Source organism: Cololabis saira, chromosome 16 (genome assembly GCF_033807715.1).
Source record: "Cololabis saira isolate AMF1-May2022 chromosome 16, fColSai1.1, whole genome shotgun sequence".
Classification (NCBI taxonomy): Eukaryota; Metazoa; Chordata; class Actinopteri; order Beloniformes; family Belonidae; genus Cololabis; species Cololabis saira.
Genome location: NC_084602.1, coordinates 16996325 through 17055623, shown reverse-complemented (window position 1 = coordinate 17055623; position 59299 = coordinate 16996325). Strand labels below are relative to the sequence as shown.

The following is a 59299-nucleotide window of genomic DNA, read 5'->3' as shown; positions in this document are numbered from 1 at the left end:
AAAAAAGTACAGCACCATAAAGCATGAACTATAAAAACACCATAAAACTCAGACAGACTAACAGACCACACGTTTCAACTAGCAGATAGCCGATGCTACAATAAAAACCCCAGCCAGATCTGGCGTCATTACATTAAATAAAGATGTTCTTGCCTATTTGACGCAAAGTCTGCGCCTCCCGTTTCGTCAAAGTCCCGGGCCAGTCCCCTCAGCCTCTGGTCTGTCATCAAACGGTAAACCAGCACCGAGGCCGGTTTTAGGGGGGGCAGGGGTGGGCTATGCCCACCCAAACGTGCCTCCTACCCACCGGCGTCTCCATCCCGGCGAGAGCGGAGAGCGGATGGCGGTGCGCTGCAGGCTCATAGAGCCACGGCTACGCCGTCTACGCAGGAGCCTACGCCGTTGACGCCGTAGCCTAATGCACTGGTAAGATGCGCACGACTTTGATCATTTTTGCAGATCTCTCGTGCATCACAGAACTTTGATCCAGTTTGCCTGAACCGAGACGTCTTATGGGCTCCCTCGTCAGCCTCCACGGCCGGGAGAGTGCTGCTCATCTAGGTTTTAGATACCTGTCCCAGTTAAACCAACGCGGCTTATCTTCCCAGAGCCACCGCTCTACGTCATCGCCCCCAGAATGCATTGCGCAAGTAAAACATGGCGCCTCCCGCAGGTCAAAATATGTGATAAACATTGTAGATTTTTAAAGCAATTAGATTATTTTATGTGTTTCTAACAACATATTTTAGTATAAGAGAACAATTGTGGCTAATTAGGGACTACAAGTCTTAATAACCAGGGTTCCTTTTAACAAAAACAAAAAAACAAAAACAAAAATGTAGTTATTACTCTGTGACACTGCTTAAAACTGGGTGGTGCAGGGTGGTCAGGATTATGCACAGCCACAAAAACAGAAAAAAAGGAAAGTTGGACATCCCTAGACGAGCCACAAATATCACTTCATATTTCAGACTCACTACGTTGTATAAAAATGGACAATGCACATGGTGTGCTCTATTTAGTTAATGCAGTTTTTATACATTGTGCATAATTATTGAACAATAATCTTAAAATCTATTTTTGAACAACAGTGCTCGTAGTGACTCTGATACCGAACATGTCAACTTAAACTATGAAAAAGTGACTTTGGTATTTAATTTAATGGGCAACTATGGTACTGTTGTCGGCTTTCCCTGGGGCAGGACGGTGGCTTGGTGGATAGTGCTGCTGCCTCACAGCTGGAGGGTTCCTAGTTTGAATCCGCAGCCAGAAATTTGTTCTCCTCATGCTTGCACAGGTTTTCTCCAAGTACTCCAGCTTCATCCAACTCCCTAAAAGCATGCATGCTAGGCTGATTTGTGATTCTAAATTGTGGTTATTTGTCTATATGTGGTTCGGTGATGGATCGGTGACCTGTCCAGGGTGTACTCTTGCCTTTTGCCCAAAGACAGCTGGGAAAGACTCCAGCAGACCTCTGTGACCCTGAATAGGAAGAAGGACGATAGATGGATGTACTGGTGTGCAGAATCATTATGTAATGTACATGGACACTGGCTCAATGACAAATAATGAATCTTCAGTCTTGAATTACAATCCTGGAATGTTTTTCCCAACTTTTTCCCATGTTTTTCTCAATCCTTAAAGTAACACCACAACTACACAATACGTACACTTTGAAAATATTTGTAGCCCTTATTTATATAGCGTCTAATACAACAAAAGTTGTCTCTAGACGCTTTCCAGAGACCCATACCCAGAACATAAACCCCTGAGCAGTTATTATATAAACAATGGCAGGTAAAAACTCCCCTAGTGGAAGAAAAACCTTAAGCCAAACAGTGGCAAGGAAAAACTCCCCTTTAAGAGGGAAGAAACCTTGAGCAGGACCAGGCTCATAAGGGGGGACCCTCCTGCCGAGGGCCAGACTGGTCGGTCAGGGACGGCAACAGCACAGCAGGCAGGTGGAAGCAGCAACGGGATGACCAGGGGTGGGGACCGCAGGCCAGCACGCAGCTCCCGAAGCTCCGGCCCAATCATCAAGTCCCAGGTTGGGGTGCAGGGTCGGGGAAAGGTTGAGAAGGGGCAGGGCCAGGGAGAGGAGTCTTGAGGGACGAACCTTCTCCCCCGCCCAAAAGGGGCCGTTACCCTGCCCCTCTCACTCTCACGCTTTTCCTGGCCAGCGATCACTCAAGTTGATATGGTTTGGGGTTGGAAAAATAATGATCAGGCCAGAACATGCACTTGAAGAACGCACAGTGTTACTGCAATACAGTACATGTTCCTTGATCCTTAATTATTGATGTCATCTATTAATACGCCTTGCTCTTCTTTAAGTACAGCTCCATTGTAATAAGAGCTGGAATGGTCATGTGTTGTTCTGCAACCTTGGTCTCATGTTTTTCCTGAGCTACAGATTTTGAAATTGTCACTCTGCCGCAGTAACGCAATGTCCAAGTTGGGAGATTTTATACTCTTCCAAATGCAGGACTTACTTATGCAACAAGAGCGACAAGATAATCAGCATCACTCAGATCCTTCCAGTCTGATGATACACTGATAAGATAGTGTGGATTGCATCTCCTTTATGTTCTTGCTGTCATCCAGCCTCAGGTTGTGACTGGGGAACCCAGTGCTGTGCCTCGCTAGAAATGCAGGATCATAAGCTTCACACAGACTGCCGGGATTAGAGGCCGGCTTGAAAGCACGCTCCGTCCACCACACATTGTGCAGGATTCTAATGTCTTTGGGAAGATGAGAGCGCCACATTTACAAAGTGATGCCGGCCGAGAGGCTTGTGTTTCAGAGACATGCCTGAAACTTGTTTGCGGAATGTCCATTGGGTCAAGTGACAAGTTTTAGTCATGTGGGAACACCAGCCTAACATGAACTCGCTGCATTACGGCCTCACAAGAGGGGAAGCCACCAGACACTTCTACTTTACTCGCTCAACGTTAGCAAAAGTTCGAAGTCAAAAACAAACCACATTCCGTCATTACTTGAAAGGTGACATTTCATGAAAACAAATTTTCAGTGTGACCAGCATCATGTCACATATGCTTATCATTTTGTTTGGGGCCACCTAAGTCTGAAAAATGTCCACCAGTAAGCGGTTCAGATTTGCAGAGCTGCCATCAACATTGCTGAAAAGACATGGGTGAAAACAGTGCTTTCATTTCATATCACTGTGGTCACAGAGATTTAATTGGGAGAGTTCATTATGGGGTTTTTGTTGAATATGTTGACGGCGTTAAAAATGTAAAAAAAAAAAATCAGTCCCAAACACATTTGGGATTTGATGACAAGGACTTCCAGCTGCTGCAGAAGAAACATTACCTGTTCAGAAATGGTCAATTTAGACATTAGGCCAGTGCAAGTCAGAAGATTATGATTGAAAGATATCTGGAAACAGCTGATGTGTCTTTGCGAGCCACCTGGCTGGATAACAGGTGATGTTTTTACTGTAAATCTAAAAAGGAGTCGCCGCGATAATGTTCTTGCAAACAATATCAATTGAAGTGCATATTTTTATTGTTTAAATCGTCAATTTTGTTCCGGCTTTTGGAAACATGAAGAAAAAAAAACCTTGGATTGACCAGGTGTCTTCTAACATTTGATCTGAAGTTGAGACTTCATACTTATGACCCAGAATTTTTGTGAGGCAAAGGTAAATGAAGTAATTATTAAATAATTCCTGCGGTAAAATAGTAAGTAAAATGATTAGGAAAATGCATGTTTTGAGGTCTTAAGGCGTTGCCACATTGAGAAGTATTTAAAAAAGGTTTAAGTAGTGACAGAATCTCTCTTAAAATCTTACACTCTTCAGTTGGTTGCTCCAGATTTCCTGAAGACACCCTGTATGAGTCAGTGGTGGCTCTAAATCTGATGTTGGTCTCCGTGTTCTGTATAGCTGAGTGCCCAACTGTTCAAACGAGAGGTAATACACCAAGTCAGCATGGGACACACATTATTACAAAGAAAGAGAAGTGGAGGGCTCTTGGTTGCACCCTGCTTCCCAAGTCATCCTAAACTTTTCTGATGTCATGAACTGTTCTCGACAACTACTTGGCACCCTGGCTAAAGGCGTTTAGAGCCCAGATATACTTGCTGTTGGTGCGCGTCCTATCGGTGTTCTGTCGATTTTTGCTGCTTGTTGAAAAATGCTACTGCCGCATAAACTGATAGCATCTATCGATTTATGCTACCTTATCAAAAAAATGCTACCTAATAGTTTTCTACCTTTTGTAGAGCTACAATTTTACTGTTTTACTCCCTAAACCACTTTTCCCCCAAATGGTCCTTGTCGCTTGCTTGTAAATAAGAAGATCCAAAGGCAGTGAGCTGTTCCTCTGACTCCAGGAGTCAGGACACAAGCGAGGACTCATGTGGGACTCGCGTCAGAAACGAGCAGGGAGAAAGATCTGAAAGAGTTGCAGAGTACAGCTCCTTGTCACCTTATGGCAGGAAGGGCCCGCTCCTCAAATCTGTTTTATCCATCGACTCTGAAAACAGCTCCACCTCTCTCGATTTCCCCAAAACCCCCGCTGACTATCCATCCTCTGAATCTCAGATGTTTTATTTTGGAGCCCGTGTCTTCTGGTTTGACCTTCCTGTTTCCCATCGGCCCTGATCGTCTTGTTGCACCTGTGTCTTGTTGACCCCTGTGTATATTGGGTCGTTCCCTTGCTCCCTGCTGGGCCGTACTGTTTCCTCCCTCCGTGGTTTCCAAGTTCAGGTTTTTGGTTCTTGTTTGAGCACTTGTTCTTTGGATCCTGCTCAGCAGAACTTTTGTTTTCATAAAATAAATCACTGGTTTTTAAACTCCTGCCTTCTGGTCTCCTGCATCTGGGTCCTACTACAACTGCATCGTGACAAATTGACTCATTTGACAGAGTTTGAACTGACTGGACTCAAGACACTGGTTGAGAAGCAACTTGAATAAAGGGCCACTAGAGCCCAAAAAAATCTTTAAGAAAAAAAAACATGCCGTTGATGACCCCGAATTAGCAATTACTGGACTTCCTGTGGTGTACATGCAAAGCCCCCGGCCTCCCAACTGGCTGAAACATAAGGTGGCAGCATCTCCTGCATCAGCATTCAAGCTGACAACCAGTCGGGGAACATCTGGTGCCAGGAGAAGAATGCGCTGTTGAAAATGTGAGGCATGTCTGCAAAAGGAATGTGGAGAGTGCCACTTCTGCAAAGACATGAAGTTTGGTGGGCCAGGGCGAATGAAGCAGTCCTGCATCATGAGGCAGTGCATTGCTCCTGTCCTCCCCCACACAGCAGTGTCTCATCTGTGGAGAGATTGGAAAGGAGGCTGTCAAGTTATGCGTTTTGTGACCACAACTCTGTCCAAACCTGAAAAACTGTTTAAACAACCCAAAGCTTCTTAATACAAAGTTTTTTTATTAACTTGAAGATGGGTTTGATGGTTTAAATGGGGATAAACAAATAATGGAATGGATGGGATAAAGAGTAGGTTGATAACCTTTAAGATAAAACAGAAGAGACAGACTCAATTTAAACAATCAGTAAGCATGTTTCCTTTAAGATTTCTAAATAATACATGTTACTCAAACAATCGTTCAAATTAACTTCTCAAAGTTAATTTCTTAACTTAAATTTTTCAAATGATCAATATTAACTAAAACAAAGTAACACTTTGTTTTTGTTTTACTTTCAATAAATTATACATGCACAAATTAGCGTAAACAAATTAATTCAACCTAAATGGCATTGGACTTACTAAACTAGAAAACAAAAAGTTACATCCACATCCTAAAACTGGTTCTTTCCTACCAGTTGTGTCTTCAAATCGGTCCAGGAGAGGGGGATGAGAGAGCTTGAGACCAAACCAAACATTTCACAGGTGAACATGGTCCCAATTAGTGCACTTCCTGGGAGCACCATCACTTCTGTGTGTGGTCGCCCTCTGCTGGCTTGGAGTATGAATACTTGGTATTTGACACAACAATATTCCATGTTTCTGAATGTAAATAAGTATCCCGAAAAATCTTCCTCTGCTTTAATACGTGTGTGGGTATGAAGATATCAACCGATAAATAGACCAATCGATGTCGATTAACAATTGACACTTATGTCAAAATGATCAGACGTCAAAAAAATGTTTTTCCTGTGTTTTTCTCCAATCAGTGTCTCAGCACTCATTGGTATTGACTCCTTTTCATTATCAACCCTGTTTTTTTTTTTTTTTTTTTTTTTTTTTCTAATTTCCTGCAAATTTTAGTCACCACCCATAGGAAACATTCAATGTTTTTTCCCTGGCTCTATTAAAGCATCTTCTCGAAGGAGTTTAATAATCTTTTCCAAAGTTTTCATTGGAAAGAAATTTTGCTGGACCACAATCATCCTCCTTTTCACTTCTGTACATGTTTGCAGGCCAGAGCTTCAGGAGCTGCATACCTGCAGCCCCCCCCCTGTCTGCTGTCTATATCTGTTTATATATAGTCATCCCTGTAGTGCACCAGCTAAACCATTGTCTGTCTTTCCTCTATCTGTTCTTCATTATCTCTGTCTGTTCTGTCTTTTCCTGCTCTGCTCAGCTGGCCTCCAGCAGGAGGGTCCCCCCTTTATGATCCAGGTCAAGGTTTCTTCCCTCCTAAAGGGGAGTTTTTCTCCCTCTAGGGGAGTTTTTACCTGCCATTAATTATGTATTACTTGCTCGAAGGTGAAATCAACTGGGTCTCTGGAAAGATCCTGGAGACAACTTGTGTTGTAATAGATGCTATATAAATAAAATAAGATTGAATTGGATGTTCATGTGCAGGCTCATTGTGTGAACTCTAATTTATGGCTGATTTTAAAGCCAAAGAACGACAACTTAATCGGGCCTAATCAGATCCAGAGCTGCTCTACAAGTGGTTAACACTCAGGTGTTGAGATGCCAAGAAACAAGCTGCTTGCTGCAGAGCCTTTCATGCCCTCAGAAAAACCTTAATACAGCTGCAGCCATATACGTAGTACAATATAGTACAATCCACTAGGGTAAGATTGTAGTTCCTGCCAGCAAACCTTACCTTCCTGTGAAATCAGAAGAGGACCGGCAGTGTGATCAGCTCAGAACCAGCAGGGCCCGCTAGAGAAGTCCAGACTGCTGTAAGACGACATGGCAACGAGGCAGAGCGACTCGACTACACACGAAAGCTCCACTGGAACTGTAGGGGTTGAATTTAATATATTTGACAGCATTTCTTCAGACCCATCTGAGCCTTTTGCTCGGGAGTGAACATGTGCATCAGCAGCACCTGAGAAGGTTATTACTGCAATGTAATTTACAGGAGGCTCCCAAAGATCTTCAACATTGTTAAATGGAAATAAAATCGATCATACTACTGCAGCCCCCGATCATATTACTGCCATCACAGGTTTGCAGTGGGAACCTGGTGTGATGGGTTTCATCCGCCAGTCTTCCATCTCTGATCCTCCCGTCACGCTTGAGCAAGTTAAAATCTGGATTCATCAAACCACACACCCCTTTTCTACTGCTCCAGAGTACAATCTTTCATGTTTTTAAGCAGACTTAAGTCTTTTTATTTAAAATTGAGTATGTGTAAATGGTCTTTAAATGTTGTACTTGTTGGCAAATATGAAGAAAAAAAAAAACAGGCAAAAGTTGGCAGACTTTTTGTTTTGCACAAAAACAAGACATTTATTCAAGTGTTCTCCAGCACAAGTACATATGGAGCCTTTTATCTTCTCTCTGGACACTAAACATAAGTATGGGGAGGGGGGGTCAGGGGTCAAAGTGGAGAATGACTGCTACATTTGCTGTACAAACTGGTCTTGAGGAAAATCATAAAGGCCAAAAAAAAAAAACAGTTATGAAAGAACCAAAAGTCACAGAGAGCGTCAGCAGCATAACCCAGATATCGAATCATTGACCTGCCTCCGACAGTAAAATGAAAAGATGCTGCTGATGAAAACAAACGAAAACAAAATAGGCTTCAATTCCAGGCGACATCCTGGAAACAGATACGGAGAAAAAGTACGGCGTGGAATGTAGGATAAAGAAGCGATGCGTGTAAAAGCATACAGTATGCTACAGTAAAAGTTATTACCATTTCACACGATTTTCCCACAGATAAGCACCAACTACAGCAATCTCTAGTCTAAAACAATATAGGATACCTTTTCATTATTTCTTATCCTTATTTTTTTTTCAAGTACAAAGTTAAAATGCCTTTGTTAATATAATTATATGAGTGAAATAATAGTTCTTCTGCATTACTACAAGGAACTGAAAACAGTCATGGTCAGGACATGTTTTATTTCTCTTCCAATCAAATATATATGCTGTTTTTTTTTGTTTTTAAAAGTTTTCTTGATTAGATAAAATGTTTAGCACCATCGGAAACACCTGCAAACCCTCTTTTTAAAGCCTTACAAAAGGAAACAGAAGCAGAACAACAAAAAAAAAACAGAAATTTAAATGTACACACCGCCGTGTAGGGCTGCGCAGCGAAGCTGAAACCGTTCCTCTTAAAAGTTGTCCATAAGACGCTCACAAGACTCAACATCTGGATTCACTTGACACCGACGGACCGGGATGAAAAAGCTGATCGGAGTACATCTAGTGCTTAAAGCAACTTCAGATTTCTCATCCCATTTTTTTTTACTTTTCCCCCCCTAACATTTTTTTTTGATGATATATATTAGCAAAGAATTATATTTGTACATCACATGTGAAACAAACAAACAAAAAGCAACTTTAAAACCTGAAAACTCTATGTACAAAATGTACAAACATGAAGGGATGCTGGGTGTTGGAGGAGGGAGAATGAGATCGTCGTGGACAGAAAAACGATGGCAATAAGGTCACTTAAGAAACTAAGTACATCAAGAAATTAAATTTCAAATTTTTTAATCTTAAATATGATATATATATAAGAAATAACATCTGCTTCTTTTAGCCTCTTTGTTCTTTGAGTGCTGATGATGCTGTCAGTTTTTTGTTTTGACGAAACTTCAATTCTTCATTTATCTCTGATCTCTTTGTTTTATCTTCTGATCCGACAAAAAGTCATTATTTTCATCTTTAGTGCGAAGAACCGGTCCGGTTCCTCTGGATTGGACTTTTAGACTAGAGGGCCCGCCCAAAGCCCCGCCCACTGAAAGGCGTGCAGTTGAATCGTGTTGCATCATCTTCAGCATATTTTTGCAGCTAAATGTTTGTTTTTGGATGCTACTGTTAAGAGGCCATCGCATAAAGCCCTGCCCCTGCCCCGATTTGATTGGTTGCAGACGGGTCTAAAATGTACCAATGAGACTATTTATCAGGGGGAAAGCAGAGGCCCAAGTGTCCTTCACAGGGGACAAAACATTACACAAAGCAGACGACACAGTCCTCGAACTCTGTCTTACACCTTACAATCGTTGCTGCTTCAAAATAAGGAACAATGTGGATGATGGCGGACAGGAAAGAAGCTTGGTGATTAAAAATGTCAATCCACCTACTGTACACAGTCATATAACAGGTTTCACATATCAAAAGCCATACGTGTACTTCTATTGGCACAGCCCTACTTTGTATACAAAAAGTATTACACGAGGGTAGAACAGTTCACATCATAAACTAAAAAAAAAAAACAAAGATTCACAAGAACCAATATTTAACACAAAAGAAAAAAAGAAAGTATACATATAAAAGTGCTTTATAATGTTGATAAAACAGCACAAAATTGCTATAAAAAGGTAGAAGAACTTTGTGAAGCCGCACCATGTTGTTGAGGATTTGCACCTGACAGTTTTGTTTTTTTTTTCAGTTTAGAGAGGTGGATGTTGAGGAGGACGGAGGCCCGACTCCGCCGGCCTCCCTCCTGCAACCACAGACAGTTGTACAGTAATATCGCTGGTCAGGATGAAATTAGAAAAAAGTAGCTCACCACAGACTTTGATCTTAAAGTTATTTGTTTTTTTTTTGTTTTTTTTTTGTTTTTCGTTTTTGAATGACTGAAAACATCATTTCCCATGCGGCTTAGCTTCACTCAGTTTGTGCAGATCCGGGCCTGAGAGCCCGAGAGGCTGAGAGATCAAACGAGCACCAGTAGAAACGGTATAAAAGCTGTAAAAGAGGACAAGCTCTGAGCTGCAAACAGTGGAAACAAAAACTGGGTTGTTTTTTTTTTTCTCCATTAAATGTAAAAAACGTCAAACATAATTACTTTTTTTTGTTTTTGTTTTTGTCCAGCAACAGATTGAAGAGCTCTGTGTTGTCTAAAGTTGTAGTGCCACATGGGCCATGATGTTTTTCATCATCTTGAAGCACCATGGTATTGTAACCATATTACAGTAGTACCTTTTATTACCTTCAGTTGTGTATAGAAACTGTAAACAAAGAGGTATATGTGATCAGGTGTTTTGGATTCTCAGAGACACGGCTCTCCCGACACTGACGGAAATCCTCTCCTCCTCATCTCTGCGAAGCTCAGCAGCTGGAGGCGTCGCCTCGCAGCTCCGACGTACAGTACGTTCACGAGGCAAAAGTATTTCACATATCTTTAAAAATGAAAAAAGACCCACCCCCCACCCCTCCCCTCTCTCTTTCTCGCCGATGTTTCCCATCAAACTCCCCTCAGCTTTTTACCTGTTTAGCACCTCTGTGTCAGTGTCTTGAAAAGAAAGCATAGTCTCAAGTATAGCCTGCACAAACAAATCAACAATCCTTGATAACACTGCTAAAAGGTAAAAATGACATAAAAATTAAATAGAATTAAAAAAAAAAAAAAAAAATTGCAATTCAAATACAAGAAATAATGTGAAATCTACGTTTCGCTTACAAATTATACCGGAGTATAATTCGAGGATCAAGGCTCTTATTTCTAGTCGCAACGTACAGTTGTCGTTCCTTAGCGGCTCCCGGCGGCTCCTTCCCGGCGGCTCAGAAGCACGCAAAGTAATCTTTAAGTGGTGCAAAAAGGTGGCGGATAACCGGGACGCTCCACGATCTGCCGAGGAGCCGCTGCCTCGCCAGCCGGCTCATGTTGGACACATCCGTGTAGTGGACAGGGAAGCCGAAGATCCTGGAGGAGGCAGGAGGGGGGTGGGGGGTGTAAGGGTAAATAAAACAGAGTGCAGTGGTATAAAAATCTTGTAAATCCACATTTTACTCACAATAAAACAAAGAAAAGCTATTGACAGCTGAAACTAAGATACTTTTAAGCTTTTATTAGCTCGTATTTAGTTTGATGGCATCAACACGTCTCAGAATAAACTGGGAAACGACGGAAAAGTAAGTGGTGCTAAAAGGAAACACCTGGAAGAACATTTTTTCCTCTCATGTGAGTTAACTGTCAACATCAGTGATATTATGGGGTATTAAACAAAGCCCGTTACGTGGGGAACAGGCTCTGCACGGCAAAAACTCCTTGCTCCATTGTTGGTTATTTTTGCTGAATATAAGACAATTTGACTAGATTTAGGAATATCAGCCTTATTTCTAGAGGGGATGTTTTTAAAGACGGAAACCAATCTGCAGTTTAAAGATTGTAAAAGAATTTTACAATAATTAAAAAATTAAAAATCTTGAAGACTTTGTATGTCTCATCATCTACAGCAGTGGGTCCCCATCCTGGGCCTCAGGACCCGCTGTCCTGCATGCTTCACCACAGCCTGGTGTCATTCACGGACTTGCACTGGCCTTGACGACATGCTGACGACGACCGATGAGGTAAACGTCTAAAACGTGCAGGACAAGGGGGTCCCGAGGACCAGGGCTGATCTACAGGACTCAATATTATCAAAGGATCCTGAGAATCTGGAGAAATCTCAGCGCGTGTGGGACAATGTGGAAAATTGTGTTCTGAAAATCGGTTTATGAGCTCAGGGAGTCGTCCAGAAACCACCATCTAAGAACACAGCTCCCTGTGGACTCTGCAAATGCGGGTTTGGACGGGACTGGAAGGAGCCGACGGCCTCTTTGAGCCAAACCTCGGTGAACGTGAACTGAGGTCAGACGAACCAAAACTGGAAGTCATTTAGGGAAACCATGGAGCCCACGTCCTCCAGAGGAAAGAGGACAGGTATTGTGATGCAAGGTTTTTATTTATTTTTCCTTTATTCTTTTGTGTGCATCTTGTTTTTTCTGCTGTTTTTTTAAATGTTTCTCCATTTGCCCAGGTCATTCTTGAACCTGTTTCCTGTTCTGTGACGTCCCTCTGACTTCCCGTTGTGGTCTCTTTTAATCATCTCTCAGGCTTCTACCCAGAGTTTCTCCTCACGTCGCCCGGTGGTTCTATATCCATCTTTTTGCAGTTTTTTTTAAGTATAAAAAATATCATAAAGCACTTTACAATAAATTGCTCCACCCTACGCTTGAAACCTAACAGGACAGATGATCCAGCTTGTTCCTCAGTCAGAGAAAACTGTTTTTTTCTTAAGATGGTTCCTCTCCCCCCTTTAAACATTTGCTATGTTGCTATGTTGTTATGGGTTGCTATGGGGGGGTTAGGGTTGTCTCTGCTCTGTGTGGTCGGTCTGCGTACCTCTCCATCTCAGTGCACCACAGGATGTCCTCCTTCTCGTTCATGTAGACGGGGAAGTGCTGGTCCTTGCCCTGCTTGATGGAGTTGGACCTGGTAGTGATGGTCCTCACTTTTTCGAACTGGAAAAGGAACACAAAATAAATAAACGAATAATCCAAACACTCTTCCTTCCTACTTTGATGACGATGATGAACTCGAGGGTGACTGACGCGGCGTGTTGTGATTTTGCTGAACTAAGTTGCCTGAATCGGATTAATCGTAGCATATTTTCAACACACAGGATCCTCCTTATAATTAATCATCACAACACTTGCTGTCTGTATAGTGTATATATGTATATGTGCACGCATTTCTGTTGATTTGCTCGTTAAAACTGTACCTTGGCTTTCCTGCCGTGTTCCAAGCAGCCCTGGAGGGAGAGCTTTTCATTGCATATGGCACTCAGAGGCCTGGAGAGGTTTCAAACAACCAGGTTAGTCGACCCAAGAGCAACAAACACAAACTCACGAGGCAAAATAAATCAAACAGCTGGAACGGATCTTTAATAGAAAACAGTAGTAATAAAATGAGCTGCTGAAAATACCACACAGTGTTATTTCTATTAATTATTATCTTAGACACGAAGCACTGAGAAAAAAAAAAAAAAAAAAAGATGTTTTCAGGGTTCGGACGATATTTTATCGTTAGCGCTCTGTGACATCACAGAGGGCGGAGTTTCCTTGTACGGTCATGTTCTCTGGTTTCCACAAGAGCGTCATCTTAAAAAGGTTTATGACTGCGCCGCATCAACTGCGTCTGTTTCCCGTCCATATGGACCTGCAAGTGAGCATCAGGCTTTTGTTTCCCAGATGTTTCCAGAGAAGAGTGTTTTTGTTTTTTTTCTGTTTATGAGAGAAAGTTAGTGAATCATGTCTCAGTGGGTGCAGTTTGTTTTTCTAGGACTGCTTTTACGAGAAAGGCTCATTATGATCCTGGACTCGCAGGAGGCTGAAAGCGGAAAGTCAGCGATATTTGGATAATTTTTGTTGATTTTCACACCGAAAACAGGTAACGATGGAGTCAGAGGTTATTTACTGAACATGAAACATGAAGCTGGTTCACGGTTGTGATGCTATCCACCTTTATATTCTGACTCTTGATTCTGGATGAATGAAACAATGAATCGCAATAGGAGTTGCGCAATAATGGCGATCTTACTGACTGACCGCCGGTAGCTTTGAGTAGGGAGTAATGGACAGTTTTATTTGTGTTTTTAAAATGTTTTTATTTTCTTTTTTATCAACTGATGTTATTAAGAGAAACACAAACGCTTTAATTCCTTTGAGAAAGTTCAGATGCACAGCAGGAAACAGACAGTGTTTGGGAGTTATGTGGGGTGCAGGAGATCCGAACTACATTCCTAAAACTGAGCTCAACATGGCCACAAAACTATCAAAACTACCAATACTGAATGTTTTCTATCAGGACTTTCTGCTTCCCTCAACAATCCAGACACTGACCTGTTCATGCCTGGAAGGTTACCCCAGAAGTAACGGGCACGGTGGGCAGCGGAAACCTCCTTGGCATCGATCATCACCGGGTTGCACTGTAAACAAAGCCAAGCAAGTTAAAAAAAGCTATTTGATGGTGAGTATATTAAGAAAAGTTCAGATTAGATTTAAAGTGTTTAACTGCCGCTGAGAGAAATGTCTCTCAGACATCACACAAGTTTATCCCAAAATCAACTATTATTAAGTGAAGAGTAAAATCCTTCTTTTTAGAGGCTCAGATGCCAAATTTTGTAATCGAAAAGGGTTTTCAATGGAGATGAAAAAGGTCAGGGCTCCTCTCTAACGGTCTGTGTGAAGACCACCAGGGGGCGCTGATGGCGCAATGACTCTGTTGGGACCTGAACTGGCACGTGCTCAGCAGGTGGACAGAGCAGGTGTCGGCCAAGAAGCTCACCTCTAAGAAGCGAGATATGTCCCTCTTGTCGCTGACGCCCATGGAGACCACGTTCTCAAAGAGCCAGAAGAAAGGCCTGTTGTCTCCTTCCTTCGGCCGAGCCTCGTGGAGCAGCCGGTAAAACTCAAAGAAAAGGCGCCCGGTGCCTTCTGCGGGACACAGATAATCATGGAGTGAAGGCACAAGTACAGCGAGGTCCACTCTGCTTTACAAAGTAGATACAAACCTACCATAGAGACCCTTCCTCGCGGGATTAACTATCGAGAGGTCGTTGCATGGGCTTCCACCGATAACGAGGTCAAAGGGACCCCACTCCTGAATCTGCGCCGAGATAAGAGACGGAGTCAGATACGAGGAGATTAAGACAGAGGAAGTTTTAGTTAATGAATGTTACACATGGGTAACCAGTTATGAGAACCAGCCCCGGAGTTGGACGACTGATTAAACAGGATTATCTGCTCGTCTGATAGCTCGTTCCCCGTTTTAGGAAACAAAAGCTGCTGTTGATGACAAAGTTGTGAATATTCTGTAATCGGAGCCAGATTCCTGCAAGTTTAGTGTGACCTTTTTAGGAATTTGTTTGCCCCCATATTTAACACTGTATTATAAAAGAGTCTTACTTTTCATGCCTTTTTTGTTTTTGATAAAGTTTATGGTTGCAGTTGGGTCAGATGGAATAAACCGTCCCTTTTAGTTTTGCTTCTTTAGGCCTGGACTGCAAGGAGACCTCCCATAATGCCCTGGGCTCTATTGTTATTGCAGGTGACATTGTTCTCTGTAGTGTCTCATGGACAGATATCTGAACTAGTCTCTATGTCCGGTCATTTCGGACGACCTCTCCGGGTCTTGTTCTGGTTCTGGTTTTCTCGTGTTGGTAATTGTTGTTTTTCTCTCCACTGTCGCCTCATGCTTGAGCAGGACGGAGAATTGTGACGTTACCTGTAGGGTTCCTTAGCTGGACTGATTTTTCATAAATAAGCATTCATGAGAACTTTTTGAAATTGGATTCTATTGGAATTAATTGGATTAACTGAATTACAATGACATTAAATTGGACTTGTTTTCAGATGACTGATTTTAATTTTATGCTATACAAAAAAAGATTGAACTGAAATTAAATTCTTTCATTTTGACAGAAACAAACAGAAAAATCACATTTATGTCATATTTCTAATTTTTTCTAATCCGAACATTCATAATAAATGCATGACATAAAATACAAACGCAGATAGCCTGAAAATAATTCTGGTTAATATTTACATTTTTATTTCCTAAATAGCGCCAGATTGCGACAGAAGTCATTTAAAGTTACAATTTTGTAATAAAAAAAAACAAAACAACAACTTTGTTTATGTATCTTATTTTCATTCATGATCAGGTGAGGAATCGCAGGTTTTCTTGGTTCCTAACTAATGCCTCCTCCCCTTACAAGGACGTCGGTTTAGACATGTGCAGGAATCTCTTCACACAACATAGACGATTAGACGGTTATACAGCTTTGTTTCCCAATATTTGATCTACAAAATGCATTACAGTTTATTTATTAGATCAAATATTCTTTTTGCAGAGTTGTAGAAAAGGCAACATTGAAACCGGGTGTTTGGCGTGAAGAGCCCAAAGCCAGGAGCGTAAACTCACGTGTTTCCGCGTGACGTTCCTCACGTCCCCGACGTACATGATTTTACCCTGATGCCGGACGATGCCCACTGTGATGGAGTCCTCGCACACTTCAGAAGCGACGTAGCGATCCACTTGGATGCCAAGGTCTTTCAACACCAGCAGTCCTGCACGAGGTGGAGTCGAAGCAGAAGACACTTTAGACGAACCTGTCAGGATTTGAATGAAACCACCTGCGTCCGTGTTGATATGAAGCTTTGGAGTTGGTTCATCCATTCATCCCTCCGAGTCCTCACCAATGCTGATTGCAAACAATATATAAAAACCTCTATTTCAACATCTCCTGAGCTCTTAAAGGTGGGGTAAGGCATTTCTGGATGGCGTCACCTCAATCAAAGATGAGGACTTAGCACCTCCCTCTCCACGAGAACAAAAACAATACATCCAATCATGAACCATCAAAACCGAATCAAATATTTATGTCAAGCCTTAGCAAAAATATCACAGATATGGAACAAAAGCTCAGTTTTCACCCACTCTGTTATTGGCGGCCATTTCAGGGGGTGGGGTCAACCAATCAAATTGTTTTCATCTATCTCCTCTGCTCGGTGTGGATCCCTTGAAATTAGTAGTCACCTTAGACATCCAAATATGTGTTATCAGGCAAATAAAAAGTACTTTTTAGTCCCTTTAGGGTGCATATGATACTTTCCCTGATTTAAAAAGATTTCAAATTGCTTTAAACCATAATATGTCCAGTTTTCAGAACATCTAGATGTCCTTTTAGGAGATGCATGATTGATTAAGTCCTTCCTACTTACGCAAACCTTAATTGTACATTTCCCCATATGGGGTTAGCCCTGGTCCACTTAGATGCGTCACCAGTCTAACTGGTTTAGAAAGGAGATCAATATCAGCGGAGTGAGCGGGGAGCAGTGGGAGAGGGAGGGCTAACAGGCTGCTCACCAAATCACACAGGGGAAAATCGGAATTTAAACATCTTCAGTTGCAATCAAAGTAAAACAACTTGGGAGCAAAAACAGCATCGTACAAAAGCAAGAGCAAAAGTTTCGGCTTAACCTGTTGCTATTCCGTCAAACAGCGACAGGACACGAATGGGCTTCCTCTTCTCCGCCATGACCGGGGGGTAAAGCTTTGGTGGATCCTGAAAATTCAACACCGACACAGGGAGAGGAAAATGAGACCCCTTTAGTGAGACGGTCTGTGGGATTTGCTGAGGCACAAAGGAGATTTACTCACAAACTCTTGCTCGTGATTATTAGCAAAGAAGTGCTGCAGACGGGTGGGCCAGTCGGTGCGGCGATCCAACAGGCCCAACGCGCCCTTCGGACCGCACATGTAGCAGTTCCACGGGTCCTCTTTGATGGCGGCGTGGGCAGCGCCTTGGCCGACCAGGAGGTCCACACACTCCACGCAGAAGCACCTGGAGGCGAGAAACCACAGAGCTGGATACGGCTGGTCTGCTTTGTCACAACATTTTAAACCTACGTTAGTTAGTGTGTTTAGGACATGCCTGGTTACGTTGTGTTTTCTTTATTGTTGGATTTAAATACCAAAGCAGGAGATGAAACGCTGGCAGTGTAGTGAGGAAGTGGGGACTTTTTGTGGGGATGAGTCAGGTTACGGCCATTTAAGGGAAAATAAATAATCTAAAAAAAGACTTTAGTGGCTAAAACAAGCTCTGCCATAATTCCCACAATGCATCAAGGGGTAAATCTCTTAATCCTCTAAGGAAATGTTTGGTCTGGCGGTTGAAAGTCTTTATGCTCGAGCCAGACGTGTTTTTATTTAACGGCACCCGGAGTGGCCGTTTGAAATAAAGGAACCCCTGGAGTTGTTTGACCGTTTTTCACATTTTCTTGTGGCAAACTAGCGGTGAACTATTCCTACGAATGCTGAAATCCGAAGCTTATCATATTAAAATTCTTTTGTGCCACAGACTTCGATTGTTGTACAAAAACCAAATTTTTTTTACTTTAGTTCGTTTGCCTGGAAAGTCCGGTCTGGTTGGGGAGGTGTCAATCAAACTCTGGTCCGCCTAGAACTGCACCGCAGGGCACTGTGGGTAAACGCAACCCCCAAAATATTGTAAGACATGCATGTCTGATACTTTTTGAACCTAACTTGAAAAAGTAAGTCTGTAACACTGGGAGAAATGTGTTGGTGTTTGTCTCGATTGCTGCCTGTAACAAAACCGCGGCAAGTTTTCAACATTGTCAGATGACTTCAATCCGGTCTCTTATCCCAGCTGTGGTCAGACACGGGCCCTGCAGTACTGGTTTTACATCTATACGGCAGCAAATTATCCTAAAATGTCAAATGGCATCATGGGAAAACACAGCCAAACAATCGGGTGCTGGTTTGTCCTCCATCCAACAAGGCTCCGTCTGTTCTCAGCAGTGTATTTCTGGAATTCATTTTCATCCTCCTGCTGTGTGAGTCCACTTTCTCAGAGGTCTTTGCAGCTGACATGCATCACAGCCACACATCTGATTAAATATCTTCTGTGCTTGACCTCCGCGACGGTGCCTCACATCGGACAATGACATTTGTGACCCGCTACAAAGCCCCGCATTGTGTATTCAGTATAAGCTGCGATGACGCGATGACATCCACGACTGCATGGGGATGATTTGATTCTCTGCACCAGGGCTCCAATCAAACCTTTGAAAAAAACTTGCTCAGCTCTGATCCCACCTGGCATCGCCACGGCGACAGACTCGCGTTAGCTTTCCCCTTTAACAGATGACGCAGCACCGAATGAACGCAACATTTGTGCTGCCTGGTTTCTCACATGACGATGACAGAAAGCGGGAGTCAGATTCCGCGAGTTTCGCTGCGCTTCGTTGTAAAATTAAGTTAAAGTCCGACTAAGTGGCTGAAGATCTCGTGGGAGAGACTGCAACACGCTAAACGTGCTAAACCTGCTAGACATGCTAAAAGAGATGCTTTTTTATTCTACTCTCATTCTATGCTTTGTTTTAAGTCATCCCTCTTTTATGCCTAATTGATGTTTACAGATTTAGGAGAACAGATGAATCCAAGCTCAATATTCCTTCGGCATGAATATCTACTTTTTCTTTACAGAGAGAATCCAGCCTTTGAGAGGAACAGGTTTATATCAGCATTAGTCTTTAAACTCCACTGTCCTGTCTGTATTATGGTAAACTTTCTCCCAGAAGCCTGGACAATGACACATATTCAGTCCTCCGGTTGCAGGAGGTCTTGGTCGAACCCTTAATATTGAACGGTTTACGTCATCTACTGAGGGGATATCGGGTGTGTCAAGCTACCAAAGCCGGATGTGGCATCGTCAGCTCGCCGTTGCTAAGTTACGGACCGACCAACACCTCAGGGCGCGAGGACGGTCTCTGGAGACTTTATCCACCCGTCTTTTCCTGCTGCGCCTCCAGCTTTCCAACAGGGCACCAAATCATTTCTGTTTATTTTAGTTGAATGTGTTTTTGCTCAGTATTTTTTTCCCCCTCTGCGACGATATAATTTCCACCTTAAGGAACACCAAAAACATGAGTCAATTTTATTAAATTAACCCACACATGAAGCACTTCCATTCTCCCCAAACCGTCAAGAAGCCTACGCATAATCCGCGGTGATCGGCCCAGATGTGGCCCAGATGTGAGCCCCCCCATCTCCACCTTTTCCTCAACCGTCACCCCAGTGACGGTTTGCATCAGCTTCATGCTACTTGATGCAAAATTAGCGAGAGCAACGCAGCTTCAGAAGAGACGGGAAGCTGTGAAGCTCGTTCACATCACGCGTGTGACCTGTAAGCAGAAGCCAGGTGAAAACCTCACCGACAGCAGTTGTTGTTTCCGCACATGAGCACCTCTCGCCCGCCGCAGCAGATAGTGCAGTATGACTGATACCCGTCGTCGTCGTATTGATACGCACACTCGAGGAAGCAGTTCTGCAGAGCACAGCAGATGGACGTCAACACTCAGGAGTTAAAAATAGATCCTGTTTATTGAAGTAGCTCTGAGTTGTTGTTGTTTTATGACACACACGTTAGCCTTTAGCTTACCTTGCAGCTCTGGCACATTCCTCCAGCAAATAAAGGGTGTTTAAGGCTGACACTCAGACTTCCACAAGAGATGCAGATGTCTGCAGGAAGAGGAGCATGTGTAAATACTTAGCAGACCGGGGTCAGAGAGGTGCAGTACTCTGAACTCACACTCTGGTGAAGCTATTTGAACAGCTGTGAGACAAGTCTAGTCAGAGTCATCTAATTAACCTAGCTGGTATGTTTAGAAACAACACACGAGAGAAGCGGAGCGGCTTCATGAATCATGGGAGTGTAATCTCGCCCCTCTTCTTTTTTTCTATGGACACGCTTCAGCTGCTTTTCTGTCAGCAACGCAGGTGTGAGTTGTGAAAGGAAGTCGGCCGCTTACCTTCGATGCTGCGGCACTTTTGTCTCACTTCGTAAACAAGCCGCTCTACAAAGGAGAGATGTGGGTTAATAGAGTCTGACAACCGACCATTACTGCTCACGGTGTTCTTATTTTAGATTCAGGTTCACTTCTTCCAAGCTCAAACCAGTAAATGCTAGAAAAACATTGAGCCTTTAACGCCAAGGTTACTGGTGCCACTGTCAAACGTGGACACTTTATGCACCGTGTGACTTTTATCCAGGTTCAGACTATTTATATTTTAAAGATAATAAAGAAATACTGCTCAAATGAATAATAAAATCTTGTAACATGACAAAAATCATTTTAATTTTGAAACGCTAATGACCCAGCAGTGACCCCTGTGGGGAACCTACGAGAAAATACATCATAAAAATATCTCAGAACACTGAAGCTCCCTGGGAAGTTGTAATATAAACTGTGAAACAACATAACCCTACTTCTTAAATTACGATCCAATCATCTGCTCATCATCTCTAGCTTGTTGGGCCTCAGATGCGACTCGTCAGAGAGCTAACACTGATTCCTTCCCAAGGGACGGAATAACAGCTAATGACTCCTAAATAAGCCAACGAACGAGTCACTTTACCTCTTGTCCTCTCGTCAACGATCTCCTTGACCTTGGGTTTTTCTGCCGTGTTTTTGCGTGGCTTCTTGGCGGGAGGAGGCGTGTAGGCTGCTGCTTCCGGCTCCACCCAAACCTCCGGGTAAACCTCCTTGTATGGGTTACGCTCCTCTGGGGTGCAAGGCATGTCAGATGAGTGACGTTACAGAGATCATTCACAGTTACTCAGTTACACCACCCTGGGATCTTGGTGGTTTCTAGGTCTGTCCCTCACCTTCTGGCGGCTCCAAGCCTTTAGGTCCAGTGGGTTGAAATCCCGACATGGCCCACTCGATCATCTGCTTGTTCAGCATTTCTACTGATTTGGAGGTCTCCGTCTCATCGCTGTCGGGGCATTTCATGAAGACTTTTCCTGCCCGGCTGCTAGCCACCTGCAAACAGAATAAAAACTTTTAGCCAGACTTCCTCTTCATGATGCGGGATATACAGTAGCTATCAACCCTTACATTTCATCTGTCTAGGACGTTTTTATTCAGCGAATCAGATTAGCAGGGCACCGTGACATCACAGACCTTGATCAGGGTGACATTGTTTAGCTTTTCTATCATTATCGATCCATTCGTCCACCATCTAAAGGAGCTGGGGCGACCGCACCCCCTCACGCTCACTCCTACGGAAAATTTGTGAGTCTAACGTCCATGTTTTTGGACTGTGGAAGGAAAACAAAGTCTGCAGAGGAACCCCCTCACCTCACAGCTACTGAAACCATCTAACGGTGAGATGAGACTGCCAGGCCACCACAGATGATGACAGATTAAATCAAATACTTAATATGATTTCATTTTAGGAAAGCACCTCCAAATCTGCATGCAAAAAAGATGACAAACAACGGATGATGCCCCTCCCCCTTTTCCCTGAAACGTATGTACTATTCCCATAGGACTAAAACGACCTCTGGACCTGCAGTGTTTCTAAAACTACACCCGACATCTGTACTTAGTTCAGCACCTTCGCGCTTGATAAGCGAAGCGTGCGTTTAACCCTAAATTAGTCACTGATCACAAATGTGGCGTCGAGGTTTAATTAAACAACCACTTTTTAATTTAACTATGGCTAATCGGCTGGTGTTTCAGTTGCCATGGTAACAGTAAACTCAACAATAAACGTAAGCCGAGCTTTCCCTCGTCTCCTCGCGTCTCTGCGCCTCCGATGTCTGTTGTAAGCATGCACTTCATCACAAAGCAACAGCTGTACAGACGATCTATACAATGTGCTACGACCGCGCGCACGTCCTCATTCTTGCATTAACCGGGCCGCGAAACCAACAGTTCAGCATTAAAACCAGATTCTGGGAGCTGCCGGCTTCACTCACCTGTAGCACCTCGTAGATAGCTTTCTTGTACATGGGCTGCTTGTTGTAAGTCGATTGGTGAAAGGCATTATTAAAGGAGCTTAAAGGCATGAGTTTCTCTATACAGACCTGGAAAAACACACACACACAAAACAAAAAAATCCATATATGGTTCCCTTCACATACGACTGCATGCCAAGCAATATGTCTGGACATTAAAAAGTGTGATGTTGATGCAGTAAAAGAGTGTCAGGTTGAGCAAATAAGCCAAGAAAAGCTCATTATAAAGTGTGTGGTTGTCACAAATGGAAGACTGTTTTCCTTGAAAAAGCAAAAGCAGAAAAAAAAAAAATCACCTGACAGGAACATTAATGTTGGCTCCAGACACTCACCACTGAGAATTTTCCATCCCCAAACCACATGACCCATCTGGTTCCCTCAGCAGCTCTGCTCCGGCCCGTCATCCACCAGGATACGATGCGGCCTGGCCACCACGAGAAACCTCGCAGCTTCCCCCAAACCAGCTCGCCGATGCCAAAACCACGACCGTCCTGCAGCCAAAATAGACGACAAATCATTTGCTCGGCTTCAACGTCTGGACAAAGTGGTGAAATCTCCTCAAACACGGTGTCTAACAAAAAAACAACAACTTTGGGATTGTCGGGTCGGTTTAACCCTGCCTTATTTCACCTCCACTCCAACAACATCCTAATAAATTACTATTATAAGCTCCTGAAAAGACTCGAACATGCAACCCCACTTAATTGATGTGGGGTTGCAGGTCAGGCACCCCTACGGACAAGACTGAGGTAATTTTAACTTTGCATGTGTACACAAAGTGTATAAAAAGGACTGTTTGTACGAGCATCCGTCCGGTTGCTGCCAGCTCGGCATCCATCCTTACAATTAGACCACTGATGTTGCGCCAAACTGCTGTCTGAGGACGTGCATGGTGTCCGCTTCCACATAACGGCATCAGTAAGATATCTGTGACAAAAACAGCAATAATGTATAATGTAAAAGCTCAAGAAGGGAAATCTTGCATGAAGCGTTGTTGCTGGAAGATTTCTCAGTGTTTGTAAGTGAAGAACGGTGCAGGAGCAGTGGGAGTCAAAGTGCAGCATCGTCTGCAGCAGAGGGTATCTTTGAAGTACTCATCCAGTCGTATGGGAGTAGACGCCACGAATTCTCCTCTTCTGGCATCGAATGAAAGCAGTTTACACATCTAAACTCAACTAACCGTCTCATAAGAGGGCGGCAGCAACCAGGAGGAAATGCCTCTGCAGACAGTCCTTTCTATACACTTACTCAGTTAGAATTACCTCAGTTTTTCTGGTGCCATCTTCTTTCAATGTCCTGCAACTGATACTCAGACTTATCGCCCTCATCCTGGCAGCTGCAGTGGAATCTAATGGTCCTTAAGGTTCCTCTATGATGTGGCCTTGAATGAAGGTCTAATGCAGAATGTAAATGCATGAATGTTAATGTATGTGTTTTGTGAACCTTATGTTTTGCAGATTATCGGCTATCTCGTGAAGAGCCACAGTAGTGCAGTTGTAATATGATGTTTTTTTCTATAAATATAAAATAATTTTTTCTGTTCTTTTGAAAAGACACATTTTGCTGCAGCAGAATTTTTTTTCTGCTTCCAAAGATGACATGACGTACCAAAAGGCCTTGAAAAAAACTATTGAATCCACCATTCCTCTGTGAAACTGTGGGCAGTGACCTCACGGGACGTCCTCAAGCATAATATATAACCACAACATATAACGGATTTCCTTACAACATTGCGTTCCACTCATCTGTGTATTTTCTGATTAAAGTTAAAACATTCTTCACATATTTACATTTACTTTTAGCCACAATATAACCTCTTGTAATTTTTGTGTTGGAACTTTGTGTGCATTCGATAACGACGTTGCATGACGTAATTTTCTTATGCGATCAATAACATAACGCCAGTATCTCTGTGAACTTCATGAACTTATCAGAGTTTAAGTAGAAGTTTACAAAACATAACTGGTGACTTTGATCTCCAAGGATTCATCTTGATCTCACCTCGTACTCTGGCTCATTGTCTGCAGACTTGGAGGAATCTTTGTCTTCTCCTCCGATGGCGATGGGCTCCGGTGTGGTGGCGACAGTGGGGGAAGCCGGGTCGGTCGGCTGCTGCTGCTGCGGAGGCTGCAGCTGCGGAGGCTGCAGCTGTGGGGGCTGCAGCTGCGGAGGTTGCAGCTGTGGAGGCTGCAGCTGTGGAGGTTGCAGCTGCGGAGGTTGCAGCTTTGGAGGCTGCAGCTGCGGAGGCGCCTGCTTATGCTGCTGCAACTGCTGCTGCTGCTTAGGCAGCGGCGGTGGCGGCTGCGACTGATGTTGACACGGAGGCAGCGGATGAGACTGAGTCTTGGGCTGAGGCTGAGTTTGTTGCTGTTGCTTTGAAGGCTGCAGGTGTTTGATTATTGAGACGTCTTCTTTCTCCGTCTCCGCTTCATCCTCCTCGTGATTCTTCAAGGCGCTCATCGCTGACATCAGTTTGGCCTTCTTCTCAGCCTAAAACGAAAGCCCGGCGACGGCACAGGTGAGGATTGAAATTTTCACAACCATGCATGCAGACTTTTTAAGTAGCTGAATACATTACTTGTCTAAATATAAATGCATATCGTGACAAATCTAACCAAACAGTTGTGAGAGCATAAAGACCCGATGCAGTCTACGGGGGGTCCTAACCAGGTCCCGTCCTAGGGGGGCTTCAAAGATCGGTCTTAACACAAAACTCTGCAGACAAGCGTATAATCTTCAAAAGAAAATCCATGAAAAAATATACATATCAGTATAAAACAACCCAAACCAGGTACGTAGTGGATGGTTGTCGAACTCAAACATGACTAAATGAAGTTCTGTCAACACTGACTTGGGAGAAACGCATATTTCAGTCAGTCAACTTACGTATTTAAATGATTGATCAGTGACAAAAACACTGTTGTTTTGGCATCTAGGCTTTGATCTAATCAGTCCCTGCTTACTGGGCAGAGGCAGTGATGAACTTCACTTGAGCGTGGCAGTAAGCTCTACTGATGAGACACATCTGAAGACAGCTACTTTTGATCAGATGTCTGAACGAGATGGAGTAACTCGAATGAAACGCGCAGAGGAGTCGGAGCATTAAAAGCTCCTCGAGACTAGTGAGCGAGCTCCCGGGGGACATCGCCTTCATCTGGCAAACAGCTCGGGTGAAAGTCAGAGGATACGAAGCGGTAACAAGGGTCACCGAAATGTTCAGAAACTATATTCCATAAAGATTAGAAGAGATTTGAAGAGATTCCCTTCAACAGCGCATAATATTGTTTTGAAGAATATGGAGATATTTTCCACGTGCAAACCTGAGCTTTGAGGCCTGTGATCTCAGATTTCTCTGACAGCGTCAGGAACAGTCACGCATCAGCAGCTGATATAACTGCATGCACAAGGCATTACTCTGGGAATGAGTGCAGAAACACAGAATTACATTTACATATTCCCTTCGGATGGTTAATCTAGTCCAGAGGTAGCGCTGAGGTGTTGGGGCTCATGTGGAGACGTGACAGAGCTGTGGTCAGATGCACCAGATCTTTCTCCAGGGCGTGCATTAACGCAAGAACGGACGCTGAGATTTCCGCGTCAACCACATTCATGCAAAACTTCTTAAAAGAATAAATATGTTCGTATTAATGACGATCGATGTGACGACTTAATACGTTTTAAAAGTGCAGATATTTTGGGCCGCTGATTGGCCCAGGGGTTAAAGCAAGCGGCCCATGTACTGAGGCTACGGTCCTCCTGCAGCTGTCGCAGGTTCGAGTCCCTACCTCCAACCCTTTACTGCATGTCGTCCCAATTCTCTCTCTCTCTACCCCCTTCCTGTCTGCACTTTGAAGAAAGGCCACTAGAGCCACAAAAACCTTTAAAAAATGTGCAGATATTTTTGTTTCAGGTGGTTGACGCGAAGATATTGGGGGTGGGACTCTATAAATAAAAACATGCTTTCCATGTTTTTTGTCTGAGACTAAGGTTCACATATCTCAGAAATCGCCTCAGTGTGCATTCACCAGCAATGACGGGCGTAGCGGACGGTACGCCATCAGTAAGATTTTGTTTTCTACTTTCAGAAACCGTTTATAAACTGTGATTTGCACCAATGATTTAGGAGCGAAGGAGGCAGGAAGCCAACGTTACGAGTGTGCGACCAAAGACCATAAATACGTGTGTGACACGCAGGTGGATCTGGTCTGCAGAAGTCCCGACAGACTTGTGTGGTTGTTCCTTCCGGTGTAAGTAAGTAAGTAAGTAAGTAAAGTTTATTTATATAGCACCTTTCAACAGACAACAGAATGTCACAAGGTGCTTCACAAAAAATAAATCAATAACAACACAAATAAAACACTACAATAAAAGTAGAAATACGATAAAAACAAGACAATACTGTAGACAATAAACGCTCCTAGAATAAAAGTACATAAAATCTACATGATGGTCATAAAACAACCCTCTAACTACTAATGTTTAAAAGCTTGGAGAAACAAGTGGGTTTTAAGTTTGTTCTTAAAAGCATCAATGGAGTCCAGTAAACGTAGAGACAGCGGAAGATTGATCCAGAGCCTCAGTGTGACGGCCTGGAAAGAGCGATGTCCTCGCGTCTTAAAGCAGGTACGAGGGACCATGAGCAGGCTCTGGTCACATGATCTCAGCCTCCCAGATAGAGTGTAGGGGCATAGTAGGTCCTTGATGTAGGAGGGGGCCTGACAATGCATTAAAGTTCAAACGAAAAGGGACGGGGAGCCAATGAAGAGTTTTTAAAATTGGGGTGATGTGAGCCCTTCTATCAGAGCTGATCCGCCTCCATCTAACCCCGTCGTCTGCACTTTCTTCTCTCATGTCAACAGGTATAAAGTTGTTGCTTCTGCAGCGATGCGTTTGGGTACACTTGGGCTTTTTGATGTGACGGGAAAGTAAACCAAGCAAGACAATGATGATTAAATGATCAAGTAAGACGCGAAAGCCCCCTCATTTACTACGAAAGTTTGTTTGGTGGCAAGAGAGCGCGGTACCGCGCAGGACGAGAGGTAGTTGTACAACAAAAGCGAAGCGCCACGCCTCTGAGTAAATGCAGCGATCAGGCCTGAAAGCCCTTGTAAACACATCTTTATCTCCGCTTGTCAGATACGTCCATTAACGGCGGCGTATACAGTAACTGCGGAGGAGGGTTCACCGGGTTCGTGGTACCTGACACTGAGCCACTAGGTCAATCAGAGAGGACGCGGCGCTGCAGCGCCGTAAGCCTCTCACGGCAAATCCTCAACAGCTGCACTCGTTCTGATGTTGCTCTCCCTCTCTCTCTCTCTCTCTCTTTCTCTCTCTCTCAAACAAACGCTCAGCACAACCCACTCGCTGGCTTTCTTCTTCTCCTGCATACATGCAACCCTGTACGTAAACATGTGACGGCCATGCTATAGGCCCCCGCTGCACAGCTGTGCTTATTTTTCCTGCAGAGTTTCTCAGGTTCTCAGATCTCACACATACGGCAGGGCTTGGGGGGACCGGGGGGGGTGTGCAGCTAGACCCTCTCCTCAACGCTAGTCCCTACTGTGACTCGTAAACAATAGGGGGCTTTAAATACTTGGACAGGGAGGGGGGGTTAGCAGTCTGCACAGGGAGGGTTTTTTTAGGGCCAAAAGAGTAGAAACATGTGCTCTTCAATCAAGAGCTCTGCTGCGGTTTATAAATATCTGTCCTGCCGTCCTGGATGGATGGTTCAAAGCCTCGGGCCCTACGTGTCAGGCTCCCCGGCTCCGACACGAGCGCAGGAGCGGCCGGTGTTTGACAGCCCGCGTTGGATGTGGACGTCCAGACTTACAAACGTCGGTTAAGCTGTTGCATAAACGATCGTTACTGGCGCGTGAAGATATCGGTTTGCAGACGTAAATGCAAATCGAGGAATTGGCGGGGTTGCAGGTACGCGGGGGGGGGGGGGGGCGTAGATCAAAAACAGCTTGAGGTGTGCCTTCGAGTCGGCCTGTCTCCGGGGCTCCTGGTTCTGCAGCCAAAGTAGAAGTGACGCCGAAAATGCCAGTTGGGGGAGGGGAGAAAGTACGGTGGCTATAAGAACCAGATATTTGTCTCTGGACTTCTTCCCAGTTGTAAATGGGCCCCCTTTTGGGGGCCTCACAGTGTGTGTGTGTGTGTGTGTGTGTGTGTGTGTGTGTGTGTGTGTGTGTGTGTGTGTGTGTGTGTGTGTGTGTGTGTGTACTTCTCTACCAAGACAGGCCCTCTGAGTCTAATGGGGAAGATAGAAAAGGGAGGTAGGCGAGATACAATGCGGTCTTTATCATTTACAAATGCCTGCCCGTCACTGACAGCTCAGAAATACCACCACTTTATATCCGCTGTCACGCCCGTGCTGAACACAAATGCCAAAGATGACAGGCCGCATAGGTAACCCGCGGCCGTTTGAGCACAACGAAGCAACCATGCTTGAAGACACAAACAAACTATGTGAAATATGAACGCCAGGAGAGGCCGTGGCGGACGGTACTCGTGGACTCGGAGAGGGGTAGAGAGAAAACAGAAGCCGCGCAGGCCTCTGTGCAGAGCGTAGAGACATGTTGGTTGCACAATAGAGGATAATCTGACTTAGAGGCTGTGCAGCATGATACCCTGAGGGCTCGAGGGGTGATAGAGTGCACTGGAAGGCAGAAAAACAAGAGCAGATATTGGTCTCTGGGGGTGTGCAGATGATACTTTCCTACCAAATCTGGGCTGTACTTGTTCACAAAAGTATTCACTGTGCAGTTGCAGTTATTTATACAACATCGACCATCTTTGATGAGGCTGTTAACTTTGCGAGGGACGTTTTTTAGTAGTCTCAAAGAGGAGCGAAACAGCACGTTTCAGATGAATTCAATGTCAGAGACAAAGATGAGCTGCAGTAAAAAGCATCACAGCAAACAGACCGAAGTCAGGCGAGATTAACTGCCAGCGAGCATCATTTCCTCTCACAACGTGCTACCAAGTGTTGGAAAGAAAAAAAAAGACGCAGCACAGCACAGTTTGACCTTTGATTGCAGTAGTTTCTCATGTTGGGACTGGATCATACAGCGAGATATGACTTCAGTGCAAAGCTCATCCGTAGAGCAGGACTAAGCCCATGTTTTTTTTGTTGTTTTTTTTTTTAGTCACAACAGGTGTAATTCACTCAAAATACATCCTATCAAAGCACTGAAGAGCCTGACACCAAACCGGGGACGTCTTTAAGAGGCAGACTAAGTGTGCAGAAATGCAAAAGTGGCAGGTTTACCTTCTGCAGCATTCATTGATCATATTTTTTTTTTTTTTTTTAACACAGATCCCGACAAAAGCGGCACATTTCATGAGTGGTCTTATGGGGGGGGGGGGGGTCACACCAGAAAGGGCCCATCTGGATTTCATTGTATTGCATCCTCTTGAGAGATAATTGGGAATATTACAAGAGTCAACCATGAATACACTGAAAGCATTCTCCACAAGTGGAGTAGTTAGAAAAGCAAACCAAAGAGACCGCCTGGTTTACGCCACCCCACCCCCCCACCCACCTCCTCCTTTAAAAAAAAAAATCTAATAAATAAGATCTAACAGCTTGAACTAAAGCTAAAAAAACTACACAAAGACAGGAAGGAAAGGGCTTTGAAGCCCACAATGACTTCAACCTTTTCCAGTGGGATGTTATGTAAGCTGAAATCATTGCTGGCACTGTGAAAATAAATAAAATAAATAAATAAAAACACAACAACAACAAAAACAACACTGTCAAGTAAAATATATTCAAAGCAGAAAACATGATGCTACCCTGACTTTTTCTAGGTGCTGCTATGAAACAGGAAATAGTTTCGGCGCAAATTCCCCCCATGGGATAAAGTTTCTTTTCACGCCAGCAACTTTTTTTTTTTCTTCCTCAAACACGGCTGAAGTCTTCCCTTCTTTTAAACTGACGGTTTCCCTTTAAGCCATGCAGCGCAGATGGTCCACAACGACTCTCGTGGAAATACCTGAAGTCAGCATACTGCCCTCGCTGTAAGCACGCTAATCAGACATGCACGCTATCCTCCTGTGTTATCAAACAAACAATGCAGTGCACATACCCATACGCGCCAGCGTGCTACTCTCATAATCCAGAGTGGGGCTGGAGCTTTTATTTTTTTTCACCCCCACACTTGGGGCAAAGCAGATCGCTTGAAAAAAAAAGAAAAAAAAAGAGAGAGAGCGAGAGAGAGAGAGAGAGAGAGAGAGAGAGAGAGAGAGAGAGAGAGAGAGAGAGAGAGAGAGAAAGAAAGCATGAACATTTCTTTGTCTGGGAATTCAGGGTCAGGTGATTGCCGACAGGAACTCTGGTTGGCTAGAGAGGACTTGCAAAACGTTGGCGACGGGCCAAGAGGCTGTCTTGCAAGCAGGGGTGGAAATTTGCTGCAAACCTTCTCCTCACCCTCATACCCATAGCACAGAGTTCCTTTCCATGGCTGGGGGAGGGGTCAGGAGAAGAATGGGGGAGGGAGACGGCGTGGAAGAGAAGGAGAAGTCCACTGTAACACATGGCACAAGCGAAAGAAGGAGAAGAAGAAAAAAAAAACAGATCCCGGAGAAAGTGCAAGAAGACGGCAGCAGCAAACCCTGCAGCCACCATGTCGTCTCTGCTGCAGGACGCCGCGGCAGCGAGAGGAGAAGCAACAGCTATGCAACCTGTTAGCACTCAAATCAGTGTTTGTGCAAATCAGAAATCAATTTGCAATAATCCAAATAAGACATTTGCATTTGATTTCCATATTGCAAATCATCTTAAATCTCACCCTTGTAGGAGGGGGGTGGTCCACCTCTGTTCTGCAAACGTGACCCGCTCACTCGCCTCATATTTTATGACATTTCCCTCGCAGGACCCCGGCATGTCCTACTAATTTGGCAATATTTCCTCTCTGGTGACACTTTTATGGCCACTTCCCAAGCTGTCCTCCAGAGGAGAGCGGAGGGAAGCACAGAAGAGGAAGACGAGGGGAATCCCATGTTGATACTACAAAGTCTCCCAATTATGTTAAAAAAAGGAAAATAAAATAGTAGTGCTACATGGCACGACTAGCACAAGTCATAATCAACTTGACTGATAGTTAAGCCGCGTGGAAAACTACACACGAACACATCTGATTTGAGGATAAATCCCATCATGTGATTCTCATCAGCAAGCAGTAGCTAGATCTTATAGATCTTTAAGTTTAAATGATGGCGTGCGTTTGGAAAGATGGCTTGTCACAGCTGTTCTGCAGCTATTGTGCAACATTTTTTTATTTTTTTGGTTTAGTTTGATTACAGCATAAACAAATCCACTTTCAACTGTCTTTTTATTGCACGAGTCTTCAAAAACCAGATGGTTCTTGAAAAGAGAAAAAAGAAAAAAAAGTAATACGACAACACAGTGAAACATTATGAGGTGTCGGTCCATGACCTACGCTCGCAACGCACGTTGCCAAGCTGATTACTTTACAAGGTTCACGGTTGAATTTACATGACAGAAATATATTTGTATATGTCATTTGTCTGAAGCCTTCAGGATGCTCAGTTACTGTAACTCTGGTTGGAGCTTCAGTCTGACATCGATTTCTTTGGCGTGGAGTGTTTGGCTTCAATACAGACAATACTCGTGTTAATTTAACATAATCTGAGATTTAAAAATACACAGACGTGACAACACTTCACAACAGCTCGACAAAAGCGTTATCCTCTGTAATGGCCATTAGATCGAGTTTTCTTCAATTGAGAATGTGCTGTTTCTTTCCTCAATCTCGGATGAACTTGTCGGATTAGTGGAGCAGATGGAGCCCCACGATAAGAAACAGAGGTGCAGAACGATTAATTGCATCTGCGATAATGACAGGATATCATAAAACATGATTTATAGGGTTGTCACGTGACGTGAGAGTGAGCAAGCACTCGGCAGCTTCAACTCTTCATGCTGCGCTTTATCCTGTTGTACAATTGCCTCTGGCTAGACTGTTTTATACAGTCTATGGGCTAGATGGATCAGTCTGAAGCTGAATCATCTCGAAACTCAGTCTAGAAGAGGACCAGTAGATCCATACTGTATGATTATTTGGGTTTTATACAAAAGGAAGATGCTTCAACATCAGGTCTTCAGAACTAGCCGTGCTAACGTTGCTACTTCACCGAGCAAAACTACAAACGTGTTCCAGCATGTTAAAAACAAACAAACACCAGAGCCATGTACGACAGAAGTGTCAGACAGATGCGATCGCTGCTAACACTGAAGTTAGTTTCTGAATCACAGCAAAACCAAAGAACCGATTCACCGCATTTTAGAGGAATGAGGCCTTAAACCAGAACCAGTTCAGAAACCACTATACTTAAACTGATCAAACTAGTATTTTTCAATTTCTTTTATAATTTGATTTGTGAAAATCTTAAATAGATCCATTTCACAGTTTTCAAAATAACGCTTTCAAATGTGTGTTACCTTAATTGTCAGTTTAAACTTTATATATTTGAGGTAGTAGATCTGTTAGTTTGTGCTTTTGAAGTAATCTGGTTCAAACTTTCTAAAAAAAGCATTAGTTTTATTATTTTTATTATTATTAGTCTACATACTGTATTTACTGGCTGAATTAAAATATGTAAGACTTAACTCAAACTCAACTTTGTATAACTCAAAGTTATACTAAACGTATATAATGTTGTGTTATTATTAAATCATCCAATAAAATATTGCATATTAAATCGCAATATTGGGGTAAAATCAAAATTAGTTCATTTTACAAAAGCATACAGCAATGGGCTGCTGGTTGGCAAAGTGCTTAAAGCAAGCAGCTCATTTACTGAGGCTATAGTCCTGCAGGAGTCACAGGTTCGAGTCCCAGCCTGCAGCTCTTTGCTCTGTCGTCCCCGTTCTCTCTCTCTCTGCCCCCTTCCTGTCTACACTTCAAATAAAGGCCACTAGAGCCACAAAATCTTAAAAAAAAAAGAAATCATACAGCAACTATCAGAGCAACGCACAAGGTGACGTATTCAGAGTGACAGAAAAGTGAAGCCCTTAACCATCGATGCCAAAGCTCGTTCCAACAACCAAAAATCCTCAGCTGCAGCCATCTCCACTGTTTCCGTCCAGCTCTGCTGTTGTCATGACTCTTTCTACAAGGATAGACTGATTTGACTGGCTCTCCAAGACTTTTGGGTAAAGTCAATGAGCTCCAACGGAAGGTAGGTAGAAGTACCTGCAAAGCAAATGTAAATTTGCTAGCGGCGGTACATCAAAATTTCTCTGCTACCCTAGTGGGGTACATCTACTGGACGTTGATAATCGGTACAAATTTGTACCTTCTTGTCTGTACCTTGGCCTGTGATAGGAGGATGAAATGTCCAGCATCTACCCTGACCCTCATCGCGCCAGATGTTTGGCATGCTAGATATCCATTAGCTGCGGTAAATGGCTGAGCAACAGTTGAAGGAGCGCATTTTTGAGTAGTTCACAAATAATAATCGATTGCCAATGAGCAACAGCTGACTGCTCTAAAATCTGACTCTGAGCAGTCATCCACCTCAGTGACTGGCAGGTGTAACGTATGAAAGCACCCATGCAGGTTACGTTTCTGACAACTGCGTCTTTGGCTCCTGCAGAGATGCGAGCGCTGCTCCTCTTTTCAAAGCAGTAAACTCCTTTCCAGTAAACTCACAAAGCTTTCCGCGCAGCATCTTGGCTTCTTGTGAACGCTCAAACACCAATAAAATAGACCTCTTTTACGAGATAAACCATCTTGAATTTTAGGCCTTTTGCGATATATACTTTTCTATAAAAATACTACACAAGTGTAGCATGCACAAAGCATGTTACATCTTAATATTGCGGCTCTGAAAGCATTCACGATGATGAAAGTCTAAATCGTCCATGAGGCGTTAATCCTGTCAAGGCATCGGGCAAATACGAGCGGCACAGACGAGTTTGATTTCACCTCTGCACATACAAAAAAACAAGAACAAAGCAAGGAAACGCAGGGGCTGCCTCGGCCTGGGGGCCTGGAAATCCGCTGAAATAAATGGTACCTTCATGAGATATCAAATGACCCATCAAATACACTTGGCCATAAATTCACCAGGAGCCCTGTCTTCCTGTCACTCGCCCTGCTGCCTACAGTGGCTGGGACGCAATTGGGGGTACTCACCTCCATCTTCCACTTGGCCAGCCACTCCTCTCTGGTCCGCTTGCTAATGTAATAAGGGTCACCAGCCTGGAAGGTAATTCTGGGCATGGGCCTCTGACGAAGGCTGATCTCCCAACCAACTCCCCCTCGCATCCTGCCTCGATCTCCCTGTTTAAGGTGTAAAAAAAATAAAAATATTGTTTTATATTTGTCTGGTGAGTTTCTCTCATAAGGAATCAATAAGATTTCCAGCAAGATTCTGCATCTAACCTGCTACCGATGTTGGTGAGACGGATTCTCGTAAACGTGTGACGAATCTGATGTGAAGCCAATTGCGTTGTTTCATTTCTAAAACAATGCTGCCTCATAAATCTGTGAGACGTTAAGTGAGAATATCTAATCCAACTCCCTAGCAACAGTCTCAAGGCCACCAGCAACCATGTGATACGAGATGTTCCCAAGTGTATTTGATATTTCAAATCTATACACCACTAGGTACCATTTCTTTCGAAAGTCCAAAGACAAAATAACCAGTTAACCTTCCTAGATCTCTAAAATGGGAGGCTTTGCAAATGTTCCAGTCAAGTAAAAAGTTGCTTTTGTTGCAAGAATTTGCTAACAATTGCAAAGGAAAAACTAATGAATACGGTGCTATGGACAGTTTTATTCTAGCTTAGTTTAGTGCATAAAAACTTCAACACGCTCGATATAGAAAAACACAAAAGAGAGTGTTTCTAAAACTCAAGAATTATGGTTTTTAAATAACAAAACTACAACCCTGCTGTTAAAGCTTTATTTTCATAGTTAATCGCCCTCCGGGCATTAATAGTATTTTTAATCTAATTGAAATATATCTTGTATTATGTCTAGCCTTTTTTTCAATTTATTTATTTACCGGTATGTATTTATTTTTTTCAATAAGTTATGTCACATTAGTTAAATCAATGTTTTTACAGTGTAGTCCACCAATGTGGTGCCGTCTACACTTTTCTTCCCGATTGGCATCATTTAATTTTTTATCGTTATTGACATTGTTTTAAGACAAACATCTTGAGTGTATCTACAATATGCAACATATCAATTTCTCATCTAACTGTGAGCAAGAAAACAATTTTTATCTGGCCACCTGTTTCTGGACACAACACCTATCCCTTTCCACACAATACTGCAGTTATCAAGACATTGTTCCACTTTTCAGCTAAAAACTATACTTTTTGTTCTTAAAAAGATAGTTATTTCCTACCCTGCACCACGACCGTGTACAGTCAACACACTGGCAAGCAGAGGATACAGGGTATAAGACAGGAAGCATCATTAACCCTCTAAAGGGGAAGCTGCAGCCCTTCCAACTTCAACAGAAAGCTCAAGAGTTGCATCAGCCAGAGGAAAGAGACAAGGCAGCACAGGAGTCTTACCTCGGTCTTGACTGCATCGCTCCCGTCCTCGTCCTTGTGCTCCACATCTAGAGGGAAGAAAGCAAGACAATGGATGGCCTGAATCTTTCATAGGGGGGTGGGAACTGGCATTGGTTATGCTTGTATCTGTGTTAAACTCACGTGGCCTTTAGTTCATTACTAAAACATGCAACACGTTTATCAGTCTGGTCCTCTGTATCAACCTATTAATGTGTCTGGTCAAATCAAACTGATATTGATAAAACTGCTGAGGCAGCACGTCTCAGAGGAACTGCTTATGTGTGGTCAGAGTTCACAATCACCCGGGAACCCGGGACTTTGTGCACGCAGGTACTATACTATATATGGATTTGATGCAACCCAGCTGATCTGGAGAGGCTGCCCAGTTTATGATGAAAATGGAGTGATCAGGTTTGAGTATGGAAAATGTTATACGGTACTTCTGACTTTATACCCCCCTTCATGAAAAGCACAGCTGGCTGCTATTAGCATGGCCGTACCAGCACCGCAGACTCTAAGGTGTGAGGGGCCATAGGTAGAAATAACCAACAGAACCCTCATATCAGGAAAAAAAGAATCCCTGAGAACCCGATTATGTTATTTCACAGAATAACTATATACAGATGCATTAAAAAAAAGAAGAAGCAGATTTTTGTTTTTACAGTTTGCAAAAAAACAAAACAAAACAAAGCTAGTGAACCTGTTTGCCCCAGACAGGTTCACTTCCTACCTCACTGAGCTTTTCTGTTTCTATCAAAGACTTCACATCAGCAAAAGCTGTTGTGGTGTTCCGCAGAGATCTGCTCCTGGACCAATCTTGTTTACTGTGTGCGCATGTTGCCTCTTGGATGTTTAGTTACAAAGTTTAGCAACATTTCCTATCGCCTTTATGCTGAAGATATCCAGCTTCACCGCTCTTTCTGTCCACATGACCACTTTTAGTCACAGTCAGTACGTTTACATGCACTAACAGAGAGTCGAATTGTTGCCTTAATCCGACCAATGTCGAATTTTAAAAAAGCCATGTATACACCTTAGCCGGGCTGTAGTCGAACCAATCTGAAGTTCTTAAGATCGAGCTATTGGTGCCAGATAATGCGTCCTAATCTGAGTTATTCCAGCATGTATACGCAACCCATGCTTAGCAGAGCTACTGACTGCTCCGGGACTCTCCTTTCTGGAAGAGACGACACTGCGAAAGCTATAATATTAAAACAGTAGGAGAAGAAGAAGAAAACAAACAACAAAGGACTAACTGGAAAAATGTCAATGCAAAAGTGTGTGTGGCGCCACCTAGCATCGCGGAGTCAAACGCACCTCACTCAATAATCCAATGTCTTCTCGTGCATGTTTACTTGGATTTCTCTGAAACTCCAGTTTAATCCTCAGATAGATTGTTGCCAATAGCTTGATTTAGATGTGCATGTAACGCACTGAGTGAGTTAAATAATTGTTTAACTGCCATCAAGTGCTGGTTAGCTGCAAACTGTCTACAATTCGGCTCAAGTAAAACTGGAGCCATTACTTTTGCTCCTGGCAGCTACGTCCCAACGATAAAACAGAATGTAGCTTGTGTCATTCTGGACGGTTCTCCGTCCTTAGCTCAGCTTTTTTCCATCAAAGAAACACTGCAAAGTTAAGACGTGTTTGTTTCTAAGGCATAAAATGGAAAATTACAATCATGCTTTTATCTTTTCATGGCTGGATGACTGTAATTCTCTTTTTGCCTCTTTGAACAAAAGATCCCTGAATCGGCTGCAGCCTGTTCAAAATGCAGCTGCACGCCTTTTATCCAGCTCCGGGAGGAGAAGACCACATGAATCCGACTTTAGAAAACTTTACACTGGTTTTCTATTCAGTTTCAGGATCAATTTTTAAATTCTTGTTAACTTTTAAAGCGCTCAAGGGTACGGCACCCCAGTAAATCTCTGAGGCCTTCTGAGCAGAAGGTTCGTTCTGAGACCTCGTTCTTTTTGGGGCTTGTGGGGCTCTCTACCACAATCTCTTTTACAAAACACTTTGGTTTGTTAAATAAATGTTACTTACTTAGTTCATAACTAAATACAACCTCAAATGAACAACATTGCATGAAATCTTCCACTGTTTCATGAAGAAGTGCATGAAAACATTAGGTACATAGCAGGGTGGAGTAGCTCATAGAACCACGTCTTGCAGCAATAACTTGAAATAATTCTCATTGGTGTGAAGTTGTCACCCTCACACTATCGTGGAGGAATTTTTAGCCTGTACATCTTTACAGCATTTCTTCAGATCTCTGAGGTTAGTTCATTCACAGCTCTCTTCAGCACTTCTACCGGGCTGTGGTCTCCAACTGGGTCACTGCATGAACTCCTGCTCTTCTTCTTTTTCAGCCGCTAATGTGCTTGTCGTCACACTGTCATGATTCAGTGAATTAATTTAACCAAGTGCATTTTGGACCACACAGATAAACTGAACTTAACTCACTTTTTGGTATAAGCCTTTTTTTTTTTGTAAGCCTGATACCTGCATCCTTCAAGCAACCCTGTATCTTAATGGTTTACAACTGTTAAACTTGTACTATAAATATCCTGCGCAGGAAGAAAAAAGTGCTCAGAGGAAGTTGTGAAACCTAAAGTGAACAGTGCAGCGAGTGCAGCGTGAAGACGGATGAAAATAGCGCAGTGCCTATTTAGTGAAACGTGCACTAAACCACAGTCTAATAAAATTTACTCAAACACAGGGAATGCGGCAACTGGGATTTCCCTCCAACTTGGCCATAATTTAGGATGTCGAGGTCTACGACAACATGGGCACACGACCCATTCTTAAACAGCATTGTTTGCTTGTGTTCGGCAGAGCAGAGATGGGGTTAGCCAGAGAGCATGGACACCACCCAACTGTAACACGAGACCGGCAGTCGGGACTCAGGATTCATGAAAGCTTCTTTTTTCCTTCTTCTTTTTTTCTTCCTCTTTTGCCCGCAGCAGCATGAGAACAGATAAGAAAGCTGAAACAGCGTCATCAAAGGGAGCTCCGACCCCTGCTGTTACTTTCTTACTTGCGCCCTGAATAAACATGGCTACCTATCTGCCGAGTCGAAGCCTAAACACGAGCGTAAAACTTGAGCTGAGAACAACTTAATGTGGCATTTCTTTTTTTCCACGCAGCCAAAACTGGCTTCTCAGTGGAGTCCCCCACAGGCTTATCCAAACAATAGCCTGCTCTCTCAGCGTGCCTCTTCAAAAGTTGTGTAGCCGAGGCCCCCCCCCACCCGAAACCCCTCCCCGTCTCTCTCTGCCGGCCGCCTTGTCTTCGTGGGGGAATAAGTGACTATGTAACGACGCAGCGAGGCCTGCGGGCTGGTAAGGTCACTGGGTTTGCGAGGCGAGCTGGCTAACGTTGCCTGCAGAGAGTGTACCTTGCCAGTTTGAGCGGCTTCCAGCTCTTGTGTTGCTGGAAGCTCAGTTCCCCTCCAGCCGGAGCTCAAACGCTTCCTGTGCCCTCCAGATGGAAAACAGAGACCCCGTTTAGCACACGATCAATCTGCCACATTGGCCCCCACCGAGGGCTCTCCTCCTCTGAGAGGCCGTCGCCGGCTCCTTTTTCACACATGTGCAGTTATCGCATTTTACATCTGATTTATACACTTACAGGAAACACTTCTTCTTCTTTTTGCTTCATGCAGGTGCAACGGTGAACTTTGTAGCGTGCCAAAGGCAATGACCGCAGTACCTGACATAAATACCATAACTGCTGTCTTGGTGGTTCATAAGCTTTAAATATTACAAACAAACACAAGGCTAACTGTGGTTTTGCAACTATCATCTGCTGCAGGTTTTTGATTGATGATGAAGACAATTGCAGGGGTGATAGTAAAAAAAAATCCTGAGCCTGAACTTTTTTTCCCTGGGAGGTAAGCGAGCCCCTAAGCCAAGATATTTGCCCCGATCAACACAATTGTCATTTTTTGTCCTCTTAAAGTGTAAGTCTGGTGTAAATTGACCCATGGTCCTGTTGTTCAAGCTCACCACATGCAGCCCATAGAAAACAGAATGAAACACATTTATTTTGGTGATTTCGGTTAACAGCCTGGAGCCTGGTGACGCGAGGCTAGAATCAATCTGATTGGCCAAAACCCAAGACCACCCCCTACACTATTACCGATTGGCTTAAGTATGGCTACTGGTGTGGTTTTGAGTGAAAGCGTCTCTCGGATCTACGCGAACGTAGTGCTGGGCGGTATGACCAAAAATTTATATCACGGTATTTTTCAAAATTATATCGGTTTCACGGTATATCACGTTTTTTTTTTTTCATGCTGGGTGTTAACCACATTTTCTAATGATTTGGAAAGGAATTGCTGCAGTAAATTGGCTTAGAATGGCCTATTTTACTGTCATGAGGAGGAAATATTGTAGAAAAACATTAATGTTCACACTATTATAAATACAGGTTTGCATGGCCTCACAAAATGATGCTGTTTACAATGAGGTGGCGGTACTTATGATTCTAAGGTAGGGCTGAACGATTTTTGAAAATAATCTAATTGCGATTTTTTTCCTCAATATTACGATTGCGATTTAATATGTGATTATTTTTTTTCAAGGTCCTGTTCTCATGTATTTTTCAACTACACAAGCAATAAATCAGTCTGTTTCAAGTAGATTTTCACTTGAAATAAGTAGAAAAATCTGCCAGTGGAACAAGATTTTTTTGCTTGTAATAAGTAGATAAATCTTGTCCCACTGGCAGATTTTTCTACTTATTTCAAGTGAAAATTTACTTGAAACAGGTGAAAATGGTCAAATAAGTTATTTTTCTGGTGATGACTCTAAATGTTGAAATAGCAGTAAAACCACTTTCATTGATGAAATGACATAAGGGATGGAAAGGAGGGATGGCAGTTTTACAGGGGGGATGATTTGGACCATTTTTATTTCAGGGGGGATGATTTGGACCGTTTTTATTTCAGGGGAGGATGATTTGGACCGTTTTTATTTCAGGGGAGGATGATTTGGATCGTTTTTATTTCAGGGGGGATGATTTGGACCGTTTTTATTTCAGGGGGGATGATTTGGACCGTTTTTATTTAATGGGGGGGATGATTTGGACCGTTTTTATTTAATGGGGGGGATGATTTGGACCGTTTTTATTTCAGGGGGGATGATTTGGACCGTTTTTATTTAATGGGGGGGGGGGGGTGCCGCCATCACATCGCCCCTCATCCCCCTTCAACTCGAGTACTGCTCACTAGGAACTCAGAACTTCTTCATAAATAACTCAAAAATCCCAGAGAGAAAAAAAACACCAGCAAGCTAACAAACAAACCAATAAAGCTCTGAGTTAACAAAACTTACCAGGAATGAACAACTGGCAGCCCCGCTGTTTTAACCTCTCATCCTCATCAGCTGATGGGTTGCTTTATGGTTCCGCGTTACACCAACGCAGGCCATACGCCGTGGGTTACGCGAAATACGGCGTACCCTACGGCGAAAGCTCCGCGTCGATTTAACGCGGAACTATAAATCAGGCTTCACAGCGCCCGGCTCGTACTCTTCGCCGCGCGCAGCTCTCGCCGACTCCGCGCTCATATATTTAATACATTTATAAAGCCCATATATTTATAAAGCCCACTTGGCCAAGCCCTAACGCTGAGGCCATGGTAGATTTAGATTACACGCGGACACGCAGCACTGTTGACTTTTCCCTGCCGGCTCTGCTCACTTGCTAACAGTCCCCTCACAAACAGGGTCCAGCGGCGCTACGTTCCGCCGCGCCGCGTTCCCAACGTTGTGTGCGCTACTCACCGGTATTACGGTATATGAAAAATTCATATCATAAGAAAAATAAACGGCAAACCTGATTTTATTTTTTTTCTTCTCGCAAACACCCGGGTATGCCGGAAATCCGGCGTGACGCCGGAGCGCTATCACCCCTGCAATTGATTAAATTAAAATGTTTTCCATTCTCGGTTAGATATACGAGTTCCGCCTTTTATCTGCAGTGGTGTTGATAAAACATGTCCAGAACTGGCATTGCGTTGCAGAATAAGCAAGATCTTCCCTGAAAAGGATATTTTCTAGATGTTAAATGGTAATTGAAACAATGTACAATATGTAGACGAGCAACCACAGCAGCCCACACTCACCAAGCAGCCCATGGCACGTGTCTGGGCTGTGGGAGGAGCAGATTCCAAACAGGAAAGACCCCAGCGAGGATTGGAACCAGGAACCCCTTCTTAATGGTTCCCTCACAGATGTGGGAGTTACCCCCTGCCCCAAATCAATAGATGATGAACACTATGACCAAATATTCTCTTCATCTGTCCAAAGATTCTTGGGGATGCTCTTTTGGGATTAGCTCACGTCATTAACACGTTACCTGTTAATGTGACTAGCGTTGAGGTGTTTCAGTTGGTGTTTTTTCAATATTACCCATCTTTTCCAAATTTGCCCCTTTTTTGAAACATGCTGCTTGCATCACATTCAAAATGATATTTGCATGATACTTTCACGACATGCAAATACCGTTTTTTCATAGTTCAATCAGCTAATGGTATTAGCAAATGATTATGCTCACCATTAAGAGGATGGTGTTCTCATCTTTAAAAAGTTACCTTGAAAATCGTTCAGCTGATCTTTAGTCAGTGGATAAAAGCAAGTAGCCTGAGTCTGATGATAAATAACTGGTTAAAATGCACACAAGCAAAAAGTGCAGAGGAATCAGCTAAAGCCAACAGCCAGCAAGGTTATCCCTGTTTTTTTGGTTTGTTTTTTTTCTAGGAAGAGACATGACAGACCCCAGGAACTGGGATGGGGTAAATACAGACTGCGGGCTCGGTTTATAAAGAGTTTTGGGCGTAAGTTCCCCCACGACGGGGACCTGCCAGCTCTTGCAGGAGGGTTGCTGCCAAGAGATGAGTCACCTCACCTCGGGATTTATTTGCTGCAGTCTTCATCAAGGTCATCGCCAGCGTCTGTGTGGCCAGAGAGGGGCAAGGGAGGTGTGCAGCTCAGATGGAGAGAGGACTTGAAAGAGTGTGCATGTGTGGGAGTGACAGGGGGGTGAAACGGTATGACTGATCTTCATCGCGGCCTAAAAAATACTTCCCTTACAGTTTAACTAATTATGCCCTGTCAAGGCCCCTTACTTCTTCCTTTCTTTCATATTTCATGTCATTGCCCTGCGGTGGGACGAGAAAGAAACACATAAATTACTGAAGAATAACTTCTTGAAGACCAAAATTCATTCTAACAGAGACCATAATTATTTTGTTTGCTGAACTCCTGGAAAACAAAGTAGTAGGTAAAATACTTTCCAATAGCATTACATATCCGGACATCGAAATATATGAAGTGTTTTCCAGCCTCCACCACTGTGCTTGACACTTGCTCTGCTGTGTTTTTTCTGCTGCACATTACGGCCAAACAACTCGTCCTTGCGCTCGCCTGTCTAAAGCAATATTGTCCCAGCAGTCTCGTCCAGATTGTGTGTTCTGTCAAACCTGAGCTATCCTGGCATGTTTGATTCCTCCTGCAAAACCTTTCCAAACACGCCGTGCTCGTTCCGGCCTATTTCTAATCAAACCGTCATGAAATTCAACACTCGATATGCTAACTGAGGCCTCTAATGTCGGAGATGTACCTCCCTGGGTTTTTTTTCTGCATTTTTCGCTCCTGGGAAGACTGCCAACTGTCTCCAGCGTTATGCATTTCTGAGTACTGCTTCTCACTCTCGGAAGATGGATTTCAAATTGATCGGAAATGGGCCGCACGAGCCCGTCCAGGCCGATGGGTTGCAGTCATTACTCTTCTATTACCGTTGCTGATGTTGTTCCTCCTCAGCATTGCGTAAACATGGATCTGAACGCTTCAGACCAGCAAAGTGCGAAAAACCTTTTTTATCTAAGTGCTCAGACTCGCTAACGACCAAAGGAATCAAATGGTTTTAATTAGCGGCGCTTGGCTCCTGCATGCCGCCTCAACTCATGCGCGGCTCCTGCATCTCCACTTCACGCTTGTTCATAAATAATAACGATGCGTAAAGCTGTATTTAACGTAACTGCAAGCCCCATTTTTTTTTTAAATCACGTCTTTATAAATAAAACACTGGTTTTTCGTCCGTTACAATAAGGAATCCAAAGGTTTGTGCACTAATTAGTCGAGCTGCCGACTGAATCCAATATGATAAACGTGTTCTCTATTATAGTCTATCAAAGTGATGACGTTTAAGCTGCAGGGAAAAAAAACACAGGCTTTACATATTAAAAAAAGGGTAATTCTCTTTCCTTTTCCTCGCATGATGTCAGATGTGATCTATTTTGCAACCAATTCCTCAGTGGAGCAGCTCGCCTCGCCTCATAAAGTGTGGATTTAATTGTCAACTGATCGTGCATATTGAAAGCATTTGGGTAGACCACCCTGGAGGCATTAGGTTTTAGTGAAATAACATTCTGTGTACATGATCTGATAAATATTTGGAGTACATCATTAAGATCATCTCTGATGATACAGCGAGATTCCCGGTGCCGTTTTCTTCGCTGCACTGTGCGGCGGGATGAATGTGACACTTAACACCTCGGGGTTACTAATCCCGGCAGCGTCGTTCCTGTGTTCTGAGTGCTGAGCTCCACAGACACCCATTTATAGATCTACCCGACATCTTGTACGAGTCACGTGCGCGTCGCTTTTTCCTGCCGGGCCCCGTGAAGAGAGCATCAAAAGAAAGCATAAATCGACAGCCGGAAGCCAAAAAAAACTCACATTTGGTTGGGCGCTCCAGTTTCCGTCTGCCTCTCTTCTTGCTCGGCATCATCAGACCGTCGTCCTTGTCCTTCTCTGAGTCCGGCTCCTCCCGGCTGGCCAGGAATCCGTTCTCTTGAGAGGGGCTCCGGCTCCGGCTCAGGCTCCGGCTGCGGCTCCGGCTCCGGCGCTGGGAGCTGTCCTCCGCCTGGCAGGAGGAGAGGTCTCGGGGGATCCCATTCTCCACTTCCCTCTTCCCCTGTTTGGGGAAGCAGGCATCGGGCATCCTGTCTCTATGTCCGCCCATGTCTCCGTTGTGGACTTGTGCCATGGGCGGCCTGCATACGCCGTCGTAGACGTGGCCGACGCTGTCACAGCTCTCAACCTGCAGGCGTTGAAATGACAACATCTATCAGCTGCAAGGTTGCACAATCCCAGGAATCTTGAATACAAGGACCAAATCCTGCTTAGCTTTGCTGGTGTAACTGTGATAGAGATATTTGATTTCAGCTATTAAAGTTTATAGACTCTACCAGTCACCTAACCTGACCTCATGCCATAACACAGCTCCCATTTGATTCCTAAATACTGCATCTCTCCACTGGCTGTGGAGGGCTTGTGGAAATTTACCGGATATTTTCCCTTTGTGTCCCCCGCTGCTGCTTTTGCTGTGATACAGTTTGAGGTTTGAGGGCGTGCACGAGCGTCGTAGCTGTGGATGCAAGAACTGGACGTACAACAAATCATGTCACCAGCAAGGATAAAGAAAGTAGCACTACTGGAGTAAAGCAATTAATTAAGCATTAATCCATTTCACACCAGATGATTGTTCCCAAGCTTCCTCTGCAATATCTGGACAAAATCAAACTGCAGCTCAGCTCTTCTCTTATTTATCTGTGAGTTATGGTATTTCCCAGTCGGCTCCGTTGAACTGCAAACATCAAAGCTAAGCCAGTAAATCTGCTGCCCTGACATTAAGTTAGAAAAAGAGAAGGGATTACTTTACACATACGCACATCAGGTACAAGAGTAAGCTTCCTGTAGGCGTGCATTAATCATGACGACGGCGTAGAAATATGTCGAGAATGTTGGCTGTTTGACGACGGAGACGTTTCTCTCTGTGTCCACTTTGGAACGCCCTGTTAAACAATCTCACCGCAAACAGCCAAGCGGAGTCAGAGAGGTGACAGACGTGAAGTTTCAGCAGCAGAAAAACGTCTTAAGAGTGATGTGTTTCGTCTCTAGTTTGGTGGTGTGTAAAAACAGCCGCCCACCACCACCCGAAACAACAAAAATACATCAATATAAATCCAATTCTCTGATCTGATTCTTGCAGGCTAAAGAGGGGAAGGATGCAAACCTGCGATTCATGTGACCCTACAAAAATATCTGCGTAATGGATGCAGAACAAATGATACGTAACAGACATGCAAAATAAACTCCCGTCAAAGTTGCACTGCATAGTGAAAACAAAAGTACACCAGCCAAAGTGGTCTTTGGGGCATTCCTTCGCAAGCCACAGAAGTCTAAATGACTCCATCATTGTTGTAACCGTGAACAAATTAGCTGTAAAGCGTGGAAAGTGCAGCTTGACAATAAATCTGTTTGACACAGTGAATGAAAACAACAAAATACTGCGGCTCAGTTGTTAATATTCTGACTTCAAACAAAGAAGCTGCTACCTGCACGAATGCATACGAAGCAAGCGCACGCAAACGAAATAGCTGTCGGCCGTGCAAGCCGACTGTCCCTGAAAGCATTATGCAACGCATCGGTGACCCAGTGAACTGCATACAGCCCCGGCCAGAGGTCAGAGGTCATGGTGGGTAAATCAATCAGCTCAGACGGGCCGACAGGGGTCAGAGAGGTTATAAGTAAAACACTAACTAGCTAATCCAACCCACTGCTCAGCAGATTGCTCCCACATGCAGCGGTAAATAATACGCCGGTTTTAAAAACAGTGACAACTGAGGCTACAACCCTGAATAATAAACAAATGTTATTATTACATTTTCTGTTGATGTTATTACATCATCATAACATAAAAACGTTATTTAAATGCTAATTATTAACAAACGGGAGTTATTTGCTACATTTCTTTGTCTTAAAGGAGACAAATTAAGAAAAAAAAAGTACTTTGCGTCTTCACAGCAAATCGTTTTCCATTTTATAAGTAAATTTTGCATAAAATCAACAATTTGTTCCAAACGTTTGAGTCGAGACAAACTCACAGACGAACAAGCAGCTAGTGAGATGTGTCACCGGTGAGGTCGCAGATTAACTCCCTCGAGCTAACAGCTTTGAGCATCGGTGCGCGACCCCCTCAACAGCAACGGAAGGTGGGTTAATGTGTGCAACAGAAAGAGATGTTGTTTGTCTTTTCTGGAGGGCTGGATGCTGGCGGCATACCTCCCTACAACAACCGTTCCCCAGGTCCCTCCGTCTGCGTTTACTGGACAATATAAAATTAACAAAAGAAAACCATTTCATGGCAGAACGGCAGCAGCAGTAAAACATGGACGTGACGAGAGCATCTGGCACATGTGGTCGATCCCCCACAGCTGTGAAAGCAGTCGTCCGGGCGCCCCGATTCTGAGCGCGGCCTTTTCTCTGCGGGTTATCAAACAGGCCGCTCCGCTCTTTCATATACACGCTGACAAAAACCCTCCGGCATTTCCCTCCCGACCGCATATTCTCTACAAATATTCCGTCCGTTCACACTGTGAGAAACCGAGTAAACTTTGCTTTTAGCGGTCTCCAGCACGTCGGGCACGTCGAGCGCATGCGTGACGCCACGACCGGCCAGCTGGGTGGAGGTGCGGCGGAAGACGTCCTGCCTTCCATTAGAAACCAACTGAATAATTAATCCCGTTTCCCCTGCCTGGGGAAGAAAGGTTTCCGTCGGTCCGCGGTCAGTTACCTGCATCAGACAACCTTTTCTTTCTGTTCCGTCTCGTTATTTACCGGGTAAAGTAAACTGGGACGGAGACGAAGCGCCCAAGCTGAAACTGCAGCTCAGAGCTAACACTAAATCTCTCCATCTAAGGATCAGTTCTAGCTGTTTCTGGCAGTTCATCAAAGAGTTTGGACTCAATAAAACCAGTAAGGAGCTTTACCGAGTCCTTTCATGCAGGTGAAACATTATGATTGAAAACAAATGTGTGGATGAGCATTTGCGGCTGCTACTTTTTCTGACATGCGTCAACACTCACTGGAAGTTTCCGCTTTCTTCCCAGCTTGCCAGGTTTAAAACAGGCACTACTTAAAGTCGGATTCTCCTCCTCCATCAGGTCCATGTCCAGTATTGTAGTCTCTCCCTGTGAAGAGAGAGAGAGAGCGAGAGAGAGAGAGAGAGAGAGAGAGAGAGAGAGAGAGAGAGAGAGAGAGAGAGAGAGAGAGAGAGTACCGTGATTAGGGACACAGCATCCTGCAAATACATAAGTAAATGAGATATGACCCGATCCGTCGACTCCAGCCTCATTCAGGAGCAGCGGTAAAAGATAGAAGGGGCTGCAGGCAGAGTCCTCCACGTAATCTGATATCTTTACCTCCGTATAAAACACTTTTCCCAGTGATCAACTGATGCATTTGTTAACTACACACAAAAAAAGGGATTTCTCAGGGCAGATTCCAACCAGCAGCCAGTGAATCAGTGCGTCTTCACTCATCTTTGGAAAATGTCACCTCAAAATTGCAGCTCTGATGTTGTCTATCTCTTATTGAAAGTTCGGGGTGGTAGGGCCGACGCCGGAGCTGCAGGGCACACAGAAAAGCTGCAGCAGCGTGACACACTTGAACGTGGAGGGAGGACCGCGGCGGGTCCTTGAACGTCCTCGGCCGACGGTGACAGAAACTGAATGACACGTTCCTTTGAACCGGGCTGAAGTGAAAAGCCCCGCGGACGCAGCGCTGACCTTCCGCAGACAATTCCCTCTTGACACCGTAACAAACAGGGTGACCGGCCCCCACCTTCGCCTGCTGCAGTTTCCCTTTGATTAATAAAACTGTCTAACCCCGTGAACAAAGCCCCGTGTCTGCCACCACAAAGTACCCCAGGGGCTGATGGGAGAAAAGATGATCCTGATGTAGATGCGTTTGGATCCAGTATTGACTGAATAGCACCGCCAGAACCAGGTCTGAATGCAAATGAACCTGCAAGGCCACTGCTGATGGCTTCGGGGGAGGCGGGGGTCGGATCATTATTAAATTCCCTCAGCATTTAATGTAATATTCCCCTGGAGACGTATAGGCACTTGACGCTGTAAGATATTCCCTGGCTCAGTACCTTTTACTGATGAGTTGATAAGTACATTTACTTCAAACTCACATATGGTGGAGCAGTGGAGCCACAGACGCTAGAGCATAAGAAGTCTGAGATATGCGTCTATATATGCAAAAAGTTTAAACAATATGGAAACACAAGGAGTCATGGGCATAGATTTGATTCATGCAAAAACAATAATAACCTTTATGCAATATATACTATGCCAACCACTAGTGAAAGTGATGCAACACCTTGAAATATTTACGTATCTGAACTAATTCACAGTGGGACTTTTTGTCTGCAATTCAATGATAAGTTGAAAATGACGTGTTACAGCCAGAATCTTTTGCTTGGTTCGTACCAAACAGGGCCACCAGGTGGCGCCGGACATTTTGTTTTGTGACATGCGAGAGGTCATAGTTCACCGGCTGCTTCCGTCACATGCAGTAGCTAGAGGTTTAGGTTATGCTGATCACAGTGAAGACCAGACCCGATACTGCTAGAGCCTTTACCTACACACGCCGCTTGACAGTCGACGCAGAGTTTTTAGTATCAGTGCGTGGCAGGGTGGAGGTGCAGCCACTCAGGTGATTGGAAACAGGTGTTCCCAATCAACCTCTCCACCCTGCCTGCCTTCATAAGAAGTGGCTGCACAGCAGCAAGAGGGCGGCGGACTGAAGCTGAAAACACGTGTGTTGGTGTGTTTGGAAATAAAGGTGTTCGTGCACAGAACCCCGTGTCCTCTCTGTCCTGTTGGTCGGGCCCCGTAGCACTAGCCGTGCTACACAGTGCTTCACATAAAATCACATACATCTTACGCTCTGAAGGAAATGTGCATTTGCTGTGGTAATGCACCAGAAGGCCTGCAGGGGGCAGTGTAGCTGACTGAATAAGGGGAGGGAGGACATATGATAGGTTATGAGGGAAACTGCTGTGTGATGCTGATCAGGAGGGCAACATTACGGCAAGGTACATGACAGGGAAACAAATAAATGACTATGACTCGTAAAAAAAGACCACCAAAACAATGACTGTCAGCAGCCCGTGCTGTTTTAATATCCTGTAGGGGTGCAACGATTGGTCGACGCTGATGATAAAAATACTCAATGCCGAAGTTAATTGTCAACTATTGTGCACAAAAATATTAACACAGTAAGGCTTCACCTTCCTTTCTATCACCCAGAATTGGATATACAATAGCTTTCAATAGCTTTCAGCCACTACTGTCGCCACGCAGGTCTTTCAACAGAGTGAGGCATCTTTCTTCCTTTTCTATCTCTGCTGAGTTGCACATGCGCACTAGAGTACGGCGCCAGGTAAACAATATGGCGGCGACGGATGCAACACCACAGCTACTAGCAGTACAGTTCATTAAAATAACTATTTTAGAATGAAGTGGCCATTTTTAATGTCCTCAATTCATAATTAGCACTTGATTTAAACAACCTCATGCTAAATGTAAAAGCTGAGAGCTAAATAAGAGCCATTTAATCATTTTGAGAGTCATAATCTGATTAGTCGACTAATCGTTTCAGTATTCTGACTAATTTGCAATTTCTACTATCCTGCAATAATCACATATGTAATATATATATATATATATATATATATATATATACATACACTGCACCCTTGCCATTTGGTAACATGGGAACGGTGCAGTTGAAAAAAATGAAAAAGTAGAGGTTCAAAAGGTTTACAGCCCTCCTTCCAGTGAAAACCTTCTGATCCTCTTCTATTTTTTTAGTTCCTTAAAAAACAATTAAGTTAGGAAGCCCAAAATGTTCCGTAAGTGTATTTTTCTGGCCTTCGAGCAAGCACGTTCGTGTGAATGTAGAATCTGATGCTAGACAGCAACTGTAAAAATAAATAACAGTGCAGCAAGTCAGTCTGCGGAGGCTCATTTAAATAATCCGCTCCTCGTGTTTTGCACTCGGAAAGGGAAACTCCCACAATGCTGTATGTAGAAAAGCAAGGCTAAAGGTTCACCGTTTCCATGCTCTTTCTTCCACCAATCGACCACCGCAAACAACATAAAACAATAGTAGTTTCATACTTGCATATTCTTTGACAACCAATGTTTATTTCTGAAGCTTTCACACAGCGGTTGAAATCATTTGGTCTATTTCTGACTACCTGATGACCCGTCTCTTTCATGCTGGCTGCAGGCATCCCATCTCCAGGCCACGGAGTAATCTGGACAGGAACGTGTCATTTGTAGACTTCTGTGATGACTGACGAGAGAAATTACTCAGCACGTAGGGTGCTGATGTAGGGCACGCATACCGAGGAACTAAAAATATGCTTGACTTGGTCTTTTCAATTTTCAGAGTACTAAATAAAAATGAAACTAGACTGATTGTTTAAGCAGCAATGGAGCTGCATGTATATTATGTAATAATATGAAGGTGAAAGTGAACGGGTGAATCATAACCTAAACAAAACTGTGAAGAATACAGCGAGCCATAACAATGGTTTTAAAGAGATCCCTGCTAACTATTTAAGGGGTCACGGACATTTATACCCATAGAGGGTTTGTTTCAGAGTTGGAGCCATGTTGTACGCTTAGTTTGTGGCTCGATTGAAGAAGTTAAAGAAATGGACGTGATCAGAGTAGATCAAACGGCTGCTTGTGCTCATAAATCATCCACAGATTTTTAGAGAGAATGCAGGCCTTTAAATTGATATTGAAATGAAGATATTAGTTCTTTTGTAAGACGGAGCCAGTTTATTGTGCGATCATTAATAGACTGGCGCTTTGGCTGTTTTTTTCCCCCTTTCTGGGACGGCAGAATTTGCATAGATAATGGTATGTTTTGAGTGCAGCCTGGTGTGCAGGCTCATTTGGGAACCACTTACGTGGATGACACGATTCAGTGGTGCCAGGCTATCTCTGCGGGAACAGCCCACACCACGGCCGTCTCCACCAGAACGCTCAGACACACTGGAGGGAAAAATCAACGCGCCGCTTTCACACACAGCCTCACACAAACAACGTCTGAAACACAACAGAAAAAAAGCCTGTAATGTAATCGGCTGTTGTTGCCTGGAGTGAACCCTACTACACCGTCGATATCGCTGCACTATTTCCGTCTGGGTAGCCTGCTATTTAAGGCAATGTCTGTTGCCAGGCAACAAGAGTAAGGGCAGCAGCGTGTAATGGGAACATACAGGAAAAGGACAGATCCCGCCTCCCCCAGTTGAAGAGCTGTACAGCCGTTCCCCGACTCCAACTCCAGCTCCGCCAGCCAACGCCCACGTCGGCACCATTACACCTGCACTTGTCACATCACGGTCCTCGCGATGCTGCCGACACTCCCACTGAGGTGATGATGCTGCAGTTAAACGACCACGATTATGAGTCTGACCGCATCACAAAGGTGACAAGAGCATCCCACGTGCACTCTGACTCTTCAATAAATCCTAAAATTGATTGTTGATTGTACCGATCGACACTTTCATAATTGTTTCCATAAAATGAGATTTTAATCTGAAGGGATTGCACTAAACCCTAAACCACTTTCCTCTAGATTCAAATGATCTGTCCAGGGAACATCACACAGCACGTTTGTCACATAAGTGGAGGTAGCAATCGCTTCAAAGCAAAATCCAGTTAGTCTCGTAACTGTTGTGAAAAACTTAAAAAAGAGAAAAACAAGTGAAACAGGCTGTGAAGTTTGGTGGAGTTTCCTTTCTATTTTTCGCCAAGAATTCTCCCATGTGCACTTGGAAGACTAAACTCCTCTATGTAATCTGAATTCATTAAATCTTTATTGACTGAGGGAATACAAAAATCTAAAGCGCTATAATGTTTTTTCCAATAGCATCAAGACAGCGGCTACTCAAATCAGCTAAAACCTGTAACGATCATGAAGGAGCCTAGAAACATCCTACATTTAACATCAATAACATGAACACACTAAAACTCTTCACTTACTGGTCAATCGGGACGTTTACAATCAGAAATATTGCATGAATCTGTTTAGTTTGAGCGCCTTCATTTGCTTCCAAAGAGACGTGCTTTCTAGTTTTTTCTTTAAGGTACAAACTAAAACCCATCGCTTCCATGTCTCAGTCGTTTTAAGAGTTTTAAATCACGTCAAATGTCTCATCTGGCAGTAAATACAGATTACAGATCCGATGCAATTTATATATAAATGAAAAAGGAGTGGTCTGAAGACCTAACCCTGAGGAATACCCTTGGTTACACAATTATTAGGTAAGCCCGCAGCTAAAAATAATCCACTTAAATGAGGTATTGTGAACTCTGGTGAGGACTTGGCAGAGGACTGGCAAGAGAAATCCCAAGACCGACCCACTGAGCTTCACATAACCTCCCTGGCGAGTGGTAGAGTCACTTCTTTCACTTCTTACCATTCTGTTTCCAGGTGAATCAGCAAAGTCTGAGCCTTTGAATGCAGTGGTGTTGGTGTTGGTGACAGTGTTGGACGGCATCGTTGAGAGTCTTACGGGCTTATGGGTGGCGTTGGATGATGGGTAGTGTAGATGAGAAGGAAGCTGCCGGTGAAAATGAACTCAAAAGTAAAAATAAAGAACTTAGAGATGATCCTTCTTCTCTACTCCCCTAAAATAGAAAAGAACAAAAAAAAAAGACAATTAGACTATTTTTGTTTCCACTGAGCTGATTTCATTGTTGGCACAGCTAACGCAACGCCTGGATTGTTGTTTTCCTCAGAGGTCAGTGACCTAAAACAAAATGGGACATGAAAAGGCCTGCTGCAGCTATTACATAATTACCTGATTGCAAATATCTGAACTGACGGCGGTTATTTTTGCATAATCATTAGAATAGTTTCCAATTATGTGCTGAGCAGCTGGATGAACTTCTGCTACCTCTAAATAGACCTGAACCACTGGTCTCCTGTTCTTCTGCAATGATTTAATGATACCAACTCTGCATTTTTAGAAACTTCACCACTAATATTTTAGCAAAGTGAATCATAATGCCATGGGTTTAGTTATAAAACCATACACCAAAACATCCCAGCATCACTATGAGAGCTAACTTGTAGGAGTTGATTTTGCTTTTCAGTTTTAGTAAGGGGGGGGGCAATTATTACGATCACGAAAAAGGAATTTTATGATTGTGAGCGCTGTAGACATGAAGTATAACCATGTAAGTAACAAAGAGGAAGTTACATTATCAATGTTTTCTGTGCTTTGTGCAAACGTACATACAAGAGAGTGGCTATGAGAAGGACAAAACATCAGGAAATAATTCCTGGAGACAAGGAGGCACATTTAATCTTTTATATGGTGCTGACAAAAAAATGTAAAGGTGTTGGTAAGAGATGTTTTATGGTTTTTGGGGTGTCCAGTGGGCATAAAACGGGTAACATTTGGTTATATAACCATGGACCACCTTTCAACTGTACATCCAATCTTAATTTTTCACAGCAGAATTGTTGATGGACAGGACTGCACGATGAAAGTGAGGCTTATCAGAGCCATTCATCACAGCTATCGCCATTAAAACATACTGTCAACAGCTTCTTCATAATGATAAGTTCATGCAAAAATCTAATCTGCAGCAGCTTTCAGTTTGTCATTAGTGTTTAGACACTTTGGTAACCTGCCTCCAGGCATTCAGTTAAGAGTTAAGCAGCTCCTCATGCAAACTGCAGAGTGCAGCCCTGACATACTTTGTGCATATTTCCCCAAATCCTCTCGCTTTTAGTCTGAGAGTCAGATTTCTCTTTGTTGAGGGCTCGTCATGTAGCTATAGGACCCGTTCAGGCTTCTATAGATACTGTATGGCAAGTATGGCCCGCAGGCCCTCTCTCTCACCATGTGTCTTTATTAAATGAGGGCTAAACTCAACCAAATCCCCCTCGTTGTGGCGTCAAGGTGGTGAAAGCGGGATAATAAGACTGTTGCACATGTGTTTTTGCATTAATATTTCATTCGCATCTGGGTTGAAGTTACTCCAGCAGTGCGCCATGCGCGCAGCTACAGTCGTACCGGTGGAGAGGTGCACAACTGTATTCATTAATCAATTCCCAGTAAGCCAAGGTTATTAATGACATTCCCATATGATTCATTTCAAAAGACACACGTCTGCTGGAATTCAGTACTGGCCCCTGGGAAAAAAATTAATTGCAGTCCAAAAGCAGAGCGGGTAAATCCTGAGAAAAACATCTTATTACAGGCCCGCAGGACCCCCGGCGTCTAGATAACTGAGTGACTGTCTCATTCACCTGGCTATGCTTTAAAATGTCAAAGTTTGCGATGTTTTATTGCGGCAGGGAAGTGTGAGCAGGGGATGGTCGCTGCTCTGCAGGCCACGGCCACTGAAGGATGGATCCCCGTTATTTCTGCTCATGAGGCTGCCAGAATAAAAAAAAGCGGAGCTGCGAGGGCTTGTTCTCCGCCGCAAACACGCACGACTTCACCCCTCAATGTACCAAACGAGCATCACCCGAGGAAAAGGAGGAAAAAAAACCCCAAATTTCTCTATTTCCCATTTTCAACCGAGCTCCTTCCGCTATCTGAGCGCTTCGCCTTTTTGTTCACAGTGAGGTTCCCCTTTCTCACTGGAGCGCCGCCTTCTACGCGTTTTGCGAGGACGAAGAGCCGCTTGTGTGCTAGTTACCGGATTTTTTCCCAAGTCCCGGGCCTGACCCTGTATGCCTGGCTTGCTCCCGGAGCCTCCTTGTGCGTCTCTCCCCGACCTCCGCCTCCCCGGCCAGCAGCTCCGCCGATCCTCCGCTCTGCGATCAGGCCCGCTCCGCGGCCCCGGCCGCCGGGTCCTAACACCGGCGCTGTTCGGGGCGGGAGGAGGGCGGGCAGGGAGGCGGAGCTGCTGGCCGGCAGCAAAGCAAGGCATACCTGTCAAGTTGAGGATTTAAAGGGGACCTATTATGGCATCTACTACCTATTTTAAACAGGCCTTGGATGTCTTAAAAACAAGTTTTTGATTGATTTTGCTAAATAAAATTCAGCCTCTGAGCCATGTTTTTATCATCTCATTCTCTAACCTCATTATCTATGCAGGATTCTGAGTGGGCGGGGCTATGATAATGAGGCACTGTGCTGATTGGCTGCCTAAATGATGCGATACACCGCTACGAAAAAATGCCAGAAGCTCCGGCCGGCGGAGTTACACCGTGTCATAACTGCATGCGATGCGAGCGAGCGTCAGTGACAAAATCAATTCCATTGCTTTATTTTCTATTGGACTGTCCTAACTGGCCGCGAGCGACGCACCGTTTTGAGCTGAACATTTGTTGGACGCCCTGCTTCTATTTTCTTCCTGTCGCTCGCGTTGAAAGCCGGTTGAAAGCGCTGTAGGAAACGGTCATGGATGAAGAACGGCTGATCCAGTTAGTTGAAATGAGAAGTTATCTCTATGATTCCTCCTCATTTCACTACAAAAACCTCAATAAAGTGACAGCTGCGGCTGGAGGGAGATGGACAGAGAGTGTCCGATGTCACGCAGTGCGACGCAATAGTCGGACGCTCGCATGCAGTTAGGACACGGTGTTTAGTTGTGGGCGTGGTTTGGATTTTTGTTATGTAACAACGGGAGCAGAATCTGAACGGCTCGTAGAAGTCACATCACACTGGATGGCTCATTCGGGCGGCTGTACAGACACTGAAGAATCTGATTGCTTTCCTTCTTCTCTGAGTTGGCAGGCTGAGGGGAGACCACTTTATATATGTTAAAGCAAGAAAAAACGTGTATTTCATAATAGGTCCCCTTTAAAAATATGCTGTCCCACCGGCCCAACCGAGGTCCAGTATCTCACATTTAAAGACAGATTTATAAGAAATCCAAAATAACTACCTGTCAACCACTTACAAACTACAATTAGCTGCTATGTTATGTTATGTTTTGCTATGTTTTGCTGTTTTGCAATTCCTTACAATTTGGGCCTTTTTAAGGTGGTGTCAAACTTGATTTTCATGATTCACAATAAAATACTTGCTTGTGAACCCACTCTGGAGCAATGACAGTAACATGGGTTCATGCATACACTCCCAAAAATAACCGGACAACTCATCTGTATATAAGGTATATATATCACCAGCCATGGGTTTTTTTGAAGTGGTCGTCCCCCTTTCTCCTGGTTCTGACACCAATGTGGGCAAAACAAACACACCTGGGAAGCTGACTGATACACGCCCCCCCAGTCAGCCAGCTCCTCCAGCTGAAGGAGCTGTGGAGTAATAATGCAGTAATAATGCTTTACTATCAGCTAAGCTGACTGCCAATCAAAAGGCTGCACTCCATTTTAGAAATAAATGTATTACTTTATGTAAATTCACCTGAAATGATACAGGGGAAAAAAAATTGTCATCCCTAAAGTCGGCAGGGATGTGAATCCTAGCCATGGAGACCAAAGCCAGGCTGTAAATGTGTTTATTTCTGCTCCAAAGTTCATCTTAACATATGGGTCAGTGACGATCATGTCGCCTTCAGAACCAGCTCCCAGCGGCCAGTCGATGAACTGTAAGTGTTGCTACTTCCATGATGTATGCATTACATTTTTAGAAGAAAACAGCCCAGATGTGTTGACCTGCAGTTCAAATTCAAGATGAGCTACAAAATAAACCTAGCTAAGTGACGGGGATGACTTTTTTTTTTTTTTTTGTGTAACTCAAACTATACATTTTTTTTCTTGATAATTCTCTGAAATGTTGAGTTTTATTTTAGAATGTATATTTACATCAGCAATTTACATTTACTTTTAAATGTACATAAAACGAAACACTTGAATGTTCGTAATCATGTAACCTTGTAACTCGGGGGGTGGCTCTAGGGGGAAATGGCCCCCGACTGCAAGGTCATGGATGAGTGTAACTCAATAAAGACACAAAAGTACAGTACAATACACAATTAGAGTATATACTTTATTTTGTTCTTTTAATGTTTTTCATAGTCAGAATGACAACAATGTGCACGTTGTTCCCTTCATCACCACTTTAATTTGTAACACACCACAAAAAATTTATCATTTATAACAAAAACACGAAAAAGTTTATAAAAATCACAACAAATTAACATGCTTGCCATTTAATATATTAATATGAAATAATTAGCAAACTTTTTCTGTTGTTTTTACTTAAACTGCAGTTAAAGGGGGTAACATACTGTACAGGCTGAATCGGTCCCGATCCTGGTCTGTGATGTCACAGAACCCCACAAATCTGAACAACACATTTCCAGACGGAGGCAGCCAGAAAAACAGTGACAAGCATGTGTGATACTGGAGTTCATGAGCTGATAGTCACTTCAGATACTCAAATATATACACGCATACACATAAAATACACTTTATCGAGTCCTTTTTAAAACAGAAAGATACTTACAATGTATTCATTTTCCATAATCATTTTTTCTTGCACCATTTATGCCATTTATTTTCAAGCATATGTAATATTAAGCTCCAAAAAGCTCATGTGTTCCACAGAACTCAACCTTTTTCCGTTTTTCCGTTTTTTTTTTGTCTTGACACAAACTTCTCGTGGCACTTTAACGGCTTGGGTACGATTCCACACCTTGTTTCTCACTCAGTGGATGTGACTTAATATATAGACTAATGTGATCCAGATCTCCACCCACCAGCTTGTGCGTTTAACCGGATGCTCATAGCACATGGAAAATAGTTGTATATCCCCGGTCTGCTGTTGCGTTTGGTTCCTCCAGAAGGTGCAACCTTCACTTTTCACTGTCCATTCCTTTGTCCATTAATACAGTATAGACCAAAAGTTTGGACACACCTTGTCATTCAAACAAATGGGGAAGTGTGTCCAAACTTTTGGTCTGTACTGTATATTCATTTTCATTGACCCCCCCCCCACCACCACCCCACAGCCAGTTTACACATCCTATCCCCAACATGCCCACTAGTTGGAGACACTGTGAACTAAAAGTCTGAAGTTTCCAGTTGCACAAAGGTTAAAGACTCACACAACAAATCCCTGAGGGGCAAGTTGTTGGATTTTTTTTTTACGGGCCGTGAGGGAAAGATGAAAACTGTGCGCGGCAGGCGGATGTGGTTCACTGACATGAAAGCAGCAGCAGCCCCTTCATTCCTGCAGTCACAGTTCATCTGAGGACAGGGGTGGGAGGACGATGCCACATGAACGAGAGGAAGAAGTAGTGAAACACCCACGGGGGGACTCTTCATGGAAAACCCACGGGTGTGCGTGGAACTCATGGGTAACATTTCTTACCGGTAAGAAAGCCACTATTTGCATCGGTATCAAACCACAAGTGCACGCATGTGCTGTGTCATCATG

At 43.7% G+C, this 59299-nt stretch overlaps 1 protein-coding gene across 4 annotated transcripts; it reads right to left on the bottom strand.

Annotated features, from left to right (window-relative positions):
- Nucleotides 1–7633: 7633 nt before the first annotated feature.
- dnmt3ab (DNA (cytosine-5-)-methyltransferase 3 alpha b) lies at nucleotides 7634–55800 on the bottom strand. Of its 4 annotated transcripts, XM_061744218.1 has the most exons (23): nucleotides 55647–55800; nucleotides 53408–53618; nucleotides 47982–48086; nucleotides 44791–45154; nucleotides 36047–36093; nucleotides 34653–34799; nucleotides 24490–24978; nucleotides 22821–22979; nucleotides 22450–22557; nucleotides 21352–21508; nucleotides 21102–21248; nucleotides 20495–20539; nucleotides 20125–20204; nucleotides 19898–20010; nucleotides 17322–17505; nucleotides 17142–17226; nucleotides 16083–16228; nucleotides 14675–14765; nucleotides 14445–14593; nucleotides 14000–14085; nucleotides 12880–12949; nucleotides 12501–12619; nucleotides 7634–11039 (listed from the first exon to the last, which is right to left on the bottom strand). In XM_061744218.1, the coding sequence occupies exons 2-23, from the start codon at nucleotides 53486–53488 to the stop codon at nucleotides 10898–10900; spliced, it is 3114 nt and encodes a 1037-aa protein (XP_061600202.1). In that variant the 5' UTR covers nucleotides 53489–53618; nucleotides 55647–55800; the 3' UTR covers nucleotides 7634–10897. The 4 variants fall into 4 exon arrangements, with proteins under 4 accessions (XP_061600202.1, XP_061600205.1, XP_061600203.1 ...); XM_061744221.1 differs by lacking the exon at nucleotides 34653–34799; XM_061744219.1 differs by lacking the exon at nucleotides 53408–53618 and having other exon boundaries at nucleotides 55647–55790.
- Nucleotides 55801–59299: the final 3499 nt, after the last annotated feature.

What these genes read in the sequence shown, in the direction of transcription:
- dnmt3ab (XM_061744218.1), bottom strand. Translation starts at nt 53,488, where the DNA reads ATGCCGTCCAACACTGTCACCAACACCAACACCACTGCATTCAAAGGC. An exon ending in AGGCTTGGAGCCGCCAGAAG is followed by an intron (nt 21,249 to 21,351) that starts GTGAGGGACAGA and finishes CTTGCACCCCAG; the next exon opens with AGGAGCGTAACCCATACAAG. An exon ending in AAAGTGCCGCAGCATCGAAG is followed by an intron (nt 20,205 to 20,494) that starts GTAAGCGGCCGA and finishes CTCTTCCTGCAG; the next exon opens with ACATCTGCATCTCTTGTGGA.